Raw genomic sequence first — 72,089 nt, forward strand, 5'->3', positions numbered from 1 at the left:
ATCAAGTTGATTGTGGAGCTTTAATCCGCTGTTTCTGAGGCTGCTGGGAGAGATTTCTCTTTCTCTTCTTTGTTCTGACAGTTCCCAGGGGCTCAGCTTTAGATTTGGCCCCGCCTGTGCGTGTAGGTCGCCGGAGGGCGTCTGTTCTTTGCTCAGACAGGACGAGGTTAAAGGAGCCGCTGATTCGGAGGCTCTGGCTCACCCAGGCCGGGGGGTAGGGAGGGTCACGGAGTGCGGGGCGGGCCTGCAGCGGCAGAGGCCGGCGTGACGCTGCAGCCTGAGGCGCGCCGTGCGCTCTCCCGGGGAGCCGTCCTTGGATCCCGGGACCCTGGCAGTGGCGGGCTGCACAGGGTCCCCGGAAGGGCGTGTGGCTAGTGACCTGTGTTCGCACACAGGCCTCCTGGCGGTGGCAGCAGCGGCCTTAGCGTCCCATGTCCGTCTCTGGGCTCCGCACTCTTAGCCGCGGCTCGCGCCCGTCCCTGGAGCTCTCTCAAGCAGCGTTCTTAATCCCCTCTCCTCGTGCACCAGGAAACAAAGAGGGACGTAAAAGTCTCTTGCCTCTTCGGCAGGTCCAGACCCCTCCCCGGACTCTCTCCTGGCCAGCCGCGGCGCACCAATGCCCTGCAGGCTGTGTTCACGCCGCCAACCTCAGTCCTCTCCCGGCGCTCCGACAAAAGCCGGAGCCTCAGCTCCCAGTCCCGCCCGCCCCGGCGGGCGAGCAGACAAGCCTCTCGGCTGGTGAGTGCCGGTCGGCCCGATCCTCTGCGCTGGAATCTGTCCGCTTTGCCCTCCGCACCCCTGTTGCTGTGCTCTCCTCCGCGGCTCCCAAGCTCCCCCACTCCGCCTCCCGAAGTCTCCACCCGCGAAGGGGCTTCCTAGTGTGTGGACACTTTTCCTCCTTCACAGCTCTCTCCCGCTGGTGCAGGACCCGTCCCTATCCTTTTGTCTCTGTTTAGTTTTTTCTTTTGCCCTAACCAGGTACGTGGGGGGTTCCTTGCCTTTTGGGAGGTCTGAGGTCTTCTGCCAGCGTTCAGTGGGTGTTCTGTAGGAGTTGTTCCACGCGTAGATGTATTTCTGGTGTATCTGTGGAGAGGAAGGTGATCTCCGCGTCTTACTCTTCTGCCATCTTCCCGGAAGTCCCCAGTTTTCTTTTTGATTTCTAGTTTCATAACATCATCATCAGAAAAACGCTTGATATAATTTCTTTTCTCTTAAATTTGTTGAGGCTTGTTTTGTGACCTTGTATGTGATCTATCCTGGAGGACGTTACATATGCACTGGAAAAGAATGTGTATTCTGCTGGATTTGGATGTAATGTCCTATAGATATCAATTATGTCCAACTGGTATATTGTCATTTAAGACCACTGTTACCTTATTGATTTTCTGTCTTGTTAATTTGTCCATTGCTATCAGTGTGGTATTAAACTCTCCTACTATTATTGTATTATTGTTGATATCTCCCTTTATGTCTGTTAGTATTTGCTTTATATATTTATGTGCTTCTGTATATGTTAAGGAGTGCAATATCCTCTTCTTGTATTGAGCCCTTTATCATTATATATTGCTCTTCTTTGTCTTTTGTTTTGGCCTTTGTTTCAAAGTTTGTTTTGTCTGATATAAGTATTGCTACTCTCATTTTCTTTTCTTCTCCATTTGCATAAAATATCTTTTTTCCCATCCTCTCACTTTCAGTCTGTGTGTGTCTTTAGCCCTTAGGGAATCTCTTGCAGACACCATATTGAAAGGTCTTTTTTATTTTTTAATCCAATTAGCCACCTTAAATCTTTTGATCAGAGTATTTAGTACACTGACGTTTAAAGTAATTACTGATAGATATGTACGTGTTGTCATTTTATTACTTGTTTTCCAGTTGTTTTTGTAGCTCTTCACTGTTCATATCATTTTTTGTTTCTTTCATTGTGGGATGTTGATGATTTTCTTTTGTAGTATGCTTGGGTTCCTTTTTTTTTTTTTTGTCTATCTACTGTAGGTTTTTGATTTATGGTCACAATGGGGTTCATATATGTTGACCCATAATTTTAGCTACTTGATTTAAACTATTAGTCATTTACGTTCAAACATATTCCAAAAGATCTACATTTTTACTCTTCTCCCCCACATTTTGTATTTATGATGTCATATTTTATATCTTCATGCCTATTCCCTTTATTGTTTATTGTAGTTACAGTTGCTTTAACAATTTTTTTCTAATATATGTCACTGGTTTATTTAAGTGATCTTCAGTCCTTACTATGTATTTGCCTCTCCTACTGGGATTTTTCCTATAGATTTTTTGCTTCTTTTCCATTTAAAGACGACCTTTCAACATTTCCTTTATGGTGGGTTTTATGTTGTTGAATTCTTTTAGTTTATTCCTGTCTGAGAAGCTCTGTTTCTCTCCTTCTATTCTAAATGATCTTGCTGGATAGAGAATCCTAGGTTGCAAATTTTTTCACTTTCAGCACTTTGAATATATTATGCCACTCTCTTCTCACCTGTAAAGTTTCTGCAGAGAAATCAGCTGATAGCCTCATGAGGATTCCCTTGTGTATGACTGTTTTTCTCTTGCTGCCTTTAGAATTCTTTTTATCATTTACTTCTGGCATTTTAATTATGATATGTCTTGGTGTGGGTATGTTTGTGTTCATCTTGTTTGGGACCCTCTGTGCTTCCTCTACCTGTATATTTGTTTCATTCTTTAGGTTTGGTAAGTTTTTAGCCATAAGTTTTTCAAATATATTTTTGATACCCTTCTCTCTCTCTCTTCTCCTTCTGGAACTCCTATAATGCAAATGTTGGCACATTTGATATTATCCCAGAAATCTCATATGATGCACTAGTTTTTTATTTCATTTGTCTTTGTGTCTGTTATTCTATTTGGGTGATTTCCTTTAGTCTATCTTCCAGATCACTTATGCATTCTAATAATATGTATTTTTATGTCTAAGTGCTTGGAACTGACTATGCTAGATTTAATTAACTAGTTGATGTTTCCACCATATATAAAAAGTAGCCATTCATATGTCAGCTACAAATAAAAACCAATAATCTTCTGGGCACATGTGACCTGAATTTCAATGCATTGTTCTCAGTAAAATATTTTCCAAAATATCAAATAATTATTGGTATAAATTTCCAAAAATATAAATAAAGCATATTCTTCCCTTGATTTTCACACTTGTTAAGTATTTGAAAAATGTAATATATATTAAAAAACTAGTAAAAATATCTGGATTTATATGTAAAAATGAGTTAGGTTCTGGACTCAGATAGCTGTTATTACATTTGTAAACTACATGGTTGGCCATTAGAACATCTGAAAGTCATACAGAACATTCTTCATTATGTTCACTGTCTCTTACATTGAAGGGGATCTAGCAACCCTGGTCCCGTCCTACTAAGTGTTAGTGAAGTTTTCCAATAATTGTGACAACTCAGAGTCTTCCAGAGATGTCCAAATTGTTCCCTAAGGATCAGTACTTTTCTCTTGAGAGCCAACATTCTAAAGTCGTCATGAAGACAGAAGCCAGATGATTAAACTAACAAAAAAAAAAATGTTGAATGAAGCAGATGATATAGAATTCACTTTTTTTCCAAATGAAAGTTAACATGGTACCCAGAAGAGAGTACAATTTTGAACTCAGTATCAGCCAAAGTTGGCCAGTCCTAAGCAAAGGGCAAAATAAAAATTTATTATCCATAAGGTGTTCTGTTGGTCACCTCAGGCTGAAAAAGCAGTAGACTAAAACACTCATTGTGACCATGGTTATTACACATTAGATGTAATAAAGGTCCAGATAAATTAGGCCAAAGTCTTTCTCTTACTCAAACATTTTCATTCAGAGTTCTGACATGTGCCACTTTCTTCAATCCAGAGATAACCAAATACCCTATTTAGTTGAAATGATGATGACTTATGGTATAGGTGGACTTTAAAAACATGTATCATTGCTTTTAAAATTTTGAAGATATTAGCCAGTGATGATGACATCACCAATTTATGTATGAACACAGGACTAGAAATTAAACTGGAGCTCAGATTTTTCAAACAATTTGCAGATCACAGGCTCTGGTACATTGTATTTTAAGGTAAATAATAAATAAATGTCTATTTTAGGACCTTTTCTATCAAATAATTTTGATCAAATAGGAAAACATATCATTCTGAACTATAGTAATACAATGTCTGGAAAACACTCTCTGGAAAATTTTAAGCAGGACTCTGTTTTTAAAATATTGATAGAACTGTTTCCAATAAAAGTACAAGAAAATATTAAAAAAGAAAAAGAAACTAGCTTCTTCAGTCTTACTAAATGACAGAGGGAGAGACATGAATGTATTCTCAAATCATCTTGCTAACAAAAACAAACATTGCTGAACCAAACAAAATTACAAGAAAAGTAATAATAGCTAAGAGATGGGAGGGTTATCTAAACTAATTGTTGAGCTAATAAAGCTCAATAATCATAGAACATAGAAACCACTAATTTATTAAATAAACTGTGTAGCCATTTGAAATGAGGCTAGAAATGTCATATTATGAGGTTACTGGGAAAATACAAAAAGTAAAGAATTTGTTATGGGCAAATCAATTTTAGTACCTAAGCAAATATTCTCCATATATTCAGTATATATATTTTCCAATTTTCTTCTCATCCCTCCTCAGAGTTAGCAATCAAAATAAATTTCTTTGACAAGATTGTTGGCTGATGGTTCTTACAAATTAAATGAGAAGCTAAAAAGTTAAGATTATACCCCTTACTCAACCCCTAACACATGAAGTATTGGGCAAGTCATTTAATAACTCTCATCACCAAAATGAATTTAATTATTTTTAACAATCTTTACCTCATAACATTTTATATTATTTCACTAAAGATTACATAAGTAAAGCATCAATAACCATATTGTTTTAATTCATCAGAAGTGTATTATCAAGAAGCTACTCAGATTGGTTCAAGATGGAGGAGTAGAAGGATGTGCTCTCACTCCCTCTTGCGAGAGCACCAGAATCACAACTAACTGCTGAACAATCATCAACAAAAAGACACTGGAATTCACCAAAAAAGATACCCCACATCCAAAGACAAAGGAAAAGCCACAATGAGATGGTGGGAGGGGCGAATCACAATAAAATCAAATCCCATAACTGTTGGGTGGATGACTCACACACTGGAGAACACTTATACCACAGAAGTCCACTGACTGGAGTGAAGGATCTGAGCCCCATGTCAGGCTTACCAACCTGGGGGGCCAAAAATGGGAGAAGGAATTCCAGGAGAATCAGACTTTGAAGTCTAGTGGGGTTTGATTGCAGGACTTAAACAGGACTGGGGGAAAAAGAGACTTCACTCTTGGAGGGCACACACAAAGTGGTTTGTGCATTGGGACACAGGGGAAGGAGCAGTGACCCCATAAGAGACCGAACCAGACTTACCTGCTAATGTTGGAGGGTCTCCTGCAGAGGTAGGGGGTGGCTGTGGCTCACTGTGGGGACAGGGACACTGGCAGCAGTTCTAGAAAGTACCCCTTGTCATGAGTCCTCCCGGAGTCCACCATTAGCCACAACAAAGAGCCTGTAGCCTCCAATGCTGGGTCACCTCAGGCCAAACAACAAACAGGGAGGGAACTCAGCCCCACCCATCAGCTGAAAAGTGGTTTAAAATTTTACTGGGCTTTGCCCACCAGAGTAACACCCAGCTGTACCCACCACTACTCTCTCCCATCAGGAAACTTTCACAAGCCTCTTAGATAGCCTCATCCACCAGAGGGCAGACAGCAGAAGCAAGAAGAGCTAAATCCTGCAGCTTGTGGAACGAAAACCACATTAACAGAAAGATAAACAAAATGAAAAGGCACAGGACTATGTACCAGATGAAGGAACAAGATAAAAGCTCAGAAAAACAACTAAATGAAGTGGAGGCAGGCAACCTTCCAGAAAAAGAATTCACAATAATGGTAGTGAAGATGATCCAGGACCTTGGAAAAAGAATGGAGGCAAAAATCAAGGAGGTGCAAGAAATGTTTAACAAAGAACTAGAAGACTTAATGAACAAACAAACAGAGAGGAACAATAAAATAACTGAAACGAAAACTACACTAGAAGGAATCAATTGCAGAATAATGGAAGCAGAACAACGGATAAGTGACCTGGAAAACAGAATGGTGGAATTCACTGCTGTGGAACAAAATAAAGAAAAAAGAATGGAAAGACATGATGACAGCCTAAGAGACCTCTGGGACAACATTAAATGCCACCACATTCACATTATAGGGGTCCCAGAAGCAGAAGAGAGAGAGAAAGGACAGGAGAAAATATTTCAAGAGATTACAGCCAAAAACATCCCTAACATGGGAAAGGAAATAGCCACACAAATCCAGGGAGTGCAGAGAGTCCCAAGCAGTATATAACAAAGGAGAAACATACTGAGACACATAGTAATCAAACTGACAAAAATTAAAGACAAAGAAAAATTATTAAAAGAAACAAGGGAAAACTGACAAATAACATACAAGGGACTCCCCATAAGGTTAACAGAGTTTCTCAACAGAAACTCTACAAGCCAGAAGGGAGTGGCACGAGATATTTAAGGTGATGAAAGGGAAGAACCTACAACCAACATTACTCTACTCAGCAGGGATCTCATTCAGATTTGATGGATAAATCAAAAGCTTTACAGACACACAAAAGCTAAGAGAATTCAGCACCACCAAACCAGCTCTACAACAAATGCTAAAGGAACTTCTCTAAGTGGGAAACACAAGAGAAGAAAAAGACCTACAAAAACAAACCCATAACAATTAAGAAACTGTTAATAGGAACACACATATTGGTAATTACTTTAAACATGAATGGATTAAATGCTTCAACCAAAAGACACAGGCTTACTGAACAGATACAAAAACAGACCCACATATATGCTGTCTACAAAAGACTTACTTCAGACCTAGGGACACATACAGACTGAAAGTGAGGGGATGGAAAAAGATATTCCATGCAAATGGAAATCAAAAGAAAGCTGGAGTAGCAATAGTCATATCAGTTAAAATGGACTTTAAAATAAAGAACGTTACAAGAGACAAGGAAGGACACTACATAATGATCAAGGGAACAATCCAAGAAGAAGATATAACAATTATAAATATATATGCTCCCAACATAGGAGTACCTCAATACATAAGGTGACTGCTAACAGCTATAAAAGAGGAAATCAACAGTAAGACAATAATAGTGAGGGACTTTAACACCTCACTTATACTAATGGACAGATCATCCAAACAGAAAACTAATAAGGAAACAGAAGCTTTAAATGACACAAACAGACCAGAGAGATTTAATTGATATTTATAGGACATTCCCTCCAAAACCAGCAGATTACAATTTCTTCTCAACTGCACATGGAACCTTGTCCAGGATATATCACATCTTGGGTCACAATCAAGCCTCAGTAAGTTTAAGAAAATTGAAATCATCTCTAGCATATTTTCTGACTACAATGTTATGAGATTAGAAATCAATTACAGGGAAAAAGATGTAAAAAACACAAAAACATGGAAGCTAAACAATAACCAACAGATCACTGAAATAATCAAACAGGAAATCAAAAAAAAAATACTAGAGACAAATGACAATGAACACACAATGACCCAAAACCTATGGGCTGCAGCAAAAGCAGTTCTAAGAGGGAAGTTTATAGCTATACAAGCCTACCTCAAAAAACAAGAAAACTCTTAAATAAACAATATAACCTTACACCTAAAGGAACTAGAGAAAGAAGAATAAACAAAACCCAAGTTAGTAGAAGGAAAGAAATTGTAAAGATCAGAGCAGAAATAAGTGAAATAGAAACAAAGAAAACATTAGCAAGTATCAATAAAACTAAAAGCTGGTTCTCTGAGAAGATAAAAAAAATTGATAAACCATTAGCCAGACTCATCAAGAAAAAGGGGAGAGGACTCAAATCAATAAAATTTGAAATGAAAAAGGAGAAGTTACAACAGACACTGCAGAAATACAAAATGTCATAAGAGACTACTACAAGCAACTGTATGCCAATAAAATCGACTAGCTGGAAGAAATGGACAAATTCTTAGAAAGGTATAACCTTCCAAGACAAAACCAGGAAGAAATAGAAAATATGAACAGACAATTCACAAGTAATGAAATTGAAACTGTAATTTAAAATCTTCCAAAAAACAAAAGTCCAGGACCAGATGGCTTCACGGGTGAATTCTAGAAAACATTTAGAGAAGAGTGAACATCCGTACTTCTCAAAGCCTTCCAAAAAATTGCAGAGACAGGAACACTCCCAAACTCATTCTATGAGGCCACCATCACCCTGATACCAAAACCAGACAAACTTACTACAGAAAAAGGAAATTACAGACTAATATCACTGATGAATATAGATGCAAAAATCCTCAACAAATACTAGCAAACAGAATGCAACAACACATTAAAAGGATCATACACCATGATAAAGTGGGATTTATCCAGGTATGCAAGTATTCCTCAATATATGCAAATCAATCAATGTGATATACTATATTAACAAAGTGAAGAATAAAATCCATATGATCATCTCCATAGATGCATAAAAAACTTTTGACAAAATTCAGCACCCATTTCTGATAAAAACTCTCCAGAAAGTGGGGATAGAGGGAACCTACCTCAATATAATAAAGGCTATATATGACAAAGCCACAGCAAACATCATTCTGATTGGTGAAAAATTGAAAGCATTTCCTCTAAGATCAGGAACAAGGCAAGGATGTTGACTCTCATCACTATTATGCAACACAGTTTTGGAAGTCCTAGTCATGGCAATCAGAGAAGAAAAATAAATAAAAGGAATACAAATTGGAAAAGAAGAAGTAAAACTGTCACTGTTTGTCAATGACATGATACTATAGATAGAGAATCCTAAAGATGGCATCAGAAAACTACGATAGCTAATCAATGAATTTGGTGAAGTTGTAGGATACAAAATTAATGCACAGAAATCTCTTGCATTCCTATACACCAATGATGAAAAATCTGAAAGAGAAATTAAGGAAACACTCCCATTTACCATTGCAACAAAATGAATAAAATATGAAGGAATAAACCTACCTAGGGAGACAAAAGACCTGTATGCAGAAAACTATAAGAGACTGATGAAAGAAATTAAAGAGGATACCAACAGATGGGGAGATATACCATGTACTTGGATTGGAAGAATCAATATTGTGAAATTGACTATACTACCCAAAGCAATCTACAGACTCAATGCAATCCCTATCAAATTACCAATGTCATTTTTTACACAACTAGAACAAAAAATCTTAAAATTTCTATGGAGACACGTAAGACCTGGACTAGCCAAAGGAATCTTGAGTGAAAAAAAACAGACCTGGAGGAATCACACTCCCTGACTTCAAACTATACTACAGAGCTACAGTAATCAAGACAGTATGGTACTGGCACAAAAACAGAAATATAGATCAATGGAACAGGATAGAAAGCCCAGAGATAAACCCATGCACCTATGGTCAACTAATCTATGACAAAGGAGGCAAGGATATACAATGGAGAAAAGACAGCCTCTTCAATAAGTGGTGCTGGGAAAACCTGATAGCTACCTGTAAAAGAATGAAATTAGAACACACCTTAACACCATACACAAAAATAAACTCAAAATGCATTAGAGACCTAAATGTAAGACTGGACACTATAAAACCCTTAGAGGAAAACATAGGAACAACACCCTTTGACATAAATCACAACAAAATCCTTTTGACCCACCTCCTAGAGAAATGGAAATAAAAACAAAAATAAACAAATAGGACCTAATGAAACTTAAAAGCTTTTGCACAGCAAAGGAAACCATAAATAAGATGAAAAGACCACCCTCAGAATGGGAGAAAATATTTGCAAACGAATCTATGGACAAATGGGTGAAAATATTTGCAAATGAATCGATGTACAGAGGATTAATCTCCAAAATATATAAACAGCTCATGCAGCTCAATATTTAAAAAACAAACAACCCAATCCAAAAATGGGCAGAAGACCTAAATAGACATTTCTCCAAAGAAGACATACAGATGGCCACGAGGCACATGAAAAGCTGCTCAATACAAATCAAAACTGCAATGGACTATCACCTCACACCAGTTAGAATGGGCATCATCAGAAAATCTAGCAACAATGAATGCTGGAGAGGGTGTGGAGAAAAGGGAACCCTCTTGCAATGCTGGTGGGAATGTAAAATGATACAGCCACTATGAAGAACAGTATGGAGGTTCCTTAAACAGCTAATAATAGAATTACCATATGATCCAGCAATCCCACTACTGTGCGTATACCCAGAGAAAACCATAATTCAAAAAGACTCATGCATCCCAATGTTCATTGCAGCACTATTTACAATTGACAGGTAATGGAAGCAACCTAAATGCCCATTGACAGACGAATGGATAAAGAAGATGTGGCACATATATACAATGGAATATTACTCAGCCATAAAAAGGAATGAAATTGGGTCATTTGTAGAGATGTGGATAGACCTAGAGACCGTTATACAGAGTGAAGTAAGTCAGAAAGAGAAAAACAAATATTGTATATTAACGCATATATGTGGAACCTAGAAAAATGGTACAGATGAAGCTGTTTGCAGGGCAGAAATAGAGACATAGATGTAGAGAACAAACGTATGGATACCAAGGGGGAGAAAGTGGTGGGGGATGGGAGTGGCGGTGTGATGAATTGGGAGATTGGAATTGACATATATACACTAATATGTATAAAATGGATAACTAATACGAACCTGCTGTATTAAAATAAATTAAATTAAAAACTAAAAAAAATAAGTGTATTATCTTCACTTAAAAATATTATTTAAAGGGGTTTTCTTGACCAAGACATATCTAGAATGTTAAAGAACTAACTTTTAGATATATAAAATTCTTACTGCTTTTTAGCAAGCTTGTGTTTAACATAGGTAGAGATTCCCTTACTCATTGAACTAACTTTTACTAAACTCATCTAATGTGACAGGTACTTTGCTAAAAAGTAGGGAAACATCCTCCTGTCTTCAATAGTGCTTTTAAGTAAATACTTTTTTAGGTAAATGTTGGATAGGCTGTATATGTATAAAAATTTATAAATCAGTGTAATGTAAGTTAAATTCCATGAGAAATCTATGTACAGGGGTAGAAGGGAACATGTCTGACTGAAGGAATTATATAAGGCTTTCTTGAAGACCTAGGCCCTGAATAAAGAATAATTTTTCACCAGTCAGAGAGAAATATGAGGAGGGATCGGAATGGAGAGAAAGGATTACATGGTAGAAGAGATTTCTGTCAGAGGGACTAGCCCTAGGAAAAGTAATATCTTGGTAAACAGCAGTAATTTACATATTCCCTTGAAGAGAATTTATAAAGGCAGATAATATGGGATAAGACTGAAAAGGTGAGGTATGATAAAATCATTCAGTGGCAGTAGGAGACTCTGAATTTTAAAATGCATGAGAGTGATATAAAGAGATCTTTATGTTTAACACTACTCAAAAAATTGAATTTTGTTAAGAGATCATGCAATCATAATGGAGAAGAAGATATGCATTTTTGTAATATAGTGAAAAATTGCTAAGAATTTAGTGACATGTACCTTTTATATTTCTTTTATGGAGGGTAACATCATGGAAATATGAAAGAATGTGATTTAAATTTCAAACACTGACTATGAACATTAAAGTTTACCAACCCTAAAAGCTAGATGCCCTCCTCAACACACAAAACAAGAAAATACTTCCCATAACGCTGTCTTTCTCCAAATTTCTGGAAATCTGCTTGGCCTCCTTCAGCAGCAGAAAGCCTCGATCTATGTGCTTCATGCAGAAGATGTATGATTTTTGTATTTGTTTATACAATTTTCCATGAGCTTAATCAGAATAGCTATCTAATTTATTCTCTGAGGATAGAGTAAAACAGCTTGTCCCTTTTCAGAAAATATGTGAACTGAATTATTTATTTCTAACTTCTTAAGAAGCTTATAAAATGCAGGATGAAAGGTCAGGATTAATTAAGAAAAATTGTGTGAATTCCAACAGAAGAAATGTATACTAATTGGCAAAAAACTGCATAGCCATTACCCTATTGATATTCACCAAAACTTGACTGGACTGAAAAAATAATATCTTCGTTTCAACAAGTTGTGTGTTGTGATGTTGATTTCAGTGTGGAAGTGCATACAATCTGCAAATAATAGTATTTCTCAAGAGTGGCTCTCAATGACAGTTGTGTTTCCTTTCATTATCAAAGACAATGGAAAGATTTTCAAGATGTTGGCAATGAACCACTAAGGCCAGTGGACTGGGTTGTAAGGACAGAGGCAACATTAGGGAAGTTGTAGCCCTAATACCTCATAATTGCCATGTTCTCTAAATAATGCAACTTTAATGATTGTACCTTTTATGTTAATGAGAATTTAAATCAGCTTCTTATCCATTTAGAAGTAAGCATTTGTGCTGACTGCTGCTCCCTGGGTTAATACATGGTAAGGACTGAGTACTGATCCAGGAATCAGAAAATATGGGCTCTGCCTCTTGGGATTTGAGTTTCTACTTTATCTTCTCTGTCTACACTTGTACAGAGTGCATATTGTCTTGGATTTATTACAGTACTTCCTCAAACAACATATTCCAGCCTCATAATCTTCCTTTGTAAGCTGAATTTTAGCTCTAGTTTCCCAAGCATTTACTTCATTTCAATAAGTTTTTTTTTTTTTTTTTTTGCCAGGTATTGTCCCAAGTTTGGAGCTATAAAGATAAATCTGCAGGTGAACTGCCCTCAGGAATCTTATAGCAAAATAGAGGGAGACAGTCATGTGATATAATATAGCTTAACATGTTACATGCTATGACAGTAATATATAAGACTCTTCAGCCCTTTAATCCTGTGAAAATTAATAAAGAGAAACCTCACTAAAATGGAGTCAGGCCAGAAAGGGGAGCTCTCAAGCATTATCAATGGAGGTCAATTATAGTTAATTCCAAACTCCAACAGAAGAATCATCATTCACAGGACCCAACAGGAAAAGATGCACATTGCATCTCCTACAAGAAATTGAATACCCCAGCAACTCAGTGAGAAATCATCATCACCCTGGACTCTCACTTTTCTCCAGTGAACTTTCATTCAAAACAACCTATTCCAGCTTCCTCCTTTTTCTCTATAAAATAACATTCCTCTCTTTTGTTTGTTGGACTTGCCCTATGGCTTTTGCCCTGGCTTGCTTGTCCCAAGTTATAATTCTTGGCAATTATCAAATAAACCCATTTTTGCTGGTAAAATAAGTTTTATTTTTAAGGTTGGCAACCACTATATCCAATCTGTCATCTAATTTTGGTGAACTTAAGCTCTAAAAGAACAGAAATGGGGCTTGAACATAGTAGGTCAATAAACATTATTGAATAAACTTGTTGAATGCCTGGAATAATAATCAAAACATTGTAGGTACTGAGTAAATATTTGTTAAATGAATAAAAATGCATTTCTTTTCATTCAGCTCTGATGGAAATAAGTTATCATTACTTTTTGCTTGGACTATCGTAGAATATCTTTAGTCTCAGTTTTTCCCATTTCTGCCATCCAAAATTAAAACTACCAAATGTATTGCTCCTAAACAATTAGCACCTAATACAAGGGTGGACAAACATTTTCTATGAAGGTCACGTAGCAAACATTTTCAGCTTTGTGATCCATATTTTCTCTTTAGCTACTACTCAATTCTGCTATTGTAACGTAAAATAGTTATAGCCAATATGTAAATGAATGAGCAAGTTAGCTTGTGTTCTAATAAAACTATTTACAAAAACAAGCAATAGGTCTGATTACGCTTTAGTTTGCTCACCTCCACTATAATAGCTATCTGAAGTTCACAAAGCATTTCATAAATGTTTTCTAATAGATTGTATGATGACATTATAGTGGTTTTCCCCACTTGCTCAACAAACAGTAACTGATTTCGTATGTGTAAGGAATTGAGTTAGGTACTAGAAATAGGAGGGAATGAAGAACAATTTCTGCCCTAGTAGATTAACTCATAGTCAAAACTATAGAGAGAAGCCTGTAAAGGTAGAAACTTTATACTGAGATGAGCGTTATATTAATAGCACACGTAGAATACTAAGAGAATAAAGTAGGTGCTAAAGATCTTGTCCATAGTACTTAGGTATTAAATAAACAGATCACAGAGCTTATTAGAATTGTTCAGAGAAAATATATCAAAGTGAAAATTCCACTTCTCCCAAGGTGCAATGGTGCTGATGTATAATCTCAATTGCATTTTAGTGCTAGTGTAATTCTTTCAGATTAGTAACTGGTGGAAGCAGCCTGCCCCCACTCACTTTTGCTACTGAGTCCAAACTCTTACTGCTTGCCATATGACAGGTCGATAAATCAAGAGACAAGTTGTTGGGGCAAGGATTTTATTCAGAAAGCCCGCAGACCGAGGAGATGGTGGACTAGTGCTCCAAAGAACCACCTTACCCAAGTTAGAATTCAGGATTCTTTTATACTAAAAGGGGAGAGGGTATGGTTTGTTGCTGCATATTCCTTGGTGCCCTTGTTCTTGGTGTCCTTGGAATCCTTTTTTCCTGCAGCTGTCCACATAGTTTGGGTCACAATTGTTCCTGTAAACTTTCAAAAAGACAAATGTTATTCTCTGTTTTACAACTTTTTATCTCTATATGAAAGGAAAAGTGTTATACCCTTAAAGGTGAGAGCCTGGAGAATGGGTTATCCTGTATATTTCAGGCTATAGGCAATATTCTTAACTTGTAGCAAAAGCAACAGAATACAAAGGTTGAAATAAAAGAAACGTCCAGTACAGAGTCAGATTTGTTCTTCCATATTACACTCTGACTTCTCTAAGACCTGTGGGATAAAACACAGGCCTAATCCTTCAGCAGGAAGCCTACATCTTTCTCCTAAAGACCCAGGTTTAGCATCAAGAGTGTGAATTTTGGAATAAGAGAGGTCTCAGTTCAAATTCAGACTCCCATGACCTATTAACATAATGATGCTGGGGAAACATCTTTCATCCTCAGCTTCTTCACCCATAAAGTAATAATAATAATATTTTTATTATAGGAGAATTTGTGAGAATTAAATGCAATAAAATGAGTAAAGCAGAAAGTCAATCTTTAGCTGTGTCTTTGCTTGTCTGTTAATGTAAATTGCTTACTTTCTTCATCTCAGTTTTTCCTCAGTTTTTCAAGACTTTATGCCAGATATCTTCTCTCAGCTTTAAACTCACCCCTATATACTCAGCATTTTGATATTGGGGCTGGGACTCTGCAAACTTTATTTCTCCTTTGCCAGCTGATCCCATGTTTGATTCTTTCAAAACGAAGTACTGGAGGAAGACTCTAAAAGCTGGAGGAAGCAAAAGGGAACTCTCCTTCCTGTTTTCCTCCCCTTCTTGGCAGCATCACCTCATCTTCTCTTCTTTACTCCCCAGTAACAGTCCTTTGCAGAAGCAACAATTGAATCCATGTTACAATGTTTCTAAATCTCACAGAACCAGGCCTCATTGAGCCCCACTCACATGCACCAGCTCCATTCTGAGACCCTCCCTCTCAGAGGTCTGGGTCCCAAGTCCAGGGAACCCTCATCCAGCTCAGAGCCTCCAGCACCAGCTCTGCCAAAGGTCTAAGTTTCACTCCATGGGAACCCTCCTTCTCCATGCTGCTAGGTTTTAATAATTTCAGCCTCTTTCCTTTGCTTCTGCAGCCTTAGGAGTGGTAGCTGCTTCCTGAGAACACTGCTGCTGTGATCCCTTACAGTTTTCTTTTTATCTTTTTCAATACCTGTTTAACAATTTTATTCTCATTCAAATAATCAGGGTGGCTTTTGTTTCCCAGTAGGACTCTGATTAGTACAAAAACATTTGAGATACAATTTTCTCTTTGGATTCTTCCCTAAAAAACATATTTTCTAAATAGGGCCTAGAAAATAGTCACGTTATTCATTGTGACAGTTCATTTACTCAACATCTATTGGATACCTCTAATATGTCAGGAATTATGTTAAAGCTGGAGATACAAGAAAAGTAAGACCCAGTTTCTTTCTCCAAGGAGTTCACAGTGCCATGGGGAGAAAGAAATGTAAACATATAATTGCAATTATAAGATTGCGAGTGTTATGATAAAAGATACAGAGATAGCACACTTTAGGGAGTAGTAAATATTCAAGGGGCTGAACAGAAGTGGTCCCATCTGAGTATAAAGAATACACAGATAACAGACAGCTGGAAGGAGTGTGAATTCTAAAGGAAACACAAAATTTCCTGGAACTATGTGGCATCAGCAAATGGTATTGATTAGCTGAAGAGTAAATTGTGAGAACAACACTGAAAAAGGAAATTTGAAGAGTACTACCAAATCATAAAGATCTTTGTTCACATGCTAGAGAGTTTTAACTTCATTCTTTAGGCCAGACATATTAAAATTAAATCACTACAATCATTTAAGAATTGGGAGACTTCACAGAAATTTCTGGCTTTTATTGAAATATCAGACCATCTGGCTATATTGGGCCCACATTTCTGTACTACTACAGTTGCTGGAGCTGCATAATTATTGTCTTCTTTAGGTGGAACCCTGCTTTCCAGGTGGCCAGAGTCCGTTTGTTGCTTTTTTTCATTAAATTATTTACCTGGTTGACCTATGTAAGCATTTGCCATCCTGCTTTACTAAATGAGAATTGCTTAGGCAAGGAAATTCCATGATTAAATGCAAGGTTTATAAAAGTCACTGAAGGGAATAGAGTAGATGGTCTAGAATGGGTCAGAAGGCTGCATGGTGATGCTATCAAGGCAAAGATGCCTAAAGCCTTTAAGACGGCAATGGCAATGAGGGTGAAAAATAAATGGGCTAGATTTTTTTAAATGAAAAATAGATTGATAAGGTTTGGGAAAGGGCCAGCAAAGGGACATGAGAGAGAGAGAGTAATGCATCCATTACTTCCAGGGTTTCTGGCTTTGGTGTCTGGTAGAGAGATGTCAAAAATATATTAAAAACAATGGAGGAAAGGGTGTTTGGGCAAATTTAAACATGGGTGGGTTGAATTTGAACTGTCCATCATATTTCCAGGTGGAATGACCAATAAGCAAGTAAATATAAAAATCTGGAAATTGGAAGTTGACTTGGTCTAGACACATAGGTTTCTGAGTCATCAACTTACAGGTGGTATGAGTAAACCATTACTTAGAATGAAATGCGCCATCTGTGTTGCCTTGGACTTATACTACAATAAAGATGCCTATCCCTCCCAAAAGAAATTGAAACAGTTGAGATAGGGTGTTACATAAGGAAAGATGTTGTTGCTGGGAGGGCAGAAGACACCACAAAATAGAAGTGACAGGTCCACAAAGAGGTGCAACAAAGGAAACTATGTCAAGTAAATTGCAAATATCTATTGGAGGCACAGAATTTTCCTGATGAGGAGTTAAGCGTACTACAATATGTTCTTCCATAGCTTTACAGAACGTGAAATGTATGTGATTTCTTAATAAACATGAAAGTAGTGTGAGATGACACCACTTACCAGAAATTGACTTTATTTTGAAACTCCTGTATTTCTCCTATATAAATATAAATGTATTTATAGACTAAATGTTTCCACTAAATAAAATAATTATATCATGTCACCTGGCAGTTTATTAACAGCAGAATATTCAGGCTGTCAGCCACAGTTTGCTAGTTTGTGATTATTACTCAGATCAGATATATTGTCACATGCTTATTTTCTAAAATAATCTTAGAACTGCATTTTAGTCCTTCATTAATTCTCCCATCACTATACAGTATAGACTACTGAAGACACAGATGATCAGATTTTAGAACATAGAGAAGTCACAGAGAGTACATGGAACTCAGAGACCTTAAGTGTACAGCACTAGTTGACACAATGAGTAAGTGTCAGGAATAGAACTAGAAAGCCTATCTCCTGTCTTTGAGGGGATGATGATATAATAGAAGTATCATTAAACCCATTGTTGAAATTAATATCTGAACAATTGGTTGATTCTTTAATTACATCATTAACAACTCTTCTAATTGTTACCATTTGTGTTTTCCACCAAATAAGGTTTTCTTTATGGTGCTCTGACAATAACTTCTGATAATTACTTAATTGTACATGCACATGTCTCAATCCTAAGGTCACAAGTGTTTCCCATTTCTCATCTTCTTTGATATATTAATGTTTTAATTAGGTAAATGTCCAAAAGTTTAAAAGTGAGTACATTTCTTCCAATGATAATCAAATATTAAATAGTATTTAAATAGCATAATAGATATAAATAATGAATAAAATGGACGTTCAATAGACTCATAAATCCCAAAATAGATAATTTGCCATTAGTTTCTGAACCTAGTCCCATAGGATACTCCATACAAATTTTATGTACAGTCTTGCTTATACCCTGTACATCTGTGTGCTATTTATCAGCCAAATTACACAAACTATCCCACATTTAAGGAGGGAAATAACACTAAGGTACTTAGGAAATTTAATCAAACATGTTCCATTTTTGAAGATACCAGTAAGCCCAGCATATTTAAACATTGGATTTACAGTATACAAGGCTAGAACAATGCCAAAATGAATTGGAATACATGAATACCCAGGTGGTTTCTGTGCATTAAAATGAAGAGATTTCAAGTTTTAAATCCTCATGGAAAGTCTGGGCAAGTCTCAATTATTAATTTAACCATTGTCCAATTTATTTTTTTGAAATCTGGCATGTCTATATAAATATTATTACTAGATATTATAAAGTCCTTTTCAAATGATGAAATTAATCAAACAATAATTATTCAAACTAACATAGGCAGTTTTGAAGAATATAAAAAATAAAGTCCATCACTGAACCATACTGTCCCTTTCAGGGCTTGGAAAAAGATTTATGGGGGTTCTCACCGAGTGGGACTGCCTAGAGTTTTAGACCCAGAGACAAAAGCAAAATCAGTAATTAATCCTATTTGGAGTGGCTGGAGCAGAAAGAGCAAAAGGAATAAATCTGGTCCAAAGTTTTAGAAATATGAGAAATCAAGACAGTAGATAAATCAACTGACAGTAATTCTGCACAACAACCAGCACCAAAACTTAGTGGCTTAAAATGATCAGCATGTATTTACCTCCAAAGTTCTGAAGGTTGGCTGGGTGATTCTGCCGATCTGGACTTGAATGATCTCAGAACTGTCTTATGATTTTTCTGTCAGCAGGTAGTTGGCTGAAGGCTATACGGTCTCAGATGTCCTCTGCTTGGATGGCTTGTCCCTCCTACATGTGGTCTCTCACATCCTTTCAGCATGTAAGTCCAGATATGTTTAAATGTCAGGATTGGGATTCAAATGAAAACAGATGGAGAGGAAGCAACACAAGACACCTTGAGGCCTAGACTCAAAATTGACACACTATCAATTCTGCCACATTCTGTAGGCCAAACAAGTCACAAGTCCAATCCAGATTCAAGGGAAGAGAAAATAGACTCTACTTTTTGTTAGGGGGAGCTGTAAACTTGCATTGCAAAGAGTGTGGATTTAAGGAGGCCATCAATTCACGTCATCAATGCAATAAATCTATACATACTGTTAGAGGAATTTGACAAACATTCGATTAGGATTGAAAATAGGAAACAAAGGCAAATATCAAGAGCTGGGCAGAAATGTAATGAAAACAGAAACTTTAAACACAAAGAGAGTTCTGGATAATCAATAATAGTTTACATAACTATGATTTGCATGTTCTGATGTTTGATTCATAAAAGTGAAGGTAGCTCACTTTTAACAGTACAAGGCTCAGGCAAATAACTAATCATAAAATATTTGTTTATTCCAGGATTTTCAGTGATTCTCTGTTGGGCAGAGGGTGATTTTGCTTCCCCCTGCCAAGGCATATTCAGCAATGTTTGAAGACATTTTTATTTGCCACAGCTGGGCAGGGACTGCTACTGGAATCTAGTGGGTAGGAGCAAGGGATGCTGCTAAACATTCCACAATGCTCAGCACAGCACCCTACAACAAACGGAAAAAGCCTCCAAATGTCAATAGTGCCAAGACTGGAAAACCTTGTACTGTACTGATCCTCCCTCACCATGGAGGAAATTTTTTAGTACAGAATGATCCAGATTTTCGTAAGGATTTAAAGATAAGGATTAAAGACATTTTTTACATTCATATTGAGAGTTTATGTATACATGTGAACTCAACCAATGCAAACATTTAATAGCATGGCTGTAAACTAAGAAGGAGGTGAACAGGAAAGGATTCTGAGGAGCAAAGTCATCAAATCCATGAACTCTTCTCTGCAGAACTTCTATGGAAACACACTCAGTTCTTCATTTAAGCAAATGAGAAAGTTTAGGTAACAGAATGGATGAAGTTGGAGAGACCAACACCTGCAAAGGAATTGATGGTTGAAGAAATACTATAAAAGTACAAAACCCTCAGATATTTTGGTTAAAAGACAAATATAATACTTAATCATTCAATGGGCACTGAAGATATCATGATGTCATAGTACAGTAGAAGTAACATCATGTAAACTACATGAGTTTTTCAAATACATAATTTCTCTTTCGTTGAGTGCCATTTTAAAATGTAACCATTTTGTTTGAAGCCATTCTCAAATTTTTAAGCTCTTCTGTGTTTTCCTAAATGAAATTAGAAAAACTAGTTTTACTTACTTCTCTATATACAAAAATTATAACATACATACTCACACACATATATATGACACATATACATATGACAAGGTTATTTCTTTAATAATTATACTAACTCTCAGTACAGACTTATAGACTTACTGGTTAAAAGCTTACAAAACACATTTTCACTATTTTAACAGTTTAATCCATTTATCAATTTACCATGGAAGTGCTAACATTTAATTAATGAGTTATTATGCCTTCTGATAGCCCAGGATAATGATGGGGAAAATATATGAGTTGTCCAATATTTAATTACTCAACAATTGCCAATGGTCCCTTACAGATGACAACTCTTGATTTTGGTCCTTAAATATTGGCATTTGCTTTTCCCTGATAATTTCTAAGTAGCATGTAAAAGAGAAACATTCAACATGAGTTAATATAATACCAGTTAGTCTTTGGGTAAATATTACAATTCAGTCTTCTTAACTTATTAATTTATTAATTCTAATACAGTTTTACTCAAATTACTAAATTTTGTTCCTAGAGATTTCTTCCAATTATCTTGAAGAGAATATTATAAATAATAGTTTGCTTATATCTCCTCCTAAACCTGTACCCTTTTTCTAAAGAGATTAAAGGGAAGATTTAGTAAGGAGGAGGCACAAGATTATTACTTGTTCAGCAAATACAGATTAAACATGTTTGAGCCAGGCAGTGACACTTACACACTTAAGAGCCTCATAAAATATTGCTACTTATTATCTTTAAAGCTATTTATAAAATATGCAGGAGAAGCAAAAAGAATGAAACACCCCAAAGCTCTCATGGGATCCCTTAAAGCCATCCACATATACATACATGCGTGTGTGTGCGCACATAGTTCCCACAGATTAGGACTTCAGTCAGGAGACTCCATGTTCTGCTGTCTGCCAAGACTTCAAGCTGAGCACATCAGGCTGTAATGCTGAAGCAGTTCCTTAGCTAGCAGGTGGCTAAGCTAATTGATTTGGGAGGCATTTTTTTCTGGTCAAAGAAGATCAAGATTTGGAGTCAGACAGCTCTTCATCCATAACAGCCTGAACACTAAATTAGCTGTAACTTATTTTACATCTTGAAACTTCAGTTTCACCAACTTCAGACATTAGTTTAAAATCACTCCTTCTCAATGTGACCATAAGTCAAAGTTTCTTCAGGAGTCATTTTTCAGTTTTCCTTTTCCATTCTTGTTGATATCGTTAAAAGGTTTGCTTGAGCCCAGAAATGAACTCTCTTCTTACAACTGTTCAGTGAAGTCATTCCACAGGAAAGAAGCATTGATCTAAGAAAGTCTGATAGCAAAGACTGACTAACCATTGGTCTTGATCCAGGAAGCACTACATTTGAGTGCGGAGTTCCTCTGGAAGACTGCTCTGGTGGATCTCCTGATGGGAGAAGTCAGTTGTTTTGTTTTGTTTTTGTTTTGTGTTTTTTTGGCTCCCATAACACAGCTGGAAAAATCTTGAATGATATCGTTAGTCAGGTTTAGGATTTGACAAGCTGCCATTCAGATCAATGTTGTTTTTTCAAGAACTGTGCTCTAAAGTTATCATATCCCTGCCCTCAAAAGTTGACAGATTCATAGGGAAACAGTCACAGTACAGCTCAGATTACACTGGAGCACCAAGAAGGGGCAGGGCCAGAGAAAACTTGCTGTAGCACAAAATACTTGGACAATGATAAAAGGATCAGACAGAGAATACAGGGAAGCATCTCAGCAAAGCATATGACAAGTGCAAAGTTCTCTCCATTGTATATGTTCAGGGGATAAAACATTCAGAAGAAAATCACAAAATAAATTTAGTACTGTTAAAAGATTTCTCGGTGCTGACTAGGAAAATTTTGTATTTCTCTCTCTGTCCCTGGAAATCTCACCCATCACTCCTCTCTTCTCCTAATTATTCCCTTCGTCATCTTTAGGTCCCAAGTTAAATGGCCAAATAATCAAATGGCTTTCAACTAAGATTTCTTGACCATTCAAGCCTGAAATCTGATCCATGAGTTTTCATAGCAACCTCTATTTATTATCAATATATACTTCAGTATTCATTATACTGTGCAATAATTGTCTCTTTACTTTTCCTGCCATTCTCTAGATGTTTAAATTCTGTGTGGGCAGGGCCTCTCTCTATCTTGTTTATCCTCACATTTTTTAAACTTACCATACATATTATGCAGTCATTAAGTATGCCAGATAAGCTAAAGTATAGCTATATGGATATAAAATTGTATGAATATATGTATACACTTTTGTACCTCCCCACACACATACACACATCTACAGCAAATTTCTTATTTCTTTTATTTTTAGTACCTCTATGTTTCTGGTCTTTACCTCCATGTGTTTGTGTTTTTTTACGTTTTTTTCCCCTGAAATTTATCTTTAATGTCATAGCGTTGTGGTCGGAAAAGATGATGCTTGATATGATTTCAATTTTCTTGAATTTACCAAGGCTTGATTTGTGACCCAAGATGTGATCTATCCTGGAGAATGTTCTGTGTGAATTTGAGAAGAAAGTGTAATCTGCTGCTTTCAGATGGAATGTCCTAAAAATATCAATTAAATCTATCTAGTCTATTGTATCATTTAAAGCTTGTGTCTCCTTATTTATTTTCTGTCTGGATGATCTGTCCATTGGTATAAGTGAGGTGTTAAAGTCCCCCACTATTATTGTGTTACTGTTGATTTCCTCTTTTATAGCTGTTAACATTTGCCTTATGTATTGAGGTGCTCCTATGTTGGGTGCATATATATTTATAATTCTTATGTCCTCTTCTTGGATTGATCCCTCGATAATTATGTAGTATCCTTCTTTGTCTCTTGTAACATTCTTTATTTTAAAGTCTATTTTTTCTGATATGAGTATTGCTACTCTAGCTTTCTGTTGATTTCTATTTGCATGGAATATCCATTTCCATTACCTTATTTTCAGTCTGTATGTGCCCCTAGGTCTGAAGGAGATCTCTTGTAGACAGCATGCTTATGGGTCTTGTTTTTGTATCTATTCAGCAAGCCTGTGTCTTTTGGTTGGAGCATTTAATCCAATCACATTTAAGGTAATAATCGATATGTATGTTCCCATTACCAGTTTCTTAATTGTTTTGGGTTCATTTTTGTAGGTCCTTTTCTTCTCTTGTGTTTCCCACTTAGAGAAGTTCCTTTAGCATTTGTTGTAGAGCTGGTTTGGTGGTGCTGAATTCTCTTAGCTTTTGTGTGTCTGTAAAGCTTTTGATTTATCCATCGAATCTGAATGAGACCCTTGTCGGGTAGAGTAATATTGGTTGTAGTTTCTTCCCTTTCATCACTTTAAATATATCATGACACTCCCTTCTGGTTTGTAGAGTTTCTGCTGAGAAATCAGCTGTTAACCTTATGGGGAGTCCCTTGTATGTTATTTGTGAGTTTTCCCTTGTTTTTTTTAATAATTTTTCTTTGTCTTTAATTTTTGTCAGTTTGATTACTATGTGTCTCGGCATGTGTATCCTTGGGTTTATCCTGCCTAGGACTCTCTGTGCTCCCTGGATTTGGGTGGCTATTTCCTTTCCCATGTTAGGGAAGTTTTTGACTATAATCTCTTCAAATATTTTCTCAGGTCCTTTCTCACTCTCTTCTCCTTCTGGGACCCCTATAATGCGAATGTTTTTGCATTTAATGTTGTCCCAGAGGTCTCTTAGGCTGTCTTCATTTCTTTTCATTCTTTTTTCTTTATTCTGTTCCACAGCAGTGAATTCCACCATTCTGTCTTCCAGGTCACTTATCCATTGTACTGCTTCAGTTATTCTGCTATTGATACCTTCTAGTGTATTTTTCATTTCAGTTATTGTATTGTTCATCTCTGTTTGTTTGTTCTTTAATTCTTCTAGGCCTTTTTTAAACATTTCTTGCATCTCCTCAATCTTTGCCTCCATTCTTTTTCTGAGGTCCAGGATCATCTTCACTATAATTATTCTGAATTATATTTCTGGGAGGTTGCCTGTCTCCAAGTCATTTAGTTGTTTTTCTGGGATTTTATCTTGTTCCTTCATCTGGTACATAGACCTGTGCCCTTTCATCTTGTCTATCTTTCTGTGAATGTGGTTTTCATTCCACAAGCTGCAGGATTGTAGCTCTTCTTGCTTCTGCTGTCTGCCTTCTGGTGGATGAGGCTAAGAGGCTTGTGCAAGTTTACTGATGGGAGGGACTAGTGGTGTGTACAGCTGGGTGTTGCTTTAGTGGGCAAAGCCCAGTAAAACTTTAAACCACTTGTCAGCTGATGGGTGAGGCCAAATAACCAACAGTTCCCTCCCTGTTTGTTGTTTGGCCTGAGGTGACCCAGCATTGGAGGCTACAGGCTCTTTGTTGTGGCTAATGGTGGACTCCGGAGGGCTCATGCCAAGGAGTACTTCCCAGAACTTCTGCTGCCAGTGTCCTTGTCCCCACAGTGAGCCACAGCCACCCCTTGCCTCTGCAGGATACCCTCCAACACTAGCAGGTATGTCTGGTTCAGTCTTCTATGGGGTCGCTGCTCCTTCCCCATGGGTCCTGATGCACACAGTACTCTGTGTGTGCCCTCCAAGAGTGGAGTCTGTTTCCCCCAGTCCTGTCAAAGTCCTGCAATCAAATCCTGCTAGCAGTCGAAGTCTGATTCTCTGGGAATTCATCCTCCTATTGCCAGATGCCCAGGTTGGTAAGCCTGACGTGGGGCTCAGAACCTTCACTCCAGTGAGTGGACTTCTGTGGTATAATTGTTCTCCAGTTTGTGAGTCACCCACCCAGAGGTTATGCCCAACACTAGCAGGTTGACCCTGTTTTTATTCCATATCATCTCTCTGGGACCCAAGGTGTCAGAGCAGCCTCTCTCTGGAACATTGCCAGTAGTTTTGGCAGATGGAAAGGAGAACATGGTGAGGAAGGTGTTGGCCCTTAAAGCCTCCATCCAGAACTGACACCTCTGCTCACTTATTGGTCAAGATTGGTTCAAGATGATGGAGTAGAAGCATGTGCCCTCACTCCCTCTTGTGAGACCACTGGAATCACAACTTACTGCTAAACAGTCATCAACAGGAAGACAGTGGAACTAACCAAAAAAGATACCCCACATCCAAAGACAAAGGAGAAGCCACAATGAGATGGTACGAGGGGCACAATCACAATAAAATCTGGCATTTACTTAACGTAACAAATAGGAAATTAAGGTATACAAAAGAGGGAGCTGCAAACCAGAGACAGTTATTGGAACTTCTTACTAGACATGTTCTTGATTATGTGGAATAGTTATTGAAACTGTGAAAGATCACTGTACTAGCTTAAGGATTAAACTGGTGCAAAATTGGGGCTTTACAAATTTTCTGAGCTCTACATTGGCTCTGTGGCTGACATCAAGTGTTTTAATGGACCCTGACTGTATCAATTAGAGTGATGAAATCAGACATAGGGACTTGAGTACATGAGATGTCTTCTTTTCCTCTTTCCCAGCACCATAGCATCAATAAAAGAAATCTATATTCACTGGAAAGTTAATTATATTCTTATTTCCTATCTTTAATTTCATTGCTTTGGTCTTGTCAGAAGATATGGGTCTAGTTCCAAGGGGCTCCACTACCTGAAACATCTAAGAAAAAAAGTAGCCAATTTGTTTGTAATACTGTAAAAATTGGGTGCCTTGCTTAATAAGTTTTTCTTTTCCTGGTAACAAACACCTTGGTTACCAGGCAACGGCCCATTTCTCATAACCAACAAGCATCATATCACACATTATAAATTGAAGAAGTATCAATGTACTGCTCTCCACGAGGATAAACAAAGACTTACAAGTGACAGTGATAAAAACTTGGTATCAGGGGTGGGAGGGGAGACTCAGATGAAGGATAATAAATAGACCATCTGGCAGACAAGTGGAAGGAATTGTTGGGAATCTTCCCTCACTCTAATTAAGGATCTATAAACAGTATTTTGTCAACACACCCTAGAGCTCAGCTCTTCATTTGGTGGCAAGAATTGTTGCCAGCGAACGAACCACCAGCCATCTGAACAGCTGTGGAGAATTTTCCTGTTAGCCTTGGATTGGCACTGGATGACAAGATTGCTAAGTATCAAGGCCCTCTTTTCATCCCCCCTGGGTACTATAGTCTGATGATTAAGCAAAGTGGGGTGCAGGTCTTACAGCATGGCTAATTTGCCTAGGTGCTCTGCCCTGTGCATTTTATTAATAGAAAAGTGGACAGGAGAGACAGTCCCCTTCCCTAATACTCAAGAGCCCTTTAGCTCAGAAGTAATCTGTTTTCTCTGCCTAAGTCTCTGCAGAGAGTGTGTGAAACTGTGTTCTATGTAGTCTTGAGTAGGCAGCCAGAGAATCAGTGAGCCTCCAGAAATAGGTCTCTGGAAGTGATAGGGACGTCCAAGAAGTATTGGGTAATATTTTTATGTGGAATATTTTTTCCCTACAATTCACAAAGGGCAAGAATTTACTAGAAAAGATAGCATGACCATAGGAAGAGTACTGAAACTTAGTCAGAGAAATTGGTTTGGGGTCTTGTCCCCACTATTCTGACTTAGGTTGATTATTGTGGGCAGCAAATGTAAACTCTCAATTTGAGTTGCCCCATTTGTCAAGTCCTGATAATAATGCCAAACTTTAATACCGTTTTTAGCCAGATCAGGAGAAATATATAAGCTCCTCTACTTAAGATGTAGGGATCCAGTGAAAGACACAGGATAATAAAAGTAACATTATTAATAATAAAAATAGTAGGTTTATTGCATTCATTATTATCAGCACTATGGTATGATTTAAATACATGACTTTTCTTAGTCTCGTGACAGCTGTAAAGAGAAAACTCCTCTGCTTTCCCTCTCTACACACAACACTCATACTTTACTTCCAGTCACTAAATGTGTGGGGTTTTTTTCCCAAACTAAGCAATTCTCTGATACCAGTTGAGTGTCCTCTAATTTAACTCAATTCTGAAACTATTTACCTGGAGTTCGTGTCAGATCCCATGGTTAAGGTCTCAGATCCACAAGACTTTCCCCACTTCAGATACCAATCACAAGTCCAGAATGTCACTTGTTTTTCTGACTGACCATCTATAAATGGGATGTTCCCATGACTCCCTCCTGGAGTTTAATCACTTGCTAGAAAGCCTGACAGAACTCGGGAAAATGGTTCATTAACTAGATTACAAATTTATTACAAAGGATGTAATTCAGGAACAGCCAGATGGAAGAGATGCACAGGGTAAGGTAAGAGAGGGGAGGTGCAGAGCTTCTGTGCCTTCTCTAGCCATGTCACCCTCCCAGCAGCTCCAATGTTTAGCATCCTGGATGATCTCCAAACCTCATAGCTTTCAGATTTTTATGGAGGTCTTATTGTGTAGGCATGTGATTAAGTCTTTGGCCATTAGTGATTAACTCAACATTCACATTCAGCTCCTCTACTCTTCCCTCACCAGAGGTCGGGGGTCGGACTGAAAGTTCCAACCCTCTAATCACATGACTGATTTTCCCAGCAACCAGACTTAATCATGAGGTGATCCAGGAGCCCCAAGTCACCAGTCATATCATTAGCTCACAGAAAGAAACATCATCTCAGAGATTCCAATCATTTTAGGATCTGTTTGTCAGGAAATGGGGACAAAGACCAAATACATATTTATTATTACAGATCACAATAGTGCTTAAGAAGTTTGTACTAATATTATTGCCAATTTATAGGTGAGAAAACTGAGACACAAAGTGACTAAGTAAATTTCCTAAGGTCTACATGTCAGATGATAGCAGACATTTGAACCCAAGCAATCTGATTCCAGTATCTACACATTAGTGCCTTCTTTTGGGCACATAATTTTTGTTTTTCAAACTTTTATAATCCTCTTTTAAGCTGCATTTCTTTATAGAGAGAAGAATAAATTACATAAATTACATTTAAGCTGCATTTCTTTATAGAGAGAAGAATAAATTACATTTTTTTTGTCATAGAGTGTTTCACTCTTCCTTTTCCCTTGGCTGACATATACTATCTACAGGCTCACCTCATTCTATTGCACTACTCTTTTTGTGCTTTCAGATATTGCATATTTTATACATTGAAGGTTTGAGGCAACCCAGTGTCAAGCAAGTCTTTTGGCACCATTTTTCCAACAGTATTTGTTCACTTCAGGTCTCTGTATCACATTTTGGTAATTCTCACAATATTTCAAGCTTTTACATTATTATTATACTTGTTATGATAAGCTGTGATCAGTGATCTTTGGTGTTACTACTGTAATTGTTTGGGGGGCACCACAAGCTGCACCCAGATATGACAGTGAACTTAATCAATAAATGTTGTATGTTTTGACTGCTCCACCTACCCCCCTTTCCCCATATCTCTCCCTCTCCTCTGGCCTTCCTATTCCCTGTGACACAATATTGAAGTAAGGCCAATTAATGATTCTACAATGGCCTCTAAGTACTCAAGTGATAAGAAGAGTAACATATCTCTCACTTTAAGCCTATCACTAGAAATAATTAAACTTAGTGAAGAAGGCATGCTGAAAGCCAAGATAGGACAAAAACTAGACCTCTTGTGCCAGACAGTTAAACAAGTTGTGAATGCAAATGAAAAGTTGGAGGAAATTAAAAGTGCTACTCCAGTGAACACACGAATGATAAGAAGGTGAAAACAGCCTTATTGTTGATATGAAGAAATTTTTAGTGGTCTGGATAGAAGATCAAACTAGCCATGACATTCCCTTAAGCCAAAGCCTAAGTCATAGCAAGATCCTAACTCTCTTCAATTCTATGAAGGCTGGGAGAGGTGAGAAAGCTGCAGAAATTTGAAGTGAGCAGTGGTTGGTTCATTAGGTTTAAGAAAAAAAGCCATTTCTATAACATAAAAGTAGAAGGAGATGATGTAGAAGTTACCACAGTTATCCAGAAGATCTAGCTAAGATAATTAGTGAAGGTAGCTACACTAAACAACAGATTTTCCACATAGACAAAATAGCCTTCTTTTGGAAGATGATGCCACTAGGACTGTCATAGCTAAAGAAGAAAAGTCAATGCCTGGCTTCAAATATTGAAAGGCTGACTCTCTTGTTAGGGGCTAACACAGCTGGTGACTTGAATTTGAAGCCAATGTTCATTTATTGTTTTGAAAATCCTAGGATTCTTAAGTATTATGCAAATTTGCTCTGCCTGTGGTCTATAAATGGAACAAAAAAGCTTGGATATCAGTATATCTGTTTACAACATGGTTTACTGAATATTTTAAGCCCACTGTTGATACCTACTGCTCAGAAAAAAAGACTTCTCTCAAAATATTACTGCTCATTGAAAATGTACCTAGTCACCCCCAAGAGTTCTTATGGGGGAGTACAAAGACATTCATGTTTTCATGCCTGCTAACACAACATCCATTCTGCAGCTCTTGGATCAAGGAGTAATTTCAAGTCTCATTACTTAAAAAGTACATTCTGTAAGGCACTAGTGCCATAGATAGTAATTCTTCTGATGGATCTATACAGAGTAAAATGAAAACTTTCTGGAAAGAATTCACCATTCTAGATGCAATGAAGACCATTCATGATTAATGGTAAGAGGTCAAAATATCAACATTAACAAGAGTTTGGAAGAAGTCGATACCAACCCTCATGGATGAGTTTGAGGGGTTCAAGACTTCAGTGGAGGTTGGAGCCTGAAGATGTGACTGAACTGCTACAATCTCAGATAAAACTTTAATGAATGAGACATTACTTCTTACGGATGAGGAAAGAAAATGGTTTCTTGAGATGGAATCTACTCCTGGAATACTGCAAAGATGTTATTGTTGAAATAACAACAATGAACTTATAATATTATGTAAACTTAGTTGATAAGTCAGTGGGGCAGGGTTTGAGAGGATTGACTCCAGTTTTGAAAGAAGTTCTATTGTGGGTAAAATGCTATCAAACAGTATTGCATGCTACAGAGAAATCATTCATGAAAGGAAGAATCAATCAATGTGGCAAACTTCATTGTTATCTTATTTTATAAATTGATGGAGGTGTACAATGAAATTAATGTCACTGAAGGTATAGATGATGGTTAACATTTTTAACAATAAAGTATTTTATTTTTATTTTTTTTATTTTTATTTTTTTTGTGGTACGTGGGCCTCTCACTGTTGTGGCCTCTCCCGTTGCGGAGCACAGGCTCCGGGCGCGCAGGCTCAGCAGCCATGGCTCACGGGCCCAGCCGCTCCGAGGCATGTGGGATCTTCCTGGACCGGGGCACGAACCTGTGTCCCCTGCATCAGCAGGTGGACTCTCAACCACTGCGCCACCAGGGAAGCCCATCAATAAAGTATTTTAATTAAGGTATGTAAATTGTTTTTACAGACATAATGCTATTGTACATTTAATAGACTACATTATAGTGTGAACATAACTTTAATATGCACTGGGAAATGAAAAAAATTGTGTGACTTGCTTTATTCCCTTTACTGTGGTGGTCTGGAAATTAACCCTCAATATCTCTGAGGTGTGAGTGTATATAATTTTGAAACTTTTACCTTGAAACAACAAAGGTACAAAGATAGTATAGTGTTCCCATATTTCATTCACTAATTCCCTTAATATTAACATCTTATATAATCACACACATTTGTCAAAACCAATAAATTAACATTGGTACAATAATGTTAACTATGTACATGCTTTTTATATTCTTTTATCTATTGACAGAGAACTCAAGAATTCCACTGGTGCAGAAATATGAACTTAGGTAAATCTACCTAGAAATGTCTAAGAACCAAATGGAGACCTCTTTAGCAGCTTGGATTCTCCCATATCACCTGGAAAAATCTCTGCTTATTGTCTTTAAATGTGGATTATTAATGATGATGAGAGAAAGTTGGGTATATTTCTGTGGCTCTTACAAACCTTATTCTAGATGTACTCCTTTGATCCAGGAATGTGTTCCTTCAAGCCTTGCTGTCAAGGATTCCATCAAGCATATCTCCTGAGAACCTGGACAAGGACTGGGCTATATATTATCTGCATGGCCCCATCACCCCAAAGGAATGTAGCCCCTATAAAAGAGACCCTACATCTGTGACAGGATCCCCCTATTTCATGGGATTGTTACATAGATCAAATGTGATGCTTTATGCAAATGGACATTTTACAATGCCTGATTTTTAGTAATTGCTCAGAAAATTTCTGAAATCTACAATTTAAATGCCTAAGAGAAAAAGATGTTGATAATGTTATGAGTCTTTACTTCTCAAAGTGCAGTTCAAGGACTAGCAACCTGGAAAATTATTCCACATACAGAATCTCAGGCCTACTGCAGATTTACTGAATCAGAATCTGCACATTAACAAAATTCTCAGATGATTTGTATTCACATTAAAGTTTAAGAAGCACTGATATAAATTACCTTCTTACTTTTCCCCATGTGCTGTTATTTTCATTAACACCTACCCTTATCCCCTTACATACACCACCACCACCCATCATTTTTTGACTCTTTTTGCCCCAATCCATGCTCAAGACAGCTCAACACTACAGATAGTATCAATTGCACTCCAGGTTGTGGATAGATTACACCAAGAGAAAAGACCAGCAGGAAATAAGAGAGCAAGAGAAAGACATCAAGGTATACTCCCATATCTTCTCCTCAATCCCACTCTTTTGAGCTGTGGTTTTTACAGTAGCTGTATCCTTAGACAATCCTTACCTTCTCTCCCACAGTTGTAGCTCTGAGTTGGGTTCAGGCAACATGAGTTTTTCTCCATGAATCTTCGCATCCTGAGTTATAATGTGTCTCATTCTTGCTAGTGCCTGAGAGCTTTCTCAGCCCTTGTTGATTCCCTTACCTCTGCCCAACCTCTGGAAATAGTTACTTCACTGACGTCTTTTTTGATCATTTCTTCTGAGTGCATGATATGTTTCCTGTCATGATCATGATTAATACACTATATATTCAGAATCTATAACTTTGGACTGTCTAAACTTTGTTCTGAAAAATTTGCGTACTTTTATGTTCATTTATATATCCAGATGATAAACATAAATTTTCTATTGCTTTGAAGTATCAGTTAGGAACATGTCCATAGACCTTCTTTAGAAAGCAGACCTTCCGGACTGTAGCATTTTCAGGATTCTCTATCTCAAAGAGAAGGGAAGCATTTAAAAATCCTCTCTGTGGGCTTCCCTGGTGGCGCAGTGGTTGAGAGTCCACCTGCCGATGCAGGGGACACGGGTTCGTGCCTTGGTCCGGGAAGATCCCACATGCCTTGGAGCGGCTGGGCCCGTGAGCCATGGCCGCTGAGCCTGCGCGTCCGGAGCCTGTTGCTCCGCAACGGGAGAGACCACAACAGTGAGAGGCCCACGTACCGCAAAAAAAAAAAAAAAAAAAAAAAAAAATCCTCTCTGTTTCTTCCTTACAGGATCAGATGTTGCTCCCAGTATTGATAATATCCTTCCTGCCTAATTGATTTAGCTGACCGTACTTGTCTTAACCAAAATAAATTGTATCAAGAGCCTTAAAAGAGTTCATCTCAATATATATATGTCTAGGAACTTCATCCTAAGGAAGTAAAAGTCTGTTCCCGTGTAAAGGATATTTTTGCAACACTTTAAAAATAATTAATACATAAAAGAATGCCTTACAGAAAGAAACAATTGATTAAAATTTGATAGATCTACACAATGAATTAAGCAGCCATTAAAAATAATCTTTACAAACCATGCTAAATAGGATATATATATATATATATATATGTCAATATAAATACATCAATATAGATGTCAGTCTCTCTATATATACATATATGTATATATAGATATCTCACATACATATTGAAAGAAATAAAAAAAAAATTATCCAGAAATAAACATACACACACAAATGATGAAAATCATCCACATAGTCTTGGCAGTGGTTTCTTTTTATGTACAAGTGTATAGTTTTATATTTTAATATTTAATATATTTTAACCTAAACTGCAATACACTAAATAAAAATAGAAATACCTGCTTTAAATATATAAATCGAACAGCCCTTATACTACCAGCACTCTTGAAGATAAGTTCTAAAATATGTTTTGTTTGACCATGTAAAATTGGATTGTAAAAAATTTCTCATTGTAGAAATTGTACAAGTGAAAAACTTGCAAGTGGGAACGATAGTAATCTGTCTCCAATTTACCTTTCTCCATTTCATGTGTTGACTAGACCTTCTGTGAAGCATTTGCTTGCTTTGTGATCCAACTGTATTGCTTAAGGTTGATGCAGTATTCAGAACAGATATGCATCAAACACCCTATTTTGTAGATTTCATGTTTTATTTATGATTATTGTTTTAGACATCATTTCCCCTATCTTTTGTCTGAGTGCCTGCCAGAATGACTCTTTAAAATAATGAAATAGTGTGAACAATAGCAACTGTAGTTAGAATATTTTCCTCTGTATAACTGACACTGCTGACAGGAAGTAAGAATTTTGGTTTGGTCTGAAGGTTTAATGTAAATAAAAATCTAAATGACTCAGTTTTTTTATTATTAAGCTCTGCCTTTGATAGAATTCTTTGTCACTTTAGCCCCTGCAGGAAGAAGCTGACAAGAGTGCCAGCCTGTGCCAGACTATTCAATTAACTAAGTATAAAGGTGATCCTTTTTTGTCCAGCGGCAGCCAAGGCTGAAAAAAACAAAAACAAAAACGAAAACAAAAAAAAATAAAGAATCCATTATATTTTCAGGTGACTGTATTAGATGACCTTGCCTGCCAACAATTCCTTCCTGATTTTATAATTGTTGATTTGTGATTTTGCAAGCTGCCCCAGCCCATGGAATACATCTATGAAATGCAGTACCACTGTATTTATCAAGGGCTTTTGAGTTTCAAAAATAATCTTATGTATCTTGTTTCTCATAACAATTCACAGCACTTTAGGTAAGAAATATTATTGTCTCCATTTTACAGGTAAAGAAACTAAGATTTAACTAGTTAAAGGGCTTGCCTAAATTTACTAGGTAACTGATTGAGCTGGTATACAAACTGTAGCCTGTTAGCTCTTTAAGTTATGGATTTTTTTACAACTGCATGTTGCTACATAGTTTACAGTTTGTAAATTCCTGTGGTCCAGATCATTTTATAGCTGCTAATACTGAAAATCAAAATAGCACATAGTTTTCTCCAACAGCTGGAAATTGAGACCCTGATCCACTCAGAGAGAAATAGAGAAACATAAGCTAAGTGAATAGGCAAAATCACTAAACCAGTGAAATTTTATAATTCTATACTGTTTTGGAACTTTAAAGAATCCAGATTTTGTCATATTTTTATGCTCTTCTATCACAGAACACAGAAGTGTTTCTGTAAAAATAAACAAACGAACAAAAAACCCTCAAAGATACTCATTAGTATGACATTCTATTAGGAAGATTGAGTTTAATAAGAAAATATTGTGTGGTTGTTTTTTAATGTTGTTGGGATTTTTTGTGATATGGATATGGGTAATAGTCTTCTGATTCATATGTTTTGTAAGTTTAAATTTTATTATAGCAAGGGTTCTTGAAATCTAGATGTTTACTTTTCCTAAAGCTGGGAAGAGATACTTTGGAACATGAGTGGCTGAAATTGAAAGGCACGTTTTTGCTTATTGGCATCCTGCTTCATTGGAGCCATGCTGAAAGGTCATCAAAGAGATAATGATTAGTTCATGCCAAAGTTCATGTCAGTTTGAAGAGCTACGATGCTATATATGGGAAATAATATTTTCCTTTTTTTTCTGAGTGTGTTTTTGTTTTAATTCTCAGATTTAATATAAAACCTCTGGTTTTTATACTTCCCCAATCCCATAGTCCATTTTCTACCCAGTCTAGATCACAGGGCATATGACACTTCAATATTTTAAATTGTCACAACTCTGTTCCAAATTCTTGCCCTATTATCATCAGCATCCCCACCATCATACCACGTCCAGTCCTTTCTCTTAACTTCCTATATAACTAAGAAAAGTGATGTGCTTCCTCAACTTACTTTACTTCATTCTCCCCCACCTCCACTTTAACTCAATGGCATTTCCATCTCTCCTTCCTTCTGATAAAAGAAATTTTCACATTTTGAAGTGTGGGGAAGTCATTCTGGCTTATACATGAGTAAATTTGAATTTTATGCTAACTAAAGCAGCTTGTTTGTGGCCTATCATATGTTGTATATTTTCTTTAATTATTAAAGAAAAGGGCACATTGACGAGAAATAAACCATGTCCATGCTGAAAATAAAGATTAAATATCTCCCTTCCTGGATGCCAATGATGGTCTTCCTTTGATGATTAAGACTCCTTTCCCAGGTGCCAAGGCCATATTGACTCACTGTGTAAGTGCAGGTCAGGTTTTTTTTTTTTCTTTTGAAACCTTGAAGAAATGTATCTCTGTTTAATGTTCTGTGTTCTGACAAGATATAAAACTGTACTGAAAACTGTGCTTCTCTCGAGCAGTTTCTCAGAGTAATCTGGGAAGCTGGCTTCCAGGCTATGGTCCTCAGTTTGGATCACATAAAATCTTATCATTGATCATTTATTGATTATTTTTGTCAAAACTTCCTAACTCCACGAAATAGTCAGCCATTTTTTCTAAAACTGTTTCTCATCTCTGCCATGAATATTATCCTACCCAGCCTCCTGCAAGAACTTTTCTATCAATTACACAATTTCTTTAACTTCAGCCATTTCCCTCCATCTATAAATTTTAAGCAAAGAAAACAATGGCCTCTTCCATATTAAATCAATGTATTTTTCCTCAATCATATATATGTAATTTTTTAGTAATACACTTAACTTTACAGTCAAGGTATTAAGTCTCTATGTACTGTCTTCATTTTCTCAACACCCACTCATACTTCAACCAAGGTATGGTTTCCAACCTTAGTCCCCCATCCCATTCCTCTAAAACTGCTCTGCTGAAGGTCCTTAATGATTTCATATTTTCTCATACTTTTTAATTTTTATTGAGGTATAAAGAACATAAGGAAATTTTTAATTTCATATTTATAAAATTAAGTGGCTATGTTTTCCTTTTGAAAAATAATATTTATATGTCTAATCATAAAATCAATATAAGCTAATTATAGAATATTTGATGTGTGTATATTTATATACATATCTATATTTACTCTTTTTACATTTTCAATAGTTTTCTTATTTCTCTTATTTTCACTTTCCACATTTTTAAATTAGATTTGCTAACATCATTCTATTTTAGTTTTAAAAAGCATATTTTTGATTCTACTTTTGAAAAATTTTATTTTATATATTTTTATTGAATAATATCTTTGCTTAATTCTTTCCTCTTGGTTACACTAGTGTAGCTGTTTTGTTCCCTAACCTCTGAATTGAATATTTATTTATGTTATAATGAAAAAGATTAAGAATATAGCTTTACATCTGAGGAGAGCTTTAAGGAATCCATACCTTGGCAAGCAAAATTCCCATGTTTAATATATTCTAAATATACTGAAATTGTACTTTTATTTGGGATTAGTAATTATTTAGAAGAGTTTTTTTTTTTTTTTTTTTTTGCGGTACATGGGCCTCTCACTGCTGTGACCTCTCCCATTGCGGAGTACAGGCTCCGAGCGTGCAGGCTCAGCGGCCTTGGCTCACGGGCCTTGCCGCTCCGCAGCATGTAGGATCTTCCCAGACTAGGGCACGAACCCGTGTCCCCTGCATCTGCAGGTGGACTCTCAACCACTGTGCCACCAGGGAAGCCCTAGAAGAGTATTTTTCATCTGTTCAACTGATTCTGTTTTAATCTATTTGTTTCATAAGATATTTTCAATTCTTTTTTTAATGATATTCTGATCAGAGAATGTGAACCAGGTAATGTCTTCCTTTTCTGGAGCTAAGTTTTCTTTTTTCTTTTTAGAAAAGTACATAATGGATTTTATAGTTAGTATATAAAATTTAATAGGAGGTGTGGCCATGATGGCAGAGTTTACCTCCTCCCAGAGGCACACCAAAATTATAGCTATTTACGGAGCAACTATGTATGAGAATGACATGAAGACTAGCAGGAAAGACTTTTCACAACTGAAGATGTAAAGAAGGAACCATAAGATGGGTAGGAAGGATGGAGACAAGTATACCCAAGATCCACACTGTCAGGTAGGCAACTCACCAAAGGAAGGATAATCACAATTTCAGAGGTTCTTTCCAAACAACATGGGGTTCAAGCCTGGAAGTCCTCCATTAAGAAGACAAGCCCCCAGGACATCTAGCTTTGAAGACCAGTGGGGCTTGCAATTTGAGAGTGCTAGAGGGCTGCAGAAAACCAAGACTCTGTTCTTCAAGGGCATAGACAAAATCTCACAAGCTCCAAATCTCAGTGCAGAGGCAGTAATTTGAAAGACGTCAGGGTCAGACCCACATGCTAATCTTGGAGAACCTCCCAGAGAGGCTGGAGGCAACTATAAACGCTGGCTGCAGCCATTTTGGGGAGCTCATTCTACTATGAAGACTCTGATGCTAGCAAGCACCATTTTGGAGTCCTGCCTCCCTCCAATTAGTGCCAGAAGCTTACCCACCACCAGTGGGCTGGCACCAGTCCCAGGACAACGTGGGCCACACAGCCACATTGGTGGGACCTGGCCCCACCTACCAGCAGGCTGGCACTGTATAACTCTGGAGACCAGAGGGGAGTGTGTTACCAGGCCCCATAGTATGTCTCCTACATAATGCTACCTCTTCAAGATCAGGAAACTTAAATGACCTATCTAATACATAGAAATAAACACAGAGAATTAGGCAAAATGAGGAAACAGAGGAATAAGACAAAACTTCAGAAAAAGAATTAAAAGGAGTGGAGATAAGCAATCTACCTGACAAAGACTTTAAGGTAATAACCACAAAGATGCTTGATTAACATAAAATGGATGAAAACAGTGAGAAGTTGAACAAAGAGTTAGAAAATATAAAGAAGAACCAAACAGAGCTGAAGAATACAATAACGGAAATAAAAAATACACTAGAAAGAATCAACAGTAGGGCTTCCCTGGTGGCGCAGTGGTTGAGAGTCCGCCTGCCTATGCAGGGGACACGGGTTTGTGCCCTGGTGCGGGAAGATCCCACATGCTGCGGAGCGGCTGGGCCCGTGAGCCATGGCTGCTGAGCCTGTGAGTCCGGAGCCTGTGCTCCACAACAGGAGAGGCCACAACAGTGAGAGGCCCGCGTACCTCAAAAAAAAAAAAATCTACTAAGATTAAGAATCAACAGTAGATTAGATATAGTAGATACAGAAAACAGCACATTCAGTGAATTGAAAGATAGAGTAGTGGATATCCCACAAGCTGAACCAAAAAAAAGAAAAAAAAGAATTTTTAAAAATGAACATAGTTCATGAGTCCTCTTAGACAATATCAAGTGTACTACTTGTATTATAGGGGTCCCAGAATCAGAAGAGAAAGAGACAGAGAATTTATTTGAAAAAATAATAGCTGAAAACTTTCTTAACCAGGAGAAGGAAACAGACATCTAGATCCAGGAAACAGACTCCCAACCAAGATGAACCCAAAGAAGTCCTCAACAAGACTCATTATAATTAAATGACAAAAATTAAAGATTGAGAGAGAATTTTAAAAGCAGCAAGAGAAAAGCAGCTAGTTATGTGCAAGGAACTCCCACAAGACAATCAGCTGACTTTTCAGCAGAAACTTTGAGGGCCAGAGTGGAGTGGAATGATATATTCAAAGTGATAAAAGGGAAAAATCTACACTCAAGAATACTCTAGCTGGCAAGGCTATCATTCAGATTTGAAGGAGAGATAAAGAGTTTTACAAATAAGCAAAAGTGAAAAGAATTCAGCACCACTGAAACACTGGAGGTATCAGCCAGAGGTATTCTTCATATCAAAGTATACTGCAAAGCTACAGTCACCAAAATTTATGGTACTGGTACAAAAGCAGACACACAGATCAATGGAACAGAATAGAGAATCCAGAAATAAACCCACACTTATATGGTCAGTTAATCTGTGATAAACAGGGCAAGAATATAATGGGGAAGAAACAGTCTCTTCAATAAATGGTATTGGAAAAATTGGACAGTTACACGCAAAAGAATAAAACTACGCTACTTTCTCACACCATATGAAAAAATAAACTCAAAGTGGGTTAAAGACTTAAACGTAAGACCCGAAACCATAAAACTCCTAGAAATAACATAGGCAGCATGATTTTGACCTCAGTTCTAGGAAATTTTTTGGATCTGTCTCTTCAGGCAAGGGCAACAAAAGCAAAAATATACAAAAAGTTCTATAACAAATTAAAAACCTTTCATACAGCACAGGAAACTATCAATTAAACAAAAAGGCAGCCTAGAGAATGGTAGAAGATATTTGCAAATGCTGTATCTGATAAGGGATTAATATCCAAAATATTCAAAGAACACATACAACTCAGCATCAAAAAAGCAAACAACCCAATTAACAAATGGGCAGAGGACCTGAATACACATTTTTCCAAAGAAGACATACAGATGGCTAATAGAGATGTGAAAAGATGTACAACATCACTAATGATCAGGGAACTGCAAATCAAAACCACAATGAGACAGCAACTCACACCTGTCAGAATGGGTATCACCAAAAAGACAACAAATAAAAAGCATTGGTGAAGATGTAGAGAAAAGGGAATCCTCATTTTTCATTGGTGGGATTGTAAATTGGTGCAGCCACTTTGGAAAACAGTATGGAGGTTCCTCAGAAAATTAAAAATAGAACTGCCATATGATCCAGAAATTTTACTTCTGGGTATTTATCTGAAGAAAACAAGAATGCTAATTCCAAAAGATATATTCACAATAGACAAGATATGGAAGCAACCTAAGTGCCTATTGATAGATGAATGGATAAAGAAGATGTGGTATATATATATATATATATATATATATATATATATATATACACACACACACACACACACACACACACACACACACACAATGGAACATTTTTCAGCCATAAAAGAAAAATGAAATCTTGCCATTTGCAAAAACATGGATGGATCTAGAAGGTATTATGCTAAGTAAAATAAGTCAGACAGAGAAAGACAAATACTGCATCATTTCACCTATATGTGGAATCTAACAAAAAGAAACAAACAAACAAACAAAACAAAATGAAAACAGATTCATAGATACAGAGAACAAATGGGTAGATGCCAGAAGGAAAGTGGTTGGAAGAGGTATTTGAAAGATATACAGGATTAAGAGATATAAACTTTAAGTTATATAATAAGTCACAGAGATGACTTACAATATAAGGTATATGGTCAATAATATTGTAATAACTTTGCACAGGGAGAGATGGTTGTTAGACTTATTGTGGTGATCATTTAATCGTGTGTGCAAATGTCAAATTATTATGTAATACACCTGAAACTAACATAATATTGTAGGGCAATTTTTTGTCAATAATAAGAAAAAAGTTAATAGAAAGGTAAATATTTCTTTTAGAGACAATTTTTAATATCTATCTTTTATTTCACCTCTATTAATTATATGATTCAAATCCTTTACAGTGTTTTAAATTTTTTTATTCTCTTTATTTGTCATGGAACAGTAGTGGTATGTTAAACATTCCTGTAACAGTTGTGTTTCTGTCAAAATTTTGAGAAGGGCTCCATACAAATATTGATGGTATGCTGTTAGATACCAATTATACTTTGATTATTTGAATTGCAGTTGACTTTATTTGATGTCAGTTTTACTAACCTTTTGCTTCTTTTAATCATTTTAAGCACTATTTTACTTTTATTTTCTCTGAATCATGTTTATTGATGTCTATAACCCTGAGCCTCTGGTTGTGACCTTTTAAGATTCAGTGATAACTTTGACAAAGGTCTGTGTTGTTCAGACTAATCATTGGACATGTTATTGATGTTTTTATTGTTCATCTGGACTATATATTATCTGGGAAATGGATATTTCCGGACCAACCACAAGTAATATTTAAACTACCTATTACATAGACAAATTGAATTATTACATGACATAAATGTGGATAATTTTATAATAAAAATACAGTTTTGGATTTGCTTGAACAATCAAAGTACCTGAGAAACTAGACCCACTGTCCTTTTGGCAGTAATAAGCAGAACCTTCTTCAGAACTATTCCCTTTAAGAAAGGGCACGTGTGCTCCATCTGGCTTCATGCATTTGTTACCTACATGGACTATATAGTCATTTTGTCTTCAACCTTTGTTTACAGGCTTGGTTTAGACACTACTACTGCATAATCAAAATATCTTAGTAGTTATTGGTCTTTCTGTATGTCCTTGTCTGTAAATACACATTTGTCATCCCTTTCCCATCTTTCTGCTATAGAGAAGTGCAGAAACCAAAGGAGGACAACCTCTACCCTTGGATCAGAGGACTAAGCCCTGTTTACTAGCTCATCTGTGGCTGGTTTCACAAATACCTGAAGTGTGGAATAGACTTATTTGCATGCAAAGCACTAACTTTCATGCCTCTAACATTTTGGGTATCCTAGGCTTTTAACTCTGTTTGCCTTCTTGAACTTGTATTATTGCTTTTTTCTAATTCACTTTGACAGCCTGGGTTTTTGGTCTCTATTCATAAACCTATCTCTTCTCCCTCCACCTATCAACAAAAACTTTATAACCTTTAAACTTGACTTATGACTAACCTGGACTCACTACTTTCTGCAAGAGTGATTTTGCCATAACTTTTAAAACTTGACTCTCTCTTCCTGTTCTGCTTCTGAATTGGTGAGACACAGAATGGCAAAGGGTGAATATTTCATCTTTGTGCATGAAGAAGAAAGCATTACTGTCATTCAAGAAATGTGTTGTACTTCCTATTGAAGTTCTCAAATAGAAAGCAAACCACTCAAAAGAAAACCTATAACAAAACAATTACTTGGAAAGTGAGTACATTCTTTCTTATGCATTTAGAGGGAATTCTCAAAAAAGAATCATTGCAAAGTTAAGATGCATGAAATTTTCAGGCCCAGGGTCCTAAAATGATATAATGGGAATGGAAGAAGAGCTGCTAGATACACTGTTATTCCTTGCAAATCTATCACAGATGTCCATGTTTTTGTGGCTATTTTTATAAGACTGTCATGGTTGAATTTATTTTGCCAAGCACTCCTTTTCTTTTCCACTATAGTGTTCTAGATATCTAACTACATATCTATATCATCACCCTTTTTTTTCTAGCCATCCTTCAACTATCTCTTTATCTTTCCAAAATGACATACATTTTTATTTTTCTCCTTATATTTCTGTTGTTTGAGCTAGACTTGGGCCTGCCATATTCTTTTTAAAGACTTGAGGTGCTATTAGAAATAGCACCAGTTGCATCTCCTGATCATCACTGCCTTCTTCTTATCCAAGCTCTTTTCATTTGACATTGCAAATTATAATGAAGTAAAATGCACACTTCTAATGACAGTAATTTATACTGTCATTATACAGCAATTCAGAAGGATTAAAAAAGAGATGGTTGTGCTTGAAAATAAATATGTAGACAATAATAACTTAAGTATGTGTAGGCTGGTTATAAATATAGGTGGCAAATGCATTGTGTATGAATTGGTATTTTTGTATCTGCCATTAATTAAACAATTTAGAATTTTTATTTCAGTAGTGCACTGTGCAGTTTGAATGCTTCATTTGATCCTTTTCTTGGTGTTATTTCACCCTGTCCCTCTTTGTCTTTCACAAGCTGCTTCTACTACTACTGCCTATGAACAACCTGGAGGCTGGCACTTCTTATCAGGTCAGTTACTGCTAAACAGTGGTAAGCTGAAATAGTAGTAATGGGATATTAAAACCTATTGATACTTTATCCAGAGAACTAAAAGATCATAGAAAAAAGCAGAACATTGTTGAGAAATGTGGGAGACTTTGATACCAAATACTTGCTGAGGTAGACTATAGATTTCCTTGCTTCTTTGCCTGTTAACCTTATGGCATGTTAGTTACTCAGTAAACTACATTTTGCTTAGTCAGTTAATGTTTCAAAAGAGTAATAAACTTTTATTTGAATTTAAGAGAGTGAACTATCTTGGTATATAGGAGATTTTAATTTTAGACATTTAGACAGCTGATGCAGAGCTTATAGGCAGTAGAAAGATGACCAGCATACTAAACATTTGTTGGTTTTTAACCAACTAATATGCATGTCTCCTCTCTAATACCATGGTTTGCTTTTGGAAAATTATCTCACCAAATACTACATATTGTCTTTGTGGGTGATAATTAAGGTACATGACTCTCTCAATGGAAGATCCTTCTTCTCACTTCCTGGCACATGCCAGAGCAGGCATCGGATGTAAAATTGGCTAAGTGCTGCTCTTTTCTAAGACACTATATCATAAGCAAATGAAGTAGGAAAGGAAAAGATTAGGAATTACTACTGGAATGAATAAACACTTTCATCCTGGTAGTAATTCCTAAACTGGAGATTCTTTCTAAAAAAATGTTGCTCTTGTTTCTGCATTCTAACTCTTTAAACTGAATTTCTAGTCTGCAATACTCCCACTGCACAATGCACAGCACAATGCACAGCTTAATATTCTAACATAGAGCTTAAGAGCCTCAGAACTAAAATCAGACTCTATCAGTTCAGCCTGGATTTACAACTAATCAGATGACATTGGGCATGGAGTTTGGTCCCTTAAGTCCTCTATTTCTTCTCCTGTGAAATAAGTATAATTATGCTGTCTACCACATGGAGTCATATGTTTGTAAGGCACTTAGAATAGAGCCTGAGATAGTGTGTATTCTCAAGATTTAATTATGATATCTATTGTCTCAAAATTATTTCCAAAGTTTTAGTTTAGTCTCTTGTCATCACACATACACACACACGCAGACACACACAATTATCTCAACTAACCTCTTCACAAAGTCACCATCCTGCTTACAAATATTCAACAAATATGATACCTAAATCCATTCTCATTAAAAACAAAGAAACTCAAAATTACCAAGTTCCAGATGATTCAGTGGGCAATATAGCTCCACTAGTTTCCAAAGCAAGCACATGGAATATCGTTCTGCCAGAAGTTGTGCTGTGGTAAATTTGAATGTAAGTTATATTCCTTCTAAGCAATCCCTCAAAGAAGTTTCTCTTGTCATAATTGCAGTGTCACTTTATCAGGAATTCATTCCTTATACATCTTATAGAACTCACTATGATGAAACATTATGAAGCATCTGTATTATTACTCTTCTATCCCAAACTCATTGACTGCTGTAAATGTGATGCTGTTGTAAAGTGGTTGAGTTGAAAAACACTGGCCTAGGAATTAGGCCATAGACATAGAAAACAGTGAAAACATTATGAGGCTTTTGACATATTGGATCTCCCTGTATTTAAGGTTGATTCTCCTTACTCAAAAATAGGGGAAAGGGATAAAATTTGCAATATTCTGGAAGCCTATATCAACTCTTTAGAAGTCATAATACTTGAAAAGAATACGTGGTCATTCTCATTGTTTTTATCTTATTTATTACACTTTTAGTAAAAAAGCTGTATATTCTGGGAAAGCAAGGAGAAATGCCCTAAAATGCTAATTAGCTGGAAGCTATTTAAGTAGCTAGCCAGCTCTGATATCTGTTAGCATATAACACTAATAGCATACTATTCACTCAGAGTCTATTTGTAAGATTAATGGTACAAGATAGGATATTTTATACCCTTACTCTTTTTATCAACATGAAATAGAGTGGAAATGACTTTGAAAATATAGAAATTCCATTGTGTATTTCACTGAGAATATATATTTTAAGGTATTTCTACATTACTGCAGATCTGACACATTTTACTATTTTAAAAAGGTTTCAACACTGCAAAATATGTAACTGGTCCCAAGGATAAAATAGAGGGTTTAGAAAGTGAAGGGATTCAAAGTACTTCACTGCAACCTTCTTTGATCAAGAGGAAAGTTGGAAATACTTTCCTTTGTCTAAAATGTAGACCATGGATCTCACTGTAATTTTGTAACTTAGAACACACCTTCATTTAGCATAAGAAAGTTAAGGGAATGAAATATTCAAAAATAATAATATGTTTTTAGTGACTAAAATCCAAATAAAACAGATTTAAAATAATTCTCAGGGCTCCTATTAAAAATATACCTTGTTATCATATTTTGATGACAGGAAGGATTAGGCAGATTTTTTTCATTCAATATTTTTATTTTACATTTCTTAAAAAAAAATAAAGAATGAGATTTTCTGAATTATTAGATAAGTTAGAGCTAGGCCCACTTTAGATCAATATACCAGCAAAAGCATTTTTAAAAAATTAATATTTAATAGTTTCACTAATAAAAGTGACATTTCCAATAGGTCCTTTAATTACATAGTTTTAATAAAAAATAAATGAAATAATTCTGAATTAATACTAAAGTTTGAGAAATATATTTTATGAGAAAGTTATTACAATCCAGGACTAGGAAATACAGGGCAAGGGACATGCTACTAAAATGGCATCCTAACAAATCTTCAATTACTTTCAGAGAGACCTTGAACTAAAGTGGACATATTGGGAAGCAGTTTTGTAATACAGAGAAATCTCTTAATGAAGATCTTGCAAGAATACAAAGATGTTCTGGGTGAAAGGTTAAAATATGGGCATTTATTACCTTTTTTATTAGGTTGGTGCACACATAATACCACTGTACCCTGCAACTCCTCTTTTCATGGACCCTTCTACATTAAATTATTTTCCTCCTCAATTCATCTGAAACTCTCACCCAAATCTTTTCTTTTGAACTTTAAGCTCATTTCACCCCATCCTCATTCCCAGCCATGTTATATAGGTCTTTACCACATCACTATGGCAGGTAAGCCATGTGTATTAGGCAGGAGTTGAAATCTCTGAGAATACCCACCTCTTTGATTGGTAAAGTATATGAGAAATTATCTCTCCACCAGCAGCTGACCATGGAGAAGCAGGGGGTAAGGGGAAGCAAAGCATAGTCCAGGCCAATATTGACATGTTTAAGTTGTGCAGGATGTGTGTGGTGTGTATGTGTTCATGTGTGTGTTGCAGAAAATGAGAGTTCAAGTAGGTTTATAGGCAATGAGGAATTTTGAAATTTTTTTCTACTTTGTGTATGCTATAGATATTTATTGAATGTTTATAATGTACTAGGCTATGAGGAAATATAAGGTGTATGGTGTAGTGTCCACAGAAGACAGTAGGAGGAGAAGGCAATTATACAGTTTGGAAGGACACCTAACACAATCTTCGATGCAGACACCTCTTCTTGGAGGAGGTGATGCCTTATTTGAGACTCAAGAGATGATAGAAAGGTGAACCAATGGAAGGAGAGAAGTGGGTGAGGTCTGTAGCAGTGGAAGGTTTTTCCAAACAGAAGGAGTGAAATGTGCTGATGCCTACAGGGCTGAGATCATATGGCACATTTTGAAAGTTGCCTTTAGTCCATTTAGGTTTGAGAGTTGGGGATCAGAGGGCAGAGGATGTGAAATTCTTCTTGTCTCCTTCAGAATTCATTTAGGCTTTTGTGTAAGGCAGCAGGTGGAGATATTCCAGAAAAGGATTGGCAAATCAGGTGAAAGCACAGACTGAGGAACCAAAAAGAATGCCGAGAAGGACAAATGGCTCCCTACTGCCTCCAAGGTGCTCCTAAATATCTCAGTTTCCTGCTAGGGATTGTAACATTTAAGGTTGCTTCTTTGGTTACAAGCAGTAAAAACAAACTCTAACTAATTTAAAAAGATAATTTATTGGAAGAATGTTGTTGGCCTATAAAAGAAAAAAATAGAAAATTAACCTTGTAAGTAAGCAGGAAAGAAGGCAGTTTTATGTTCAATCAAGTCTCTCTTTTAATTTACCAAAAGTATACTAATCACTGACTATGTATCAGACACTGTACAAGCCCGGGAACTGAGGAAAGAGAATTGAATAAAATAGTTATGTGTCTTCCTTTATTGCTCTCAGAGTCTAACAGGGGTAGATGTAGAGGGAATGTATATGAAATAGTCCCAAGACACTTATGTAATTATGAAATGTGGTAAGTGTTATGAAAGGTGCTATGAGAGAGAGAAATAACAATTTTAAATCAGCATGACAACTGAGGAGGTGACATTTAAACTTAGATGTGAAGAATGCATAGTTATTCAGGTGAGAAGCATGTGTGAACTCCCTGAAATGTCAAAGAAGTCTGTGTACTAGAACGTTGTAAAGGCACTAGGGTTGGAGCATAGTAAGTAAGGAGAAGTGTGGGATAAAATAAAACTGGAGTCAGACTGAAGCAAGGTAATGCAGAGTTTAATAAAACATGCAAAGATTTGGTATATTCTAGGTGCACTGAGAAGCTATTGAGGGGTTTCTAGCTGAAAAATATGATCAGGTTTGCATTTTAAAGACTGACCTGGATACTACATAGTGATTAGAGCATAGGAGGCAGGAATGGAAGGGAAAAGGTCAGGAGAGAGGATTTATAGAAATCTGGACACATTAACCAGTCATGTTACTGCTTGCCCACTACGCTTTTGCATTTCTATTCTCCCAGTTCCTTCGAGAAATTTATTCTCTCCGTCCACACATCCTGGAGGAGATTCTTAGTCTTGGTGCCCAAAGGTGTTTACTCAGAGTATCCCCATCTCTCTAGTCAGAGTGCTTGGCTCACAAAGAGGCAGTGACTCAATCAGCATACACTGTGGATTTCAAGGATATATGCTAGAAAAGAAAAGCTCTTTTTCACTGAAGTGGCTAAGTTGGGGATATGTAAGCAGAGTGCGACTGGCAGCCATTTAAAAACAAATATAGTGAACAAGGCCAGCAGGACACTTGCCTCAGGCACAGGATTTAAGGCAGGATCCGTATTACTGACTTTCCTTTTGTCTCAGCCTCCAATAGGGCTCATGTAGCATGGATATTGATCTTTTATTTAAAATTTTGACCTTTAGTTCATTATGACTTTTTTTGCATTCATTTTGCTTTTTTCCCCCAATATGACATTAAAATATTATTGCTTTTGATCACTGAGTTGTTTGGTACTTCCTAAAATTTTGTAACCAAGATGAGTGCTTCACTAACCTCACTCTGGTCAACACTAATCATTGTGTATCTGTCCAGCATTTGAATCCTATTTTTATGTTCAGAAAACACTGTACCTCACATGTCTTGGTGGGAAGCAGAGCCCACCTTTCAATACCGACCAGAAAATGCCAACTAGGTATAGGGTGGATGCAGTATGTTGGTTCACTCCACATCCATTCTGATGGGCTTATATATTGTCTTCCTTTATTTTAGAACCTAGAAAACTAAAAAATGCATTCCTCCATATTTCCTTGCAACTACTGAGCAGGCACATAACCTAGGTTCTACCAGCCTTACAGCTTCATAGAAGACTTGGATGCACATGAAGTGAAGGCCAGGTGTGTAGTGATCAGATACTTTCATAAACCTGGTGGCAGAGGCATTATATGTAGACTTTGGTGGTGAATCTAGTTTCCAGTACTAATGGAGAGAAGTGTTATGCAACATTCTGTAACAGTGTGCTTCAGCAGAAATATCTCACCAGAAATAATTCATTGATTTTATTTTCTGACCATATAGCACCCACATCTTGTTCTTCTGGCCCTCTTAAGATTTCTGAGAGTAACTTAATATTATTTAATTCCTCTTTGTTTAAACAAGCTGGAGGGACTCTTGTGTACAGCAAATAGCTCAGCCCATAAGTCAGTTTTTCCAACCTCCTTTGCAGCAAAGGTAGAGACACAAAAATTAGAGTCAACAATCAGATGCATTTATTTTGTATCTTGAATCAGGAGCTAGTGACACAAAGAGCAAAAGGGGCAGTGAAGTATAGGAGGAAATGGCAGCAGAAACAAACTCCGGTTTTGTGAAAGTGGCCATAGCAGGTAGGTACCAGAGGCAGCACCTGGATCCCTTTCTTTCAACCTGGTGAGATCCTGACCTGAGCAGATGATTTTGCTAACCTGTATGCAGACTCCCGACTCATGGATCCTGTGAGATAATAATTTTCTGCTGTTTTAAGCCCCTACATTTGTGAGAATTTGTTATACAGCAAGAGGAAATTAAAAGTGTGTCAGTGTTTAATTGACCTTTTTTTTTTCTTTCTTAGCAGTACACAAAACAATGGAAGGTCTCAGAACTGATAGCATCAGGCATTCAAGAAAATGTTTACAGTGATTTAAGATTTCCCTGTTTAGTTCAGAAGTTCAGCTTTTTAAATTCAGAATTAAATAAATTAAGCCATATTTTCATCAAGTTGCAGTGGCATGGAAGGAAAAATCAACAGAGTTGTGAGTATTTGAAAGATATCATTTATGATAATGGGCCACATTACTGAAAGCAAGGATAAAAAATTCTGGGAAAAGAGAGATAATGGATATCAAGAACTTGTACTACCACATAATGTCTATAAGATTTTTAGAAAAATTATTTATATTTTTAATCTTTTCTCAATTATAAAATGAAGCTAATTATACTACTTCACAGGACTGTAGTGACAGCTGTATAAAATAACACATATATACCATGTATTCTAATGTTCAGCATATGGTAAGTAACTATATTTTGCCATCGAATCCCATATAACATTTCTCTAATTTCTTTACCTAGATGTGATTTCAGTGAGAATATGTTTTCTTCAGTCCCTATTCCTACTAACAGTTCTGTCATGTCTTGAACTTCTTCTAGGCTTGTGACCCCAAAATAAAAATTATTTTCTATTTAACTTCTATAGACCAGAATAGAAGTTTTTACTAAATCCATAACATTATTCAGGATCAAGGAAAATTTACAAATCACACAAAGGAAAAAAAAAAGTCTAGCTTATTCCAGCATGTTTGTAACCATTTATGAAATTTAAAATATTTTAAAATAATTTTAAGTTGTTGAAATATATAACTTGGGCAATTGAGCAAAGCTTTATGAAGGTAAGTCTTTACATTCTCCACGCACTCAAGCTATGTCTGTACTGACATTTCAAAACCAGAGGCTTGAAATCTTTCTTTCCTTAAGTCGTGGAGGGCATTCTTTCTCAGTATTTCATTCATCTTGTATTTCAATCGTATGACCTGTAAACATTGCAGAGAAATCTCAGTGAAATCTTGGCTCTGGTATATTTTGTATTGACAGGGTTAACCAACTGGAACAGCTATTTGAAGATACTTTTTGAATATAACTGGCTGAAAACAGAATTACTGCTAGTTAAACATCAATCTAAAATAAAGATATATTATAGCTAATGTTATACGTTAATATAAACATGATTTTTTTTTTTTTTTTTTTTTTTTGCGGTACGCGGGCCTCTTACTGTTGTGGCCTCTCCCGTTGCGGAGCACAGGCTCCGGACGTGCAGGCTCCGGACGCGCAGGCTCAGCAGCCATGGCTCAGGGGCGCAGCTGCTCCGCAGCATGTGGGATCTTCCCAGACCGGGGCACGGACCCGTGTCCCCTGCATCGGCAGGCAGACTCAACCACTGCGTCACCAGGGAAGCCCTAAACATGATTTTTATACAGGAATTTCATTCACCAAATACACACACACATAACTGTATATCTCTTTCTAGATTGTAAGAGGTCCCACATACCTCATTTACTCTTATGGTTTACCATAAATCCAGTGGAATTCTGACTACTACCAGCATAGGTTTTAAGAATCTCTGAATGCAGCTCATTTAATTTATAGTAATCTAATTTGGCTTTATATTGAAGAAAAGGCACTCTCAATTACCTCTAAATGAACATTTGTAAGTATAACTTGAAGGAGAACCCTATAAGGAGGCTGACATTAAAAGTATTTAACAATCTGCATGGTCTGCATACTCAGTACTTAGAATGGGCTCTAGCAAACAATAATACATGCTGTACCTCAGCTCTGATCTATAATAATTTTGAATTTTTAACATTTTATGAATATTCTACTAATGATACAGTAGTAACTAATAGTTTTGTAAGACATCAACTTTAAAATAGTGCTTTTACATACATATAATTTTATAACAATTCCATCATTATCAACCAGTTTACAGATAAGAGAACTGAAAATCAGTGCATAAGCAACATACACATAAGCAAATTACACAACCAGTTGATAGAAGGCTTTGGATTCAAACTTGAGACTTCTAATTTTAAGTTTAGGCTCGTTTCTCTTGTAGCATATACGCCATTTACAATTAAGGCAATATATATAAATACATTTTCTTATTGTTGGGCCCGAATACCAAGAAAAAATAACTAAATTCAGTAACAGAAAACTGCCAAGTTTCTCTAATTCTTTTAAATATTTGAGACGTTTCTGTGAAAAGCTTTACAAATTTGACTATTATTTGTATTGCTTTGTTTTTGAATGAGTAAGACTTTTAGTGTGAGAAAGAGCACCTACATGAATAAAATAAAAAAACACTCATGCTATTATTTGTGCCAACTAGGGTCTAACACTCAATCTGATTCCAGGCAAAAAGCTCTAGTGAATCCACCTGCACCAAAACAAGAAGATAATTGATTCCTCCATGGGAAAATGAACATGCCTGGAGAATTTTGTGCAATATATGACTCTGAAGACAAAGGGAACAGGGCAGAGATGCTCGCCACTCTGATGAGGAGGGTGTGTCATAAGCATCAAGTAATCACTTTACAATCAGACGTGGAGCTACAGTGGACGCACGCTACCTTGAAATAAAAGGCCCACATTTAGAGCATCTTGGTTTTAGAGAAACAGGTCTTTTTCATATTCATCCACGGTGAAGTCCACTTATCAGAACTTTCTTCCCTCTGAGGAGAAAAATATCTCCATCTCAATGAAACATTCCTATATGCTGACTTTACTCAACCTGTAAAATATAAGCCTTTAAAAATATTTTAGGTCATTATCTAAATAAAGACCATTGACGGAACTAATTACTGCTATATATTATTAATTTTCAAAAGTATCAGGAAATATCCTAGTCCTCAAAAAGTCCTCTCACTTAGACTTGTAATACTTCAATGCCCTACTGAAGGTATCCCTTAAAAAGGTACCACAGTCAGCCTAAACCCAAGTGAGAGTTCATTTGTTCAGGAGATCTTTACTAGGCACTGTCTGTGTGCAAAACACTGGGCTAGATACTGGGACACAAGAACATATATGTGTGGCTTCAATAACCAAGTGCATCAGAGTCTATTAGGAAAACCAACACAATGATACAATACAGTGTGATCTGTGTTATAAGATACAATGTTGGCAGAAAGGAAATCATGACCAATATTCCTCGGGCCTGTCTGCAAAGTGTCAGTCTGGGAAGACTTAGAGGAGGAGCCAAAACTGAGCTAGAATTTTAAGGAGAAATACACATTCATTATAAACAATAAAAGAAATGGAATTCTAAGTCGAGGAAATTTTATGTGGTGATATAAAAAGGGAAAAGAAAGAAAAGATTTGGGAGATCTAGATACTTACATCTTCCCAGAAAAGTAAACAGGAACCAGAGAGTTTGAATTACTTACCAAATCTCTTGAAGAGTTCTATTAAAAGGTTGTATAAAATCAGATTTATACTTTATAAATACCACTCAGAAAGTGCTATGGAGAAAGAGAGGGAAAAAATAAGTTTGTGGAAATGTAAAGGTCTTAATATCCTGTTTCAAATACTTAGTTCACAAGTAATAAGCACATAGTCTTATATACATATCAAAGCTTGGTGTTTCCTACTATAAAGTAACAAGACTGGGATATGCTTTTTAGGAACCTAGAAGTGGGCTGAGACCACTGCAAACTGGAATCCATTTCTATTTGGCCTCAAAGGTTTCCTTGTTTTGTAAAAGTGTTTCTAATTAAAAATAATAAATTTCCTCTTGCTTCCTTTTTCCTTTCATAAAAAGGAAAAAAAAATCAAGCTACATTATGTAAAGGAAGGTTACATAGTGTTGCATCTCAATGATTCAGGAAGCCAGTTCATAGAAGATTGCAACACTCTGATATGAGAGAATTAGATTACAAACCAGAGGGATATAAAGAATGAAATGGTGTGAGAGATGTTTAAAAGAACTGGGTGATTGACCATTTATGGAAGTGAGAAGAAAAGGAAAAATAGTGATGACGCTTCATGTTTCTTACTTGGGTAATGGAGTATACAGTAGAGTCTTTCATAAATGTTGGAAATATAGGTTACATTCTAGAAATGTTCAGGTTGGCATGATGTTTTTTGTTTTTTTTGCAGTTTGCGAGCCTCTCACTGCTGTGGCCTCTCCCGTTGCAGAGCACAGGCTCCGGACACGCAGGCCCAGTGGCCATGGCTCAAGGGCCCAGCCACTCCGCGGCATGTGGGATCCTCCCGGACCAGGGCACGAACCCGTGTCCCCTGCATCGGCAGGCAGACTCCCAACCACTGCGCCACCAGGGAAGCCCCTAGCATGATGTTTTAAACCAAATCAACAAATATTAGACTTAATGTTGTGATTCTGAAGCAGATACTGTATTTAGCATCTGAAAAATATACTTTGTGTTAGAAATTGTCAAGCTAGCAATTTCTGCAGTGCCTATATTGTACTATATAATTTATAGACCATGGAACACTTGGTTTAGCTACAGAGCCAGAATAATACTTTCAGTCAATGCCACTTTATAATACATAATATTGCATGAATTAAAGTTAGACAATTAGTTCTATTTCTCATGGCATAGAGCCAGAAACCCAAAGTCTCAAAATAGGTAATCAATACTGTTACACATAATCAGTTGAATTTAGACTGTAGGTAAACATAGGACTAAAATAAATAAGGTCAACTACAAATATGCTTATGTGAGTAAATAACACTCCATAGGGAAGTATAAAAGTACAGTAAGTCCCCTACATACGAACCTTCAAGTTGCAAACATTCAAAGATGCAAACATGCGTTAACCTGTCCAATCATGTAAGTCAGTTCACGTGTCTGGTGTACACTGTCACGTGCATGCATCCTCTACAAGTGGTTGTGCTTTTATGTACTTTACTGTAAGATTAAAAATATTTTCTTTATTTTTTGTGTTAATTTGTTTTTTATGTATTATTTGTGTGAAAAAGTATTATAAACCTATTACAGTACACTACTATATAGCCAATTGTGTTAGTTGTGTACCTAAGCTAATTTTGTTGGACTTATGAACAAATTGGATTTACGAGCACACTTTCAGAATGGAACTCATTTGTATGTAGAGGACTTACTGTATTTGAATAAAAGTATCCATTGCTTCCAGGGTGAACTAATCTTACCTTAATACACTATTAATTTATTTATTCAACCTGTGTTTACTGAACAGCTATTTAGATCCAGACACTCTGCTAGTAAGTGCTGGGGATATGATTGTAAAAAATGCAGCCTCTATAGTTTATAGTGTAGAGGAAGAGACAAATGTTAAATAATCACAAAAACCTATAACTACAAAATGTGATAAAACCTGTGAAGAAAGATGTAGTGGACAGAAAAGTGTCCCTTCCCTTCAAAAGATGTTCACATACTAATGCCTAGGACCTATGAACACGTTACCTTATATGACTTAGCAGATATGATTAAGAATCATGGGATGGTATCCATATGAACACAATGTGATCACAAGGGTCCTTAAAAGAGGGAGGCAGGAGGGTCAGAGTCAGAGAAGGAGTTGGGATAATGAAAGCAGAGGGTGAGAATCAAAGAGAGATTTGAAGATGCTGCTGGTTTTGAAGATGGAGGAAGGGGCCATGAGCTAAGGAATGCAGGCAACTGCAGAGGCTGGAAAAGGCAAGGAAACAGATTCTTCCCAAGAACCTTCAGAGAGAATGCAGCCCTGCTGATACTTTGACTTCAATGCAGTAAAACCCATTTTAGACTTAAATATGTGTTGTTTTAAGCCACAAAAGGTTGTGATAGCAGCAAAAAGAAACTAATTTTGTTTTATTTTATTTATTATACTAATTTTTATTTATTTATTTGGTTTTGTCAGGTCTTAGTTACATCACGTGGGATCTTCGTTGTGGCATACGGGCTCTTTTAGTTGTGGCATGTGGGATCTAGTTCCTCGACCAGAGATCAACCCCGGTATGCCTGCATTGAGAGTGTGGAGTCTTAACCACTGGACCACCACGGTAGTCTCAAGAAACTAATTTTAAAAGTTCAAGGACCTATACAGAGACTATACAATGAGGGGATCTGCTTTGGAATCTCCCATTTCAAACATGATTTTGTAATTCTAGTAGGAAACATGCCAATCTCCTTAAAATGCTTCCATGATTTTCTTTTGCTGTTAGAATAAACAGCAAAATCCATAATATGACCAACAAGGCCCTGATGATCCACTCTGTGTATATTTCTCTAATTTCATAGAATGCAGCTGTCCCCTTGACGTCACCATTTCAGCCATGCTGCTCTGCTTTCAGTTCTTTGAAATGAGTGATATCCCCTCTCACTGCAAGGCCTGTAGACAAGGTCTGAAATGATCCCTCCTACAGTCTCTGCCCTTCCTCCATTTCATTCCATCTTATCTTCAGATCTGTGTTCCATTGTTACTTCTCTAGTTCTGTGAATGGTAAGTATATTAAATGTTGGGGGGAATTTAAGCTTATTTATATATTGAGGAAAAACACTAAATTATAGAAGAAGAGGTGGCCAACACAAGAAACGATAACCGATACTGTGACTTTCTGGAAAAGGTAGGAAACCATGAGATTGAGGGCAAAAAAAATGAAAGGAATAGTCTTAGGAAAAGATGACACTCTCTAGTTTTTTCCTCTCTCCTTTGTTCATTCTCATCTTCCGCACTTAAATTTGGGATGCCACAAGTTTTAGTCTGAAGTCCTTTTATATTGTCACTTTTTATATATTTTTCTACTTAGTTCATCTTATTCAGAGTGAACTTGGTGGGAGGTGGACTGTAGAGGAACCTAGCAGGAACTGGTTATCAAACTGGGTAAGCTATGGGCTTTGCCTTCCATGGCCACAGGAAAGAGGAAAATAAGGATTTGGATTCTTAAGAGGTAAGATGCTGAAGTTGAAATGAGAGTCCTAATGAGCCAGTACAAATACAAATCTAAGTAAGGCTGGATGACGAAAACATCCCTGAGAAACGAAGAATAGTATCCATCAGAAATGAGAAATCAGCAGGCATGAATAACATTTAAAATGTAATAAAATAGAAATGTAGAAAAAAGAATTAGGGTCCCAAGTGCATAAAGAATAGAACTCTGAAAGAGACTACTGTACTTAAATGTGTATATGTTGATTAAATGTTCAAGGAAATAATAAGAGAATAGAAATAAAATGGGCTAAATTGAAGGACAAAACAAATTCTAGAAATTGTCTTCTTTATGAATTGGCTTTTTTTATTATAAAATATTACTCTTTATCTCTACAGTATGTCTTGTAGTGAAATCTACTTTGTATACTAGCTTATATATCCTCAGTATTTGTATGGAATATCATTTTCCAATTATTTACCTTCAAATTTTTGTATCTTTATATTCAAAGTGTATATTTCTTATAAACATCATACAGCTTGGTCTTGAATTTTTATCAAGACTGTCAGTACCTTCTTTTTAATTAGAGTTTAATCTATTTACATTTACTGTAAACATTGATGTGTTTAAGCCTCCTGTCTTGTGATTTGTTTTCTATATGTTCCATCAATTTTTCTTTCTCTTATTCCTCCTTTCCTATCTCCTACTAGGTGACTCATGTTTTCTAAAATTTTCTGTAAAGATTAAGACAAACACTTTTCACTTATTCATTTATGACAGGGCTCCCAGAGCTGTATCAATTAGTTCATAATGGAAAGAATATCATATACATAAATTGGGATGGAAAAGGCAGAGTTAGAAAAACTCTGAACACTAAAAAGTTGTCAAATTGCACAGAAAACCAGAGGGGCTTAGAAAAGCTTTATATGTCGAAAAAGGATTTTGATGACTATCTCCAAAATCTTTCTGATGATAATAAATTGACTCTAATCAAATCCTGCAAGAAAGAAAAGGATAAGTCCACTGGAGACATTAAGGATAAGCTTTTTAACAACTTCAGATAATACTCAGGAGCGTATCCTGAAGCAAATGTGAACATAGTTTTCTCCTCAGTTTTTTTTTTTTGTGTGTGTGTGAAAAGTCTTAACCAAAAATACAAGATTTAGTATGCAAGCAAAATTCAAATGGAAAATAGTCCCTTTGTAAAATATTCTGTCCATTGAATATTTTTATGAGGCTGTAGAACAAAAATAGAATAATACCTAGAATAAACCAATGTCCTTACAAATATCGCAAATAAATATTCCAATCTCCGTCATTTTAAGGATCATAAGAAGAAACCTCTTCTTAGGACACCAATGCATATGCCATAAACAAAAGTGACATTGGGAAAAATTACAATTGTCCAATGTTAACTAAGAAAGTAAAAGAAAACAAAATAAAGTAGGCAATCAATAAAGGTCACATAAGGAAGAGTCAAATGTTCAAATTTCTGTTTTATTTTTAAACTTACAAGAAGAAATTTATTGAAATATTTAAGGACAACTTTGTATATTTTTGATTGACACATAATAAAATAACTAAGCATAAAGTTTTACATTGTTATACACCTCTGCTTTAAAGCCAACAAACTGCTCACAGGGTAAGTGTGTCGACCCTCAGATACTCACTCTCCTATGTTTAACTGATATTTGTGACAGCACAGCTGCTAAATTCATAGAGAGGGGTATACCATTCTAATTGCCAGAGTCAATGTTCTCCTGATAGCCCCTTACTTTAAATATTTCAGGATTTTCTTATTCATAATATGGTCATTGATAATTTGAACATTGACTTACATGAGTCTAAATCCAACTCAAATTGAAGTTTTTCACGAAGAACTAGAATATCTCTGCATTAAAATGTCCACTGATATTAGCAGAATTATTGAGACTGAACCCATGGAAGTTCAGACAGACCCATTCAAACCTCTATCAAAGTTTTTAGAACAGTCTCTAAAACTAGAATTTAAAAAAAACCCAAATCAATAGATGAAAACCTAGAAAAGAAATGATACATTATGTCCATAGCAGTTATTGTAATATTTTTATCTTTCAAGTCAAGAAACCCAACAGGCAAGGATAAAGAATTGTTTCAGGCTCATAAGGCCACAGATAAAATAGTTATTCCCAACTTCCCTGTCGAGTCAAAAACAGACAGTTTTATATTTGTTGTCACAGGAGGTCTTTTTACGGTCATAGACTGGTACTCTGCTTTCTTTATTGTCCCTTTGGATCAAGATAATCCATACCTCTTGGCCTTCTCCTTGCAAGGTCAACAGTATACCTGGGCATTTGTGCTTCAGGATTTACTAACCCACCTTCTTACTTTTCACAAGTTCTTTACCAGGGCCTTCACAACCTTACATATCCTTTTGATTCTATTGTTATTCAACATGTGGATCACCTTTGGCCACATAGTATGAAAGACTTGAACTCAAAGATGAATTCCTTTTATTTACATACTATTTTAGTTCAAAAAGTATATAAATATTCTCTAAAATAAATTATAATTTAATCAATAAATGTGCACTAACTAAACGTGAACAGGATTCAACTTACTCTTGACAGTTTAAAAGTCATGTAAAACTTTCATACATCTGTTACTAAGAAAAAAATAAAAGAATTCCTTGGTCTCATGAGCTATTGTAGGTAGCTTGAGTTTCCAACTTTTTCTGAAATTGACAAATCTCTTTGGTTTAAGCAAGTCTTCAGGAACAAAACTTCTTCTTTGGGAACATAAACATGAGCACAGAGTTTGTGATCTAAAATTAACTTTATAGAGTTCTCAATAAGAGATCTATGGATCTGGAAAGACTGTTGTTCCTAAACATAAAAAAAAAAAATGGACAAATGACAAGATCATGCTTTTTCTGAACTCATCAGAGTGAGGTAGTAGGGCAATGGACTGGACTAAAAGTGAAGAAGAGACAAGCACCTGAAGAAGAGAAGACATAAGTTCTGGCTTAATTGGGTGGGATGCAGAAACAACTGTAAGAATAGTCTAGTAAGGGAGTTTGGTATATTATCGGAGTCTGAGTACACAATAGCAAGGGTGGGTGACACCTCTAGGAATGGCAAACATGGCATGAGTCCACAGGCTCTTGCAGGCTTTTCTCCATGTATGCAACTCATTAAAATAATTAGAAAAACCCCACAAAAGTCTTCTTAATGTTACATACATTAAGGAGGGGAATAAAAACAGCCACTGCAGGAAGGCATGAATTTCTTCTACTGGGATCCTTCTTCTCTAAATCCCCTATGAAACAAAGCTTTAATTTGTGAAGGAAGAGGAAATGCAATGAACATGTGCTAATTAGGGTACTGGTGAAGACCTGTTGCACCCAGGAGAAGAGAACAAGGGGGAGAAAATGTTCCCTACCCTTGCAGAGAGGCATGGATAAGTACTCGTGTCAGAGATATACCAGAAAAGGGGCAGGAGTACTGAGAATGCCACACCCCTGAAACTTAGGATGTGATAATTGTCTAAGACTAAAGCTTAACCATATACATAAAAAAATCTCCCATTCCCAACCCAAGACTAACAAGTATCAAATAACAAGTTAACTACAAAAAAATATACCCTCTCTGAATGTGTGTTAAAGGGGATACCTACATCTGTGGATGGAGCAGCCACTGAAAATATCCCTTTGGCAAACCAGCCCCTACCCTAAACAAAAAGTACCCCCAGAGATTTTGAAGCCTGTGGTAAACTGAAAGTAACTATAGAAACCATTCAAACCCAACTCAACTCCTAAGTAGATTAACTAAAATCCCACACAAAGGACTAGCAAAAAGAAAGGTGTGTTTATTTTCAGGAGTAAAACATATTTACCTCAGTCTCTACTTTCCTACATAATATGACTGCTTTTCAATAAAACAGCAAGAAAAAACACAACCAAGAGACAAAAGAATTCTTAAAACCATATCCACATATGACAGATGTTGAAACTACTATTTTAAAATTATTATGATTAAAATATTAAAAGTTCTAATAACAAAGTTGGCAAACATGCTAGATGAGATGGATCACCTCAGCAGAGATTGAAACTATAAAAAATAAAAGGAAAACACCAGAATTAAATAAAATAAGATAGTATAGAATACTTCTGAAATAAGCTTATCAGTAGACTCAATACAGCCAGGGAAAGAATTAGGGAACTGAAAGATAGGTAAATAGAAATTATCCAAACTTCTCCACAAAGAGAAAAAAAGAGTAGAAGAAGAATAAAAAACATACAAAGCATCCAAGAATGTTGGACAATATCAAACTCTCTGCTGTGCACATAATTACAATTCCTGAAGAAGAGGGATAAGACAAAAAATTTTGAAGAAATAATAGTTTGATTTTTTCCAAAATTAATGACAGACAACAAACCCAATTTCCTCAAAAAAAAAAAAGAGAAAGGCCAACACACATAGATGTATCATATTATCATATTCAAACTGTTAAACAAAATACAAATTCTTGAAGAAAGTCAGATGAAAAAAGACACATCACAGATGAACAGAGATAAGAATTATGTCAAACTTCTCTTCAGAAGCCATTCAAGCTAAAAGACAAGGACCAACAATTTCAAAGTGCCTGTAGAAAAATTTGTCAGCCAAGACTTCCATATCCAGTGAAAACGTCTTTTTTTTTTTAATGAAGGGGAAATATAGTCTTTCTCAGATAAACAAATAATGAGGGAATTCATTGCCAACTCATCTATTCTCCAAGAAATATTAGAGATAGCTCTTCAAGCAGAAGGAATATAATCTCAGACAGAAATTTATACTTATATAAAGCAACAATGAAGAGTACTCAGAATGTATGTCATTCCCTTAACAAACTTGCCCAATGTAAATCAATTCCATTTTTTTTTTTGACAAATTCACTGTTTTCAGATCCTGGGCCCAGATCTCAGGTATTTTGTATTGTGTTCATTTCTAACATTTTAATTTGATTCTTTCACAGAGGTTACACTTCTCTTCTGGAACATCATCCCTTGAGTACCTCTTTCAGAGACAGCTTTAGGACTCTGCTGAAATGGCTTTTTCCCTTATTACAATAGGAATAATAAAGTTAGCTTTGCTTAACCAAGAAGTCTAACGATGGCCTTATTTTATTTGAAAGTCAAAATCAACAAGCAAACACTTAAAACTTTTAGCATAAAACACAGGAGAATATGTTTATGAGCTTCTGTAAGGCAGGGTTTCTTAAACAAGGCACAGTAAGAACAGATCACCAAGGAAAAGACCAATCCATTTGATTGTTTATATGAAGAACAGTATGGAGTTTCCTTAAAAAACTAAAAATAGAGCTACCATATGATCTAGCAATCCCACTGTTGGACATATATCAGAGAAAACCCATAATTTGAAAAGATACATGCACTCCAAAGTTCATTGCAGCACTATTTACAATAGCCAAGTCAGGGAAGCAACCTAAATGTCCACCAACAGATGAATGGATAAAGAAGATATGGTACATATATACATTGGAGTATTACTCAGTCATAAAAAATAAAGAAATAATGTCATTTGCGGCAACATGGATGGACCTGGAGATTATCATGCTAAGTGAAGTAAGTCAGACAGAGAAAGACAAATATCATGTGATATCATTTATATATGGAATCTAAAAAAATGATACAAATGAACTTACTTTCAAAACAGAAACAGACTCACGGACTTAAAAAACAAACTAATGGTTACCAAAGGGGAAAGGTCAGGGGGAGGATTAAATTAGGAGGTTGGGATGAACATATATACACTACTATATATAAAATAGATAATCAACAAGGACCTATTGTATAGCACAGGAAACTCTACTCAATAATCTGAAATAACCTATATGGGAAAAGAATCTGAAAAAGAATAGGTATATGTATATGTAAAAAAAGAAGCTTTCTGTATCAATAAAAAGACATCATAAACATAGTGTAAAGACAAGTCTTAGTCTAGTAAAGTTAGTTGCAATGCATATGACTAAAAATGAATTAATATACAGAATATATAAAAATCCTTCCACAGATTAGTGGTAAAAAGTAAGTAAACTGATAAAATAAATGGGTTGTAGTACAATAGCATATTCACAGAGGAGAAAACCCAAATGGAAAATAAATTTATAAAAATATACTTCATTAGGAATTGGGAAAATGTAAATTAATACAAAAGTGAGTTCTAATTCAGGGTTATTTTGTTTGCAAAAAAAATAAGCTTCCTTGTATTTGAGAATATGAAGCTATGAATAAATTACTAGTAAGAATATATATTGGATAGGGAGGGTGGGAGGGAGATGCAAGAGGGAGGAGATATAGGGATATATGTGTATGTATAGCTGATTCACTTTGTTATAAAGCAGAAACTAGCACACAATTATAAAGCAATTATACTCCAATAAAGATGTTAAAAAATAGTAAAAAAAAAAAAAAGAATATATATTGGTTCAACCACTTTAGTAGATAATTTGGCCATTCCTAGTGAAGTCAAAGACCTGCATATCATTCAACTTAAGAATTTTACTTTTAGATTTTACTTTATATGAGCTAATTCATGCACAAGGAAGCATATGCATTTATGTTCGTTTGCTACTCTGTTTTTAATGGTGAAAATGTGGAAGTAACATAATGAACCTCAGTAGAAAAAGCCTAAATAAATTGCTGTATGATTGCAAAACAGAATTCTGAAAATCAGTAAATATTAATAATACAGATCTAATAATAATCTTAAAAATAATTTTGGATTTGAAAAGTTATATGTACATACAAATGAAACTATTATATAGCAGGTTGAATTAGCTAAAATTGGTTTTCTATAGATCAAATAAGGTCAACTATCATCAGTGTCATAGGGTTCAGCCTAATCTAATTTAAAATGATTTAAAGAATAGTATATATTGTTTGTGAATATTGTTTTGGTAGCTAGCTAACAACCTACTAACTAAATTTCTTGACCATATAATGTGTCAAGCATTGTTACAAGCATTTTACATGTACTAACTAATTTAATCCTCAAAATAGTCCAATGAGGTAGATATATTATTATACTCATTTTTATAGAGGACACTGAGGTCAGGGAAATTGTGTAACTATTTAATAAAAGAGAAAGAAAAAAACCCTGGAAGGAAGCACATCAACCTTATGGTGAGTTTACTTGTGGGAAGGAAGGGAGGTGAGAATGAATATTATGGGGAGGCTGGAGAAGGGCTCATGTTATTATTAAAAAAGAAAAAAACAAAGAGGATGAGAGGTCTGAAGTTAATATGATTATAATCTGTTTTATTTCTTGGCAGTTCATAGTTGTCTATTATTTTACTTTTTATACTTTTCTTAATGTTTGAATTCTTTTTTTATTTCAAAATAAAGACAACCCAAACTCTTTGTGAATCACTCCCCCTTAATTTGCTAGCAGTTATTGGTCTCTAAGTGATCTTCAACGTCCTTCAGAACAGTCCTTGATAATAACAACTGACACTTATGTGCCAGAAAAGTTTCTGTAAGAAGTAAAAAAGAAAAAAGGCTTAAAAAAAGATAAAAGAACTTTTCTCCCCAATACATATACATATGTATTTCATCTGTACATGTACTTCGAAGTTGCTCAGTAAATATTTTAGAGTTCAAAAATCATACAAGTATTTAGCTTCCTGCACTTGAAAGATAATTGCTCTTTGAAATTATTCAGCTGAAAATCAGTAAAAGCCAATAGAAAGCTCAGAGAAAGTAAACTAACCACAGAAAAGTAATCAATTCACAAAACTCGAGCAATGAAAATATTATGGCACAGGAACACTTCTAAATTAGGGTAAGATCATAGGCGGTGCTTCTCCTAATTAAATTTTTAACTGTGAATGTGCTTAAGGGTCAAAAAAAAAAGAAAAGGAAGGTGAGGTTGATTCTCCTTCTAGTTCATTTTTTTTTTTAAGTGTAAAAGAGCACAAGGATTGTAAGACAAAGATATTTTTTAGCCATTGTGACTGTGTTTGGAATTTTAACTGTGTTGAGGACAGGAGTGAAATGCTTAAGTTCCTCTGGAGGTACACTGTACTCAGGAAGGTTTTTCTTCAATGAGACTGGAATTAAGAGGAGCCTGGGGAGAGGCTCCTACTTGGGAGCAAACCTGACTCTGAAATTGAAAGTGCAGTGTTGATGGGTTTTATGTTTAATCCTAATGCTTCACGTTTTCGCTTATTCAACTTTCCCCTGATAAGGTGAATTAGGGTCTAAAGCTGCTTCTGTGACTTGGAAAGGTGTGGGGAGGATGATTTCAACCACTGGAAAATGGTTTTGCTCTTGCTCTTCATTTTTATCTTCATGTAACCTTCTTGCTTTTATATATCCCTCTGCTTTTGTCACTGGCTTCATTTTCCTTAGTATCTATCTCTATCTTTAGATAGAAATGGAAATATCTCTAGATAGAAATATTCTGATTGCTTTAAGACTATCACCTGACTCTTCTTGGTGGATATGGTTTAAGAGATGGTTGTGTGGGACTAAAACTGATCTGTGTTGATGGGTAAAACCAAACAAAATCATCCATGTTGGGTCAGGTTGTGAATTTGGTGTAATCAGCACTGCACTTTCACTAGAGAAACAAACCTTTATTACAAACTCTGAATTTGGTTTTTAATTAATACCCATTATGATTATAGATATATTTCCTAAAGATTAACAGCTGGGCAGGGGGACCTTCAAGATGACAGAGGAATAAGACGTGGAGATCACCTTCCTCCCAATAAATACATCAAAAATACATCTACATGTGGAACAACTCCTACAGAACACCTACAGAATGCTGGCAGAAGACCTCAGACTTCCCAAAAGGCAAGAAACTCCCCACATACTGGGTAGGGCAAAAGAAAAAAGAAAAAACAGAGGCAAAAGAATAGGGATGAAACCTGCATCTCTGGGAGGGAGCTGTGAAGGAGGAAAACTTTCCACACACTAAGAAGCCCCTTCACTGGAGGAGATGGGGTGTGGAGGTGGGGGAAGCTTCAGAGTCATGGAGGAGAGTGCAGCAAGAGGGGTGCAGAGGTCAAAGTGGACAGATTCCCACACAGAGGAGCGGTGCTGACCAGCACTCACCAGCCTGACAGGCTTGTCTGCTCACCCCCCTGGGCAGGTGGGGGCTGGTAGCTGAGGCTTGTTCTTTAGAGGTCAGACCCCAGGGAGACGATTGGGGGTGGCTATGTGAACACAGCTCGAAGGGAGTTAGTGCACCACAGTGACCTGGGAGGGATTCTGGGAAAATGTCTCGAACTGTCTAACAGGAAAGAGACCATTGTTTTGGGGTGTGTGAGGAGAGAGGATTCCTTCCTGGTCTGCCCACAGAAGGCAGAGCACCACTTAACTGAGCTCCAGAGATGGGGGTGAGCCATGGTTATCAGCTTGGATACCAGAGACAGGCATGAAATGCTAATGCTGCTGCTGCAGCCACCAAGAAGCCTGTGTGCAAGCACAGGTCACTGTCCACACCTGCCCTCCAGGAAGCCTGTGCAGCCCACCACTGCCAGGGTCCTGTGATCCAGGGACAACTTCCCCAGGAGAACACATGGCATGCCTCAGGCTGTTACAACATCATGCTGGCCTCTGCTGCCACAGGATCACTCCACATTCCAATTATAACTACTGTACCCCTCCTTACCCCCAGCCAGAGTGAGTCAGAACCCCTTAATCAACTACTACTTTAACCCCCTTGTGTCTGGGTGGGGAACAGATGCCTGAGGGTGACCTACATGCAGAAGTGGGGCCAAAACCAAAGCTGAAACCCAGGAGCTGTGTGAACAAAGAAGAGAAAAAGAAATTTCTCTGTGCAGCCACAGGAGCAGTGAATTAAATCCCCACAATCAACTTGATGTACCCTGCATCTGTGGAATACCTGAAGAGACAATGAATCATCCCAAAATTGAGGCAGTGGATTTTGGGAGCACCTGTAGACTTGGGGTTTGCTGTCTGTGACTGATTTTTTTCTGAATTTTTATGTTTATCTTAGTATAGTTTTTAGCACTTGTTATCATTGGTGGGTTTGTTTACTGGTTTGGTTGCTGTCTTTTTTTGTTATTATTATTACTTTTAATATTTTTATTTTTAAAATATTTTATATTTTAACAATTTTTAAAATTTTACTTTATTTATCTGACTTAATTGATATTTATTGGACAGTCCATCCAAAAATAATAGAATACATTTTTTTCTCAAGTGCTCATGGAACATTCTCCAGAATAGATCATATCCTGGGTCACAAATCAAGCCTCAATAAATTTAAGAAAATTGAAATTGTATCAACTATCTTTTCCAACCACAGTGCTATGAGACTAGATACCAATTACAGGAAAAAAAAAACTGTAAAAAATACAAACACAAGGAGGGTAAGCAATACATTTACTAAATAACAAAGAGACACTGAAGAAATCAAAGAGGAGATCAAAAAATGCCTAAAAATTAATGAAAATGAAAACATGATGACCCAAAACCTATGGGATAGAGAAAAAGCAGTTCTAAGAGGGAAGTTTACAGCAATACAATTGTACCTCAAGAAACAAGAAAAATCTCAAATAAACAACCTAACCTTATACCTAAAGCAATTAGAGAAAGAAGAACAGAAAACCCCAAAATTAGCAGAAGGAAAGAAATCATAAAGGTAAGATCAGAAATAAATGAAAAAGAAATGAAGGAAACAATAACAAAGGTCAATAAAACTAAAAGCTGGTTCTTTGAGAAGATAAACAAAATTGATAAATCATTAGACAGGCTCATCAAGAAGAAAAGGGAGAACACACAAATCAACAGAATTAGAAATGAAAAAGAAGTAACAACTGACACTGCACAAATACAAAGAATCATGAGACATTACTACAAGCAACTTTATACCAATAAAATGGACAATTTGGAAGAAATGATAAATTCTTAGAAAAGCACAACCATCCGAGACTGAACTAGGAAGAAATAGAAAATATAAACAGATGAATCACAAGCACTGAAGTTTATTAAAAATCTTCCAACAAACAAAAGCCCAGGACCAGATGGTTTCACAGGCAAACTCTATCAAATATTTTGAGAAGAACTAACACCTATCCTTCTCAAACTCTTCCAAAATCTAGCAGAGTGAGGAACACTCCCAAACTCGTTCTACAAGGCCACCATCAGACTGATACAAAAACCAGACAAAGATGTCCCCAAAATGAAAACTACAGGCCAATATCACTGATGAACATAGATGCAAAAATCCTCAACAAAATACTAGCAAACAGAATCCAACAGCACATTAAAAGGATCATATATAGATCAAGTGGGGTTTATCTCAGGAATGAAAGGATTCTTCAATATACACAAAACAATTGTGATACACCATATTAACAAATTGAAGGATAAATATCATATGATAGTCCCAATATATTTAGAAAAATCTTTTGACAAAATTCAACACCGATTTATGATAAAAACTCTCCAGAAAGTAGGCATAGAGGGAACCTACCTCAACATAATAAAGGCCATATATGACAAACCTACAGCCAACATCATTCTCAGAGGTGAAAAACTGAAACCATTTCCTCTTAGATAAGGAACAAGACAGAGTTGTCCACTCTCACTGCTATTATTCAACATAGTTTTGGAAGTTTTAGCCACAACAATCAGAGAAGAAAAAGAAATAAAAGGAATCTAAATTGTAAAAGAAGAAGTAAAACTGTCACTCTTTGCAGATGACATGATACTATACATAGAGAATCCTAAAGATGCTACCAGAAAACTACTAGAGCTAATCAATGAATTTGGTAAAGTAGCAGGATACAAAATGAATGCACAGAAACAGAAAAATCTCTTGCATTCCTATACACAAATGATGAAAATATGAAAGAGAAATTAAGGAAACACTCTCATTTACCATTGCAACAAAAATAATAAAATACTTAGGAATAAACCTACCTAGGGAGACAAAAGACCTGTATACAGAAAACTATAAGACACTGATGAAAGAAATTAAAGGTGATACCAACAGATGGAGAGATATACCATGTTCTTGGATTGGAAGAATCAACAATGTGAAAATGACTATACTACCCGAAGCAATTTACAGATTCAATGCAATCCTTTTCAAACTACCAATGGCATTTTTCACAGAACTAGAACAAAAAAATTCACAATTGTATGGAAACACCAAAGACCCCAAATAGCCAAAGCAACCTTGAGAAAGAAAAATGGAGCTGGAGGAATCAGGCTCCCTGACTTCAGACTCTACTACAAAGCTACAGTAATCAAGATAGTATGGTACTGATATATAAACAAAAATATAGATCAATGGAACAGGATAGAAAGCCCAGAGAAAAACCCATGCACATATGGTCACCTTATCTTTGATAAAGGAGGCAAGAATATACAGTGGAGAAAAGACAGCCTCTTCAATAAGTGGTGCTGGGAACACTGGACAGGTACATGTAAAAGTATGAAATTAGAACACTTCTTAACACCATACACAAAAATAAACTCAAAATGGGTTAAAGACCTAAATGTAAGGCCAGACACTATAAAACTCTTAGAGGAAAACATAGGAAGAACACTCTTTGACATAAAATTACAGCAAGATCCTTTTTGACCCACCTCTTAGAGAAATGGAAATAAAAACAAAAATAAACAGATGGGACCTAATGAATCTTAAAAGCTTTTGCACAGCAAAGGAAACCATAAACAGGACGAAAAGACAACTCTCAGAATGGGAGAAAGTATTTGCAAACAAAGCAACTGACAAAGGATTAATCTCCAAAATATACAAGCAGCTCATGCAGCTCAATATCAAAAAAACAACCTAATCCAAAAATGTGCAGAAAACCTAAATAGACATTTCTCCAAAGAAGATATACAGATTGCCAACAAACACATGAAATGATGCTCAATGTCACTAATCATTAGAGAAATTCAAATCAAAACTACAATGAAGTATCACCTCAGACTGTTCAGAATGACCATCATCAGAAAATCTACAAACAATAAATCCTGGTGAAAAGGGAACCCTCTTGCACTGTTGGTGGGAATGTAATTTGATACAGCCACTGTGGAGAACACTATTGAGGTTCCTTAAAAAACTGAAAATAGAGCTACCTTATGTCTCAGCAATCCCACTACTGGTCATATACCCTGAGAAAACTATAATTCAAAAAGTTTCATGTACCCCAATGTTCATTGCAGCACCATTTACAATAGCCAGGGCATGGAAGCAACCTAAGTGTCTATTGACAGATGAATGGATAAAGAAGATGTGGCACATATATACAGTGGAATATTACTCACTGTAAAAAGAGATGAAATTGAGTTATTTGTAGTGAGGTGGATGGACCTAGAGTGTGTCATACAGAGTGAAGTAAATCAGAAAGAGAAAAACAAATACCATATGTTAGCACATATATATGGAATCTGAAAAAAAAAAAGGTTCTGTTGAACATAGGAGCACGACAGGAATAAAGATGCAGATGTAGAGAATGGACTTGAGGACATGGAAATGGGGAAGGGTTAGCTGAGATGAAGTGAGAGAGTAGCATTGACATATATACACTACCAAATGTAAAATAGATATCTAGTGGGAAGAAGCTGCATAGCACAGGGAGATCTGCTCAGTGCTTTGTGACCACCTACAGGGATGGGATATGGAATGTGGGAGGGAGGCTCAAGAGGGAGGGGATATTGGGATATATGTATACATATAGCTGATTCACTTTGTTATACAGCAGAAACTAACACAACACTGTAAAGCAATTATACTCCAATAAAGATGTTAAAAAATAGTAAAATAAAATACAAAATTTCTTTCCTTGTGAAAATAAATAAATAAAAGGTTGGGTTTTACTAAAACTTTCTTACAATCAGTGAAATTTCTACACCTGGGGTTCAGCAAATTATTCTAAATGTAATTGAAGACTTTCACTTAGACTTAACTTCTTTTGATTTGACCCAACTGAGGCTCCATTTGAAAGCCTTTGAGCCTTGTTTCCTATTTTTCTCGACACGTTCCAGGAAGCAGTGATAGTTTTCTTGCTGTATCTCCAGTGCTGAGACAGTTCTAGACTTATACTAGGTGCACAGTAAATGCCCATTAAATACTGAATGAAATAAATGGGCATTGCTGTCAAGTGCATTTAACATGTATCTACCAATTCTCCTCCAGTGTGGATTTACCAATTGCTGGGAAGGTTCTGAGATATTTTGATTTCAATAAGTTTAGGTACTGGGAACAAGCAGGAATTGTCTCTGAAAAGAATGAGCTACAACTGTTTGCAGAGAAAACTTTCCTAAATCAGGTGTGGCAAGCTGACCTATGAAGTGAATCTAGTGTCTAACCCTTAGCCTTGAGATCATTTTAGTGACTGAGTTTCAAGGTAGAGTATTGACTGTGAACTTCCTAAGGTCCTGAAAGGAATAGAACTCAAGAGTCGAGGCTTTGAGTGAAGTAGGGGCTTAAACACTAGTGGTTCCTCCAACTGCCCCTAAAAATTTTGTCAAACTGCCAACAAGAAATAAGGAAGGGATGGAGAATATGACTATTTGTAGACCAGGTGTTGAACGATGTAGTAGCTCTTCTGCAAGCTTTAGGAATGGCTTTAAGGTGGAAGGAGGTGTCTAGGGATGTCATTAAGCCAAGGGGGACTGTATTAAATAAAACAATGTTAGATGATCAAAAAAGAAATAATAACTGAGGGAAAGAATCCACACCAAAAGAGCTTTAAATCTTTATCTCAGAGAAAGATTGTGTCACTTATAATCTCTTCCTTTTTCTTCCTGTTATTTTAGTAGAAGAGATATTTTGGGTCTTTAACCAGTTTATGCATCCTTGTATTATATAGTCCAGTTTTTCCAAAATGTTTAACTGCCACTCACAATAAGAAACACATTTTATCTATATTCATAAACACATCTATGTGTGTTTGTGCATATATGTATGTACTTTACTGTATGAAACATATTTCTATGTGAAACAAAAGCTTCAAGAAGCAATACTTACATTTCTATGTGTGCTGTACTCTTATATTTCTACTCTATTATTTTTCAATTAAAAAAGCGTTGGTGTTATCTCATTAATTTCATGACCTACTACCAGATTACAGACTATAGTTTGCAAAACACTTGTTAGTTGACATAAATATAAATCTATCTTATTAAAGCAAATTATATATCTATATATATGATTGACCTTTGAACAATGCGGGGGGTTAGAGGCACCAACCCTCTTTGCGGTCAAAATCTGCATATAAATTTACTGTGTATGTGTATGTATGTGCATAAATAAATAAACAAATATTATATATATATATATATATATATATATATATATATATATATATATATACACACACATGTTTACTATATACTATTTTTTTATTGGACTGCCCTACTCTTGTTTCTAAAATTTTAACTATAC

This window comes from Aethalodelphis obliquidens, unplaced genomic scaffold, assembly GCF_003676395.1.
Source record: "Aethalodelphis obliquidens isolate GAN/ISIS:26980383/991018 unplaced genomic scaffold, ASM367639v1 scaffold58, whole genome shotgun sequence".
Classification (NCBI taxonomy): domain Eukaryota; kingdom Metazoa; phylum Chordata; class Mammalia; order Artiodactyla; family Delphinidae; genus Aethalodelphis; species Aethalodelphis obliquidens.